General features: G+C 35.2%; 1 protein-coding gene and 1 pseudogene across 1 annotated transcript; one reads left to right on the top strand and one right to left on the bottom strand.

Annotated features, from left to right (window-relative positions):
* Nucleotides 1–15179: 15179 nt before the first annotated feature.
* On the bottom strand, nt 15180–15767 carry LOC139869047 (uncharacterized). The gene has a single exon (XM_071857378.1). It carries the CDS (start codon nt 15765–15767, stop codon nt 15180–15182), a length of 588 nt encoding a protein of 195 aa, XP_071713479.1.
* A 1683-nt stretch (nt 15768–17450) lies between these two features.
* Nucleotides 17451–38799, top strand: LOC139869048 (protein FAR1-RELATED SEQUENCE 5-like; annotated as a pseudogene).
* The last annotated feature ends 33290 nt before the right edge of the window (nt 38800–72089 follow it).

Consider the following 72089-nt stretch of genomic DNA (forward strand, 5'->3'; position numbering starts at 1 on the left):
CATATACGATGGGGTTTTATTTATTTCGTTGGGGGTTTTATTTATTGCGGGTATATTAAACATCTAAAAAAAAATGAACCATTAAAATTGAATTGCTAACCTCGGACAGCTAACTTCGGACTAAGGAAATATTCAAAGTATTAAAAGTATAACAAGTATATATTTATAACGTTTGTTTAAAAATGAAAACATATTGATATATTATATATGGATAGGTTCGTGATATCAACCGGAAGACCGAGTCAAAATATATATATCATCAAGACAAGAGTGAGTATATAGTCCCACTTTTAAACTCTAAATATTTCGGGATGAGAATACATGTATTTTATGTTTTACGTTATGGACACAAGTAACTGAAAAATATATTCTACGTTGAGTTGTACCACTGGAATACTTCCCTGTAGCTTGGTAACTGTTATTTACAGCGGTATTGTAAACGCGAATCCTGTTGATAGATCTATCGGGCCTGACAACCCCAACCGGACTGGACGACCAGTATTCAACGGTTGCACAGTACTTCGTTTTGTGACTACACTTGGTACGGTGTAGTAAGATTTCATATTAAAGGGAATATGCGACGTGAAAATGTTAAGTATGGTTACCAAGTGCTCAACCACTTAGAACATTTTTATTAAACTGTTTATATACGAAATCTTGTGGTCTATATATATATTGCTGCCGGCACTAAACCTATATCTCACCAACTTTATGTTGACCTTTTAAAACATGTCTATTCTCAGGTGATTTCTAAAGCTTCCGCTGCATTATGTTGAATCTAAGCAGGATCATGCGTACTCATATTTGTGTCAAAAATAAAACTGCATATCCGAGGACGTGTGTTGTAAAATATGCTAGAAATCGTGTTGTTATCATTATGTGTAAAGTTTGTAAGTCGAAGATTATCGCTAAACGATAATCATCTTTTTATTGTCTAAAGTTTGTAACAAAAATAATGGTTATGGTTTGTAATGTATAATATATGCAGTTTCTCTTTTAAAAATGTCGCATATAGAGGTCAATACCTCGCAATGAAATCATACGTTATCTAACACGTTCTTATGGTTAAGGACGGGTTATGACAAACACAAACTTTATTTGGGGTTGAAAAGATGCGTACACACCTTGTCACTTCAGACAACGTCCAGTTTCCTTCGACGTTCGAGCAAGCAACATGTACGTGCTTTGTACACTTCATACACGCATCGTACACCATAAATACATTATGTACAATAAATATTTGGGTCTTACAACTCTCCCCCACTTAAACTCGATCACGTCATCGTGATCTTCTCCACTTAACCAATCCGGACCTACTCAACGGTCCTCAATCATAAGTCCCAATCCGAACTTTTCTAGACAAATCTTCCCAATGAATCCTCTTTAACAACTAAAATCGTCACCCGCGATTTATCAACACCACAATCCGAGCACTAAAACCTACTCAATTCCCCATATCGGGAAAAACTCAACCAATCTCGTACCAAGATATCAATTCCTTAGCATACCTTTACCAAGGACAACGCTAAAAGCGACCAAGTCTCAACCTAAAGTCAACAATCCGAATGTTGAAGACCGAACGACATGAATCCTTACGGATTACACTTACCACTAAACATCCTTTGTAGTGCGCAATACAACCAATACGCCACTATCCTAACATCATAAGCAATGGCTAAAACCAAAAGTGCCCAAAACGACTATGGCAACGCTAATCCTAAGGTGTACAAAATCGACTATTGTCACACCCGAAACAACATGTGAGCAAAACACGGCTATCGCATCACTAATCACACAACATGGTCCTCACGACCCCACCATCGGTGTATAAAATAACTGATAGATCACACAACACGAAGGTTGGCCGAAAACTATACGTGACCCACTTCCCAATCTCAACACCGGATGAAGTCAGTGGACCCCGTCAACGGTCATGCTTCACCGATATAACACTACACCCTTGGTGAAGTCAGCGGACCCCGAAGGTCATGCTTCACCAATATAACACTACTCCCATGATGAAGTCAGCGGACCCCGAAGGTCATGCTTCACCAATCAACAATCCCATGATGAAGTCAGCGAACCCCGATGGTCATGCTTCATCAATCAACGCCTTTTTGGCCTCGAACAACGAGTAGCGTAACATCGTGCTCTGCTACGCCATAGTGAATCCTAACGGATACCACTAACCATTCTCACAAACGAGCAAGAACCACCTATATCGAACATAGGCACAAAACAACAATTCCCCAAGAGAAATCCCGACACCCACATCCCTTAACCGAGGGATTTCACCTTGCTCGCCAAACACGTCCATTATCTCTCAACGAGGTTCACCACCTTACCACCTCGGTGATAATTCAAATCCAAAATCATAAGTACAATTTAACTGAAATTGTACTCTACCACAAATTGACCAACACTAGGTCCCGACACGATTTCCGGATCTAACAAAACATCATCCGAAATCTCACACTAAAACCTCCTCGTGCGGGAGTGTAACTCCCCCACTTGGAACTACGTTCCGTAACCGCATCTCGTGCAACCGTACAATGCTACCAAAGGTAGACTTTACCAACAATTGGGTTCACACGACCCATCACCATCTCTTGCTCCAACCTTGAGCATACCAAGGATCTTAACCTATCCTTAAACACTTCGAACGAAAAGTGTACCACCAATTACACAAACCATACCCTCGCAATCATCCAATTGCTTTAGTTTGTCAACTTCCACCTAGTCACTCATGTACCTAAGGGTTTCACTTCGGTACCCTAAGTACAATGTAACCACAACATAATCGGAGTCGAACACCACGCTAGTAGGTATAAAAGAGGCACCTAATGTCGCGTCACGTAGACTCCTTTACCAACATACATCGAGATCCAAAACACTCGATTTCAAGGGTTTCATCTCACCCGCCGAACCTCATGGTTCATCAACTTCATCACACAAGCGAACACGCGCTTAACAATCGAACACCAAAACCCATTTCCATGGCTTGGTAAAAACATTTCCCAAATACTAAGGAATGCTTGGTTGCACCAAGTCTTACGCCCTTCGCCCGATAATCAAACGTCACCATAGGGTACTTCCATTAGGAACGTCTCCCATAACAACAATATGCACAACACAAGGCATTTAATCAACTCAAATTCAAATGGCACATAATAAATAATCAAAGGACATATTTATTAAAACGAAACGTACCTTAACGTCTCCTTGCCGCACCCGTCCCCGCTAACTCGGGACATTCCGACTTACGATGTCCTTCTTCTTGGCAATTGAAGCACATCATGCCGTCACCCTTTGGCACCGGACATTCCCAAGACTTGTGACCCCTCACGCCATAATTGTAACACCTAGACGCACTAGAATCTGATATACCCGTCCGTGTACCACCCGTGCTCACGCTCGGACCCTTAGTCCTCTTACTTAGAGCACCATAAGAAACAACCCTTCTGTCACTTGAAGGTTCACCAACCTTCGATCGCGAATACTGAAATGTCCCGTTCTTATTGATTAAAAATGTTCCATATTAATTGATTTCGTTGTGAGGTTTTGACCTCTGTATGAGACGTTTTTCAAAGACTGCATTCATTTTAAAACAAACCATAACCTTTATTTCATCAATAAAGGTTTAAAAGCTTTACGTAGATTATCAAATAATGATAATCTAAAATATCCTGTTTACACACGACTATTACATAATGGTATACAATACAAATATGTTACAACGAAATAAGTTTCTTGAATGCAGTTTTTACACAATATCATACAAGCATAGACTCCAAATCTTGTCCTTATTTAAGTATGCGATAACGGAAGCTCTTAATAATCACCTGAGAATAAACATGCTTAAAACGTCAACAAAAAAATGTTGGTGAGTTATAGGTTTAACCTATATATATCAAATCGTAACAATAGACCACAAGATTTCATATTTCAATATACATCCCATACATATAGATAAAAATCATTCATATGGTGAACACCTGGTAACCGACATTAACAAGCTGCATATATAAGAATATCCCCATCATTCCGGGACACCCTTCGGATATGATATAAATTTCGAAGTACTAAAGCATCCGGTACTTTGGATGGGGTTTGTTAGGCCCAATAGATCTATCTTTAGGATTCGCGTCAATTAGGGTGTCTGTTCCCTAATTCTTAGATTACCAGACTTAATAAAAAGGGGCATATTCGATTTCGATAATTCAACCATAGAATGTAGTTTCACGTACTTGTGTCTATTTTGTAAATCATTTATAAAACCTGCATGTATTCTCATCCCAAAAATATTAGATTTTAAAAGTGGGACTATAACTCACTTTCACAGATTTTTACTTCGTCGGGAAGTAAGACTTGGCCACTGGTCGATTCACGAACCTATAACAAATATGTACATATATATCAAAGTATATTCAAAATATATTTACAACACTTTTAATACATTTTGATGTTTTAAGTTTATTAAGTCAGCTGTCCTCGTTAGTAACCTACAACTAGTTTTTCAACGTTAGATGTACAGAAAAAAATTGATATATATTATCTTGAATCAATCCACGACTCAGTGTATACATGTCTCAGGCTAGATCACAACTCAAAGTATATATATTTTTGGAATCAACCTCAACCATGTATAGCTAACTCCCACATTACTGCATATAGAGTGTCTATGGTTGTTCCAAATAATATATACACATGGGTCGATATGATATGTCAAAACATTTGCACACGTGTCTATGGTATCCCAAGATTACATAATATATTAGAATACATGTATAATACAATATAAGTTAGCTAGGATATGATTAATATAGATTTGTTACCAATTTTCACGTTGCTACAACAAGAAAAATTATCCAATCTTGTTTTACCCATAACTTCTTCATTTTAAATCCGTTTTGAGTGAATCAAATTGCTATGGTTTCATATTGAACTCTATTTTATGAATCTAAACAGAAAAAGTATAGGTTTATAGTTGGAAATATAAGTTACAAGTCGTTTTTGTAAAGGTAGTCATTTCAGTCGAAAGAACGACGTCTAGATGACCATTTTAGAAAACATACTTCCACTTTGAGTTTAATCATGATTTTTGGATATAGTTTCATGTTCATAAGAAAAATCATTTTCCCAGAAGAACAACTTTTAAATCAAAGTTTATCATAGTTTTTAATTAACTAACCCAAAACAGCCCGCGGTGTTACTACGACGGCGTAAATCCGGTTTTACGGTGTTTTTCGTGTTTCCAGGTTTTAAATCATTAAGTTAGCATATCATATAGATATAGAACATGTGTTTAGTTGATTTTAAAAGTCAAGTTAGAAGGATTAACTTTTGTTTGTGAACAAGTTTAGAATTAACTAAACTATGTTATAGTGATTACAAGTTTAAACCTTCGAATAAGATAGCTTTATATGTATGAATCGAATGATGTTATGAACATCATTACTACCTCAAGTTTTCTGGATAAAGCTAATGGAAATGAGAAAAATGGATCTAGCTTCAAAGGATCCTTGAATGGCTTGAAAGTTCTTGAAGTAGAATCATGACACGAAAACAGTTCAAGTAAGATTTTCACTCGAAATAAGATTGTTATAGTTATAGAAATTGAATCAAAGTTTGAATATGAGTATTACCTTGTATTAGAAAGATATCTTACTGTAAATAAGAAAGATTTCTTGAGGTTGGATGATCAATCTACAAGATTGGAAGTAAGCTAGCAAACTTGGAAGTATTCTTGATTTTATGAAACTAGAACTTGTAGAATTTATGAAGAACACTTAGAACTTGAAGATAGAACTTGAGAGAGATCAATTAGATGAAGAAAATTGAAGAATGAAAGTGTTTGTAGGTGTTTTTGGTCGTTGGTGTATGGATTAGATATAAAGGATATGTAATTTTGTTTTCATGTAAATAAGTCATGAATGATTACTCATATTTTTGTAATTTTATGAGATATTTCATGCTAGTTGCCAAATTATGGTTCCCAAATGTGTTAGGTGACTCACATGGGCTGCTAAGAGCTGATCATTGGAGTGTATATACCAATAGTACATACATCTAAAAGCTGTGTATTGTACGAGTACGAATATGGGTGCATACGAGTAGAATTGTTGATGAAACTGAACGAGGATGTAATTGTAAGCATTTTTGTTAAGTAGAAGTATTTTGATAAGTGTCTTGAAGTCTTTCAAAAGTGTATGAATACATATTAAAACACTACATGTATATACATTTTAACTGAGTCGTTAAGTCATCGTTAGTCGTTACATGTAAGTGTTGTTTTGAAACCTTTAGGTTAACGATCTTGTTAAATGTTGTTAACCCAATGTTTATAATATCAAATGAGATTTTAAATTATTATATTATCATGATATTATGATGTACGAATATCTCTTAAAATGATATATATACATTAAATGTCGTTACAACGATAATCGTTACATATATGTCTCGTTTCAAAATCATTAAGTTAGTAGTCTTTTTTTTACATATGTAGTTCATTATTAATATACTTAATGATATATTTACTTATCATAATATCATGTTAACTATATATATAACCATATATATGTCATCATATAGTTTTTACAAGTTTTAACGTTCGTGAATCACCAGTCAACTTGGGTGGTCAATTGTCTATATGAAACCTATTTCAATTAATCAAGTCTTAACAAGTTTGATTGCTTAATATGTTGTAAACACTTAATCATGTAAATAACAATTTCATTTAATATATATATAAACATGGAAAAGTTCGGGTCACTACAAATACTACTCGAAACCTCTAGCCGCGGCGAATAACTCCGCAAACGATTTCAGCTGAACTCTGCTAATCTTACTCTTCAAGTCATCATTCAAGGTTCGATAGAAATCTTGCATCAACAAATGATCATTCCCCAAATACTCCAGGAAAAAACGAGCCTTCGCCATAAAGGTCGTCTTGAGAGTATTCAAGTCCATAGAACCTTGTTGCAAATTTTGCAACTCATTACGCAACTCCCACAAATCAGTTGAAGTCCGGAACTCCTCAAAGAATTCCTCCTTAAATTCGTCCCACGATAAAGCCATAAACGTTTCGCCACCGACAAGATCAATCTTACCATCCAACCAATCCCTCGCCCTACCCCGCAACAAACTAGTAGCGAGTCTCGTCTTTTTCTCGGGAGGGCATTCAATAGTACGAAAACACCCTTCGACATCCGAGATCCATGTGGTGCTTACCAAAGGATCCGGTTTCCCATCATACATTGGGGGTTTAGTCCTCATGAAGCTCTTAAGACAACGCTCCATTTCACTACTACCCCGAAATTCAGAATACTTCCTATCCATTTCTTCTCGTAACGCACCCACTTGCTCCGCAACGGCGGCCGCAACTCTAGCGTTAAACTCCAAATCGTTCGTCTCGATCCCGTTTCCCGTCGCCATTCTAAGGAATGCAAATCGAGTAGATCACGAACGTATAAAACACACACACAATACCGTCCCATCTTGCTAAACACTCGTCGTACATTACTTATTAGACACGATTTGCACCCGTAATAAGGTTTGCAAGTCCATATTACGCACACACGCCGTATCAACTCGTTAGTACAACGACCGCCTCGCTCGATGATATAACAAACACAAACAAAATTCTACGCGATACAAACACACGCGAGAATTATTATCACATCACAATAATATATTAATAATATCCACATTACTAATATAAACGTTAGTCCACCTACAAACAAGGCACTAACTATAACCCATTCCGACTCGTAATCCTACAAGTCCCGCAACAATTAAGCACACACAAAAGTCTAAGTCTAGGCACCTATCTCAAGTCACCTAAATCCCTTAGACCATGCTCTGATACCACTTGTAACAACCCAACCCGATATACAAACGATCACGCGGAAATATCAATTAAAAAAAAATTCTTGTACAGCATAGTGGCGCGGCGCGCCATTTTGGCCTGGAGCGATGCTCCATTTCGGCCTGTCCCAAAAATCCAACTTAGCGAAAATGTTCGATCACTTCCCGACGTATTTAGACAAAACGTTTTTCACAACATATTCATATATGAAAAACTAACACGTTCCATTCATAAAATAAGTTTTACGACACCGGGCCCACATATGCCCAATTTGCCCTTTTTGTACAAAATACAAACTTCGACCACATGACTTTTAATACAAAATGAACCCGAGCATGGCGATTAGGGATACGCTACCCAATCCTAATCAAAACCAAAAGCAAGTCTTCTAAGCAACTACGCAAGTCCACTAGTTCCCACGCTTACCCGAGCCACCGCATCCATGCAATTTATAAAAATGTAAACAACGAGAGGGTAAGCTAACGCTTAGTGAGTGAGAATATACTACATACATATATGCATAAAATGGACACACCACACAAATAATCAAATAACGCATACCGAAGCATCCAAACATAAAGGCAAGCTAATCTAAGCATACCGTACGATCACTAAGCAACAAGCTAACAACATCAACAATGAGTAAGTTCACCAACGACAATGTGAACAAAATGCCAATAAGCTACACCCGGAGGGTTAGCTACATCACAACAATACAACATTATACGTATACAATATTTAACATGCTAATCAATCACAAACACAATATGGTTAACCATAAATGCTATGGTGCTATCGGCTCGTGGTTCACACCATACGCATTTGAGTCATACTCTTTTATAGTGCTACCGGCTCGTGGTTCACACTTCGACGCTACCGGCTCGTGGTTCACGCCTCGTTTTATGGTGCTACCGGCTCGTGGTTCACACTCGATGCTACCGGCTCGTGGTTCACACTCGATGCTACCGGCTCGTGGTTCACACTCGATGCTACCGGCTCGTGGTTCACATCTATTTTTATAGTGCTACCGGCTCGTGGTTCACACTCGATGCTACCGGCTCGTGGTTCACATCTAGTTTTATAGTGCTACCGGCTCATGGTTCACACTCGATGCTACCGGCTCGTGGTTCACATCTTATACTCGTCACATACATGTCATGGTACCACCGGCACGTGGTTCATACCATAACATCCACAAACAAATACGCCATAAACATGAACGCATAATTATTCCACTCACAATATTAACCCTTCGCCATTGGGGTTATATAATCCACATCACACGCCCATGTGATAACGTACGCACAAAGTGTGTACCTCGTCAAAGGTGGTCAACCAAAACGCACAACTGTGCCAATTGGACCTATACACAAGTCCATCAATCCACCTATATGTGAAGTGAGCTCTATGACCGAGAACCACTTCACCCGACCCGCACCCATCCTACACATACATATGCATATAGGATATTAACACTCACCTTGAAGTCTTGATGGATGCCAAACCAAAATCTGCAATCGCCGATGGAATGTACCTATTCCATTTATCACAAATACAAATAACACAATTAGGGTGGATATACAAATCAACCTAAATTGACAACTAGTGCCATTTCGACCCAAATGCACTTCCAAGCACAAATCGTGCCCAAACTAACCAATAAACACTAACACAAGTGAAAATGGTCCTAATATGCCATTCAAACCCAATCATAGGTGTTAAACACCTATCTTGCCCAAAATGACACTTAAACCCTAATTTGACCCATAAGAAGTCAATATCACGCCATTAGCAAGTTTTGACACCAAAACATATTTAACTCGGTTCTATGCCTCAACTCAATCCATTTTAAGTTTATAAACCTTATTACCTCGACAATTGAGTCATAATCATCAACAAACCCTAATTTTGACTCTAGTCAAAATTAGTCAACCACAAGAACCCTAATGGTCTCCAAAACATCAATAATCACTAACACTAGTGATTATATACCATTTACAAGTCTTAAATATGGTTAAATCATTAACCAACCCAAAACCCGCCAAATATCAAAATAGCAAGTTTCCATAAACCCTCTTCATCAACTAAATGGGTTCTACAACAAATCAAACTCAAACCCTAACTTGAATATCAAAATCAAACAATGAAATTCGGAGTTACAACTTACCAATACCGCCAAAATGATGCCGTTGATGAGTAGAACAACTTTAATACTTGAGACTTGACCCGAATCAAACTTCTTCTTCTCCAAATGGAGCTTTCTCTCACTTAAAATGGGTTTCTCACTCTAGGGTTTGATGAGAGTGTTTGATGAGTGAAATGTGATCCACAATGATCAATGGATCAGTTTTGATGACCTCAAACCGACCCCAAGTGAAAAGACCAAAGTACCCCTCATTTAAAACCTTTAAAAATGCTGAAAATTGCATCAGACGCAATCAGAGCGCCGCTCCATAAGGTGGAGCACCGCTCCAACCTTCAAGTCAGTTTTCAGTAACTTGTTTTGGCCATAACTTTTTGACCGTAGCTCCGTTTTCGATGAATTAAATATCGTTGGAAACGTAATAATATTTTCTTTCCAATGGTAAGGCTTTGAAAAATCAACACAAACTTTATTTGGGGTTGAAAAGATACGTACACACCTTGTCACTTCAGACAACATTCAGTTTCCTTCGACGTTCGAGCAAGCAAAACGTACGTGCTTCGTACACTTCATACACGCATCGTACACCATAAATATATTATGTACAATAAATTTTTAGGTCTTACAGACCTGACATACAAGGTTGACTCTACAGCAGGGGTATATAATGTGTTTATGTTCTTCATTTTAGGTTAAGCCTCTCATTACACACATTCACTCAGATCTGGTAACCTGTCCGATTCTCTCTCCACCCATATCTTTGCAAGAGGTGAATAATAGCTATAGGTGTAAATATAATCACATAATCATTGTTGTGGTTTGACTAAATTAATCCCAAAAAGCATTTTCATATTCACTAATTCCGCCTTTATGTGAGTTAAATCTGTTGATTTCGAAGTTCCTAGTTATGTTTCATTAGATGATGATAATGATGATGATGATGATGATGATGATAATGATGACAGTGATGACAGTGATGTCCGTGATGATGATGATGATAGTAAGACGATGATGCCGGTGATGAAGATGACGATGATAACACTAATGACAGTGATAATGATGACGATAATATGTGCGGTCGTCTTATTTATGTATAGACAGCATTTGTTGTTGTGTCGAGTGTTATTGTATGCTGCCTGATAATTGCATTTCTTATAGCAATTTCAGGACAGAGATATTCATCAAGAATGCTCGTACATGTGATGAGACTGTATGGAACAGGAGTACGACATAGAAGGAACGTCATTTCATGGTGTGGAATATCCTGAGGAAGAGCTTGGAGTTCTTCACCAGGAAAATAGATATTTCTACCATCAAATGGCACGCCCAACAGTATACCGAATTCTTGAATTGTATACTCGTGTGTCCATTCAAAGATTCGAAAGTTTACTGTTTGTTCATTAGTGAATTCAAAGTTGGAATAGAATTTGCGCACGAGATGAGGAAAAACAAAATTGTTAACATAAAGGAAATGAAGCCAATCCATACTTCCAAATTCATGGTCGATTTCTGTAAAAACTTGCAGAGGTCAGAGACCTGCATGGTCGACCTACGATCAACCGTGAAGTTAGCTGCAGTTTGCCGGGTTTGATTTTCTCTTGCCTATAAAAGCCAAACCTTGGAGCACTTGAAGCCAAACCTAGAAACTTAAACTAGAAAAACTTAAACTAAAGAGGTACATTTCATCCTGCTTAAATAAAATACATCAAATTACTTCGAACTAAAGAGGTTGCATCGGTTACTTGAAAGGAAACACAACACAAATGCTACCAGACTGCAGATTAAGATCAGTTTCAACTTTTTTGCTTGATGTTCTACGATCTCGAGTGAACCTTCTAAAGCTCTCTTGGACATTAACAATGCTGATATCACTTCAAGCACCCTGTTGCTCCAGACCGGATCAATTCAATCCTTTCGGTTCCTACAACGAGGAGACTCCATCATGCGCCCTAAGAAACTGTTGCATCCATAATATCGTCGAACATAACGGCGTAAAGTAACGTCGTAAAGTAACGGCGTAAAGTAACGGCACAAGGTAACGGCGTAAGGTAACGACATAATGACGATGATGACGGTGATGAAGATGAAGAAGATGACAATGATGACGGTGATGATGGTGATGGCGGTGATGATGATGATGACGGTGATGACGGTGATGACGTTGAAGACGGTGACGACGATCATGAAGATGACGATGATAACGCTAATGACGGTGATGAAGATGACGATAATATGTGCGGTCGACTTATTTATAAAAGTAGATATAATATTTATATTATATATATATTTTAGAAATATATAACTATAAAAATTAATAACTAAAATATTTATCTAAATTAAGATATATATATATATATATATATATATATATATATATATATATATATATATATATATATATATATATATATATATATATATATATAATTATCCAAATTAATATATATAATAAATAATTTTTATATATTAATAAAATAATTAATTATCTCGAATAATATTTAAAACAGCGATTTTTTGCAGTGATCCTCGCCGCATTTGTAATCCCCCCAAAATTTTCACCAAAATTCAATTTTCCCTCTAATTGACCAGTTTTTTTTTTTGCGGCGACACTTAATGATTTAAAGCGGCGAGGCTCGCCGCAAAAAAAAAAAACAGAAAACAAATAACAAGTCAATTACAGAAAATATGTTTCACTTTAACACCAACACAAAGAAACTGCACTCTCGACGATTTTAAGTTCAGTCTGACTAAATCCATCAATTTCCACCTAAATTCTTCACCAATCTTTCATCAAGGTTAGTGATTTACTTATATTTTCTTGTTTTTTTCTAATTTAAGCTAATATCTTGGATTTGTTTCTTTTTCTTTGTTTAATATGCTAATTTTCTTCTTTAAACTTGCTTCTTTAACAATAATTCTGAATTATGTTGTAGGGTTCTTAGTTTTTGAAGGATAATTGTTAGTGTTGAATTTTAAATTAAGAATTTGTAAGTTGTAAGTTTAATAATTTTGATTTCATGTGTATGTTGTAAGTTAGTAATTTGTAAGTTAGATACTTGTAATTAGTAATATGTTGTAAGTTGTTAGTTTAGATACTTGTTAGTTAATTTTTAACTTGTAAGTTAATAATTTGTATGTTGTAAGTTATTTGTATGTTGTAATTTAATTGTTAACTTGTAAGTTAATTACTTGTTAAATTGTATGTTTTCTATGATATTAGTTTCGGTATGCTAATTCTTTCCCGTTTTAAACCGTATGGATTATATTAGTGATTGATTTTAGATTGTATACTTGCTAGATGTGACATGGAAGAGAATGAAGATGATGAATGTGGACCTATGGATTATATTAGTGATTGATTTTAGATTGTAATTTGTAAAAACACCATATCTTTAACCGTTATCAATATTTGCTCAAGTTAAATTTGTATGTAATTATATGTTCATTTATTTCACTTGTTATAATTGTATGTGATTTGTATAGTTATATATCCATCCGTAAGTTTTTATTTTCATATTGATAACATCATTAGTTGCACATGCATATATTGTGTTATACTTTTTACAAATATTTGATGATTGACAGGTTTGAGTGATATGTTTCTTGAATTGTCGTTAAATGCCTATCATCAACTCGTAAGGTATTCTTTTTAACATTTTCACACTTAGCAGTTAACTTGTAAGATAGTAATTTAATTTCATGTGTATGTTGTAAGTTGTTAGTTAGATACTTGTAAGTTAATTGTTAACTTGTAAGTTAGTAATTTGTATGTTGTAAGTTTAATAATTTTGATTTCATGTGTATGTTAGAACGTGAGAGCTTGAAAGCTGAGGTAAAAGAAAGTTTGACCCAAGAAGTCACACAAAGTGTACAAAAGTCCGTCAACAAACCATGAAAGAACCGATGCAAAAAGTGATGAAAAAGTTCTTAGGGAAGAAAAAGAAAGATAAGGGTAAAGAAAAGGGAAGTGAAAAACGACCCAAGTTGGTGGATGAATCGGATGATGATGATGATGATGATGATGGACTTGATGACTTCAATGGAAATAATGATGGTGATGATTTATGGATACACGAGCTTTGAAAAGGAGGCGGTAGTTTGTGATGTTTATGTAGTTTGTGTAAAAACGCCGAATTGAATTTGTTGAACATTAATATAGTAGTTTGTATCGTTGTTACAACTTTTCGTAAACACTTATTTATTCTAGTGTTGTTTGATGTTTATTATTGTTGGTGTTATATGTTGTTAGCTGCTATAAAATGGTATGAAACAGGTTTCAGAAAAACGCCCAGAATTTCGGGTAGGATGCAGAATATACAACAGAATCATGTTTCTGGTGCAGGTAGCTTTTTAGCGGCGATGATCGCCGCAAAAAAAACCTGACAGTTTTTTTGTCAGTCATAAGTCGCCGCAAAAAAGAATTTCCATTTTCTTTTTTCTTTTTCTTAATAAAAGTGGGGCCCACTTTCGTTCGCCGCAAAAACTCGTCGCAAAAGATTTAAGACGGCGAACTTACGGTGACGAGGTTTAAAGCGGCGATACCTCGCAGCAGAAGATCTTTTGCGGTGATAAAACCTATTTTTTGCGGCGAATTTTCGGGCCACAAAAAATGTATTTTCTAGTAGTGATATAAGCTTTTTTGACAAGCATTTTAAATAAAAACTATCAATGATGTAAAATTGTTGTGTTAAAGTTTTACTTAAATAAATAAAGTATATAATTATTTGATAAATGTTTTATATATAATTTAAAATGGGGTGTTAAAAGAAAATAGAAATAGAGGTATTGAATGATTAACAGAGTATTTAAACTTCTAATTACAAACATATTATGAAACGGTGTTGTTTACTTTTTTTTTTGAAAAGCAAAGAAAAACTTTTATATTAAAAACTCAAACATACAGTACATCAATGGGCCAAAATACAAAACTGCAGGCCCAAACAAACAAATGAGATCACGAAGCTAATGTAAGACAGAAAAGGAATTACACCAGTAGCTCGACTAAGGGATGTTGAGGAAACATCCAACAAACAGACAGAAACAGAAACAGAAACAGACAGAACTATGCAATACTTGAAAGGGGGTTTGATAACCACATTAGCCAATCAATCGACTTTTCTTTAATTCTCCTTGAGATCCACTCGTACGATTTAACTTGTATCTCGTTTAGAGCCATCGGACTATTCCACAATTTGTTTTTGAAGATATCTGATTCCGATTTCTCCAAATAAGATATCCACATGACCATTGGACCGCTTGCCACACTTTCGATTGTAAGGAGGACATATGTTGCCGCGTCGCCCTACCAAGAAAAGCTTCACCAATGCTAAGATTTGACACATGATTGAAGCCCCACCATTTGAACACCTTTTCCCATATCTCCATAGCTTGTTGACATAGAATTAGTGAATGTTCCACCGACTCCATATCATTGTTACAAATAGGACAAAGTATGGAGTCGAGGTCCACTCCTCGTTTATCTAATTCCATGCGAATGGCTAGTATTCTCAACCTTGCTCTCCATATGAAAAGCTCAATCTTTTTTGGAACTAAATGATTGTGTAATGTCTCGACATGAAGTGAGCTACCTGCACTTTGCTTTTCTTCGATCATTCCACATAGGACTTTGGTTGTGAAATTACCGCTTGAAGCCAAATTCCATTTCCAAGAGTCCACATCACTGTTTTTGAAAACAAAAGAATTAATTAAGTTAGATAATTCGCTAAGTTCTCCCATTGCACGTCCAGAAGGCATTCTGCTCCAGCTCTACGATCCTGTGCACCCATTCGTATCTTGAACCACTCGATCCTGAACTGTCGCCTCTTTGAATGTTTCTAACTGATACAATCTTTTAAACGGTGTTGTTTACTTATCTCAACTTTTAATTATAATAATAAGTATATAATTCAACTCTACTATATTTAGAAACTATCCATCAATACTACTATGGGCACGTTCAATGTAAGATTAGCTTGCAAGTTTTTTCATTAATCAAGGAAAATGTATATACTTATTCTAACATTTTTTGTTTGAAATTGTCTTGTTTGTTCATCTCATTACAACTCTTTCCTTAAATAAATACGTATCAAGAAAGAAAGCACACAATTTTATTAACATAGATATTGAAACGTTCGTGTGGGCCTCAACCTCAAAGCTGTGTCACTCTCATCAATTTTATATTTGGTCTTTAAGTCCTTGGATTTTGATCAAGGATTCGTAATGAATGGGCATGGTAGTTTGATTTTTTGGACATAAGCCCCTATTCCGTTTACATGCTCTCTGTTTACTTATTCATGTACATTCTTGATGTAACGTTTATTAATCTAATTTCCTTATTTTTTCGATAAAAAAGAGAAATACTGAAAACATATCGTCAATTCATTAATGGAAACTAAATTTGTGAAACCTTAAATTGTGGAAGAACATACTTTAGATGAACATGATTGTTATGGGTGAAGGATACATATTTTTCTTTTTTGTTGTATTCTATGTAAGAATTTAATCAATATCATGGAATGTTCTTTTATATATATATATATATATATATATATATATATATATATATATATATATATATATATATATATATATATATATATATGGAAAAGTGAATATGGATAACAGCACCATATAACCTTATATGCCAACCCTCCTAAAACTATGTCGTATTATACTCCAAATAAATAATACTCTGTAACAAATTAACCTCCTCCTATATTCGTGCAATTTCACAACTCACGTTCAATTAGCCTCCTCAATAAGCTTTCTTCAAGTTGTTGCACCTTCACCTTAATTTCCTTACGACTGAAATCGGCATAGCCGATTAAACGATTAAAATTGCGACAAATAATTACTGCTTCTTTCTAATTTCTTCATTCAATTTGACTGTCGTTGAGATCACTTGAAGCAACAACAGGTACAACTGTTTTGTGGTTGATTTTCCCTACCCCATCATACTGATGTTTCTACATGGTTATCGATCACTTCGTGATTGCAATGTTATAATATTATCATGTTGATTATTTCCTAATTGTCAAGTATTATATCTTTTAATTTACTATTAATCCTTTATGAAATTGATTTATCTACTTTCAATGTATATGATTACGTTTTTTTTGCTTTTGGTTTATCTTTGTGCTGGTTTCTAATTGCAGAACAGTTTAATTGACAGATTGGTTTCGATATTTATGTTTCTTGTATTTTTTTTAGCTCTTCATCATGAATAATAAATAACACATTATAGCTAATGTGCTCTGGCCCATAGTGGGGTTCCTCGTCAAAAAAAAAAAAAAAGAGTGGGCGCGTATATAAATTTAGTTACACACACTAATGATCAAAGTAGACTTGTGGTGTTAATTAACACCACGTCCAGCATGTATGTGTGTTATATAGATCCATCTACTCACTGATCTTTTTATTCTTGTGTTATTATAGAATATGCATAATACATTGGAATTTGATCAACAAGAATATGAGCACTATGACAATAATCAGGACATTAATACAAATGAGTTTTTTGACAACCATAGTAATAGTTCAGGATACAACAGTCACGATGAAGATGATGTAGTGGATGATGTTGGATTTGATAAAGAAACCCATCAAACTGAAGACCTCGACAATAATGATTCTGAATTTCAAAGTGAGAAGCAAAATGATGATAACAAGGATATTGAGTTTGAGAAGGATAATGGAGGTATTGATGCTAATGTAATGGGAATGATTTTCGATACCCCTGATGATGCATACACCTTTTATAATCGTTATGCTTTTTTACATGGATTTGGAATACGAAAACGGACCACCTTTAGAAATAAGACAACAAATGAGCCTTACCGAAAAACATATGTATGCAACAAGGAAGGGTTTAAGGATACTTCAAAAGAGATTGTTACAAAACGTCGTAGAGAATCTAGAACGGGTTGTACAGCAATGATTCAAATATCCAAAAATAAAGTTGGTAAATGGTTTGTAGATGGTTTTAACAATACACATAACCATGAATTAAGCACTCCGAGCAAAGTGATGAAACACCGTTCTCATGGAAAGACTCACCGCATGATGGCTACCAAATCTCTTATGTTGGATCTTAGCAAAAACGGTTTGAGACCTTGTCAAATAAAAAAAGTCGTAAACTCCATGAAAGATCCGGATGCACCTGATGTTACTTCAAAACAATGCTCTGATATATTGTCTGAAGAGCGAAGAAAATACCGTGGTAAAGAATTCTATGGAGTTATCAAATATTTTCAAGAAAAAGCCTATGTAGATAGTAAACATTATTGGGTTGTGGATTTATTTGATGACGGGTCTCCAAAAAATATTTTTTGGGCTGATGGGAGGTCACGAGACGCATACATAAATTTTGGAGATGTTGTCGTGTTTGATGTGACGTATATGACGAACAGGTTTAAGATGCCATTTTCTCCATTTGTTGGGGTGAATCATCATGGTCAATCTATACTATTCGGAGGTGCTTTACTAGAGAATGAAAAGGAAGAAACATTTGTTTGGCTATTTCAACAATTCTTAAAGTGCATGTTTGACATGCATCCAACTGCAATAATTACCGATCAAGATAAAGCAGTGAGAAATGCCATCAAAAAAGTTCTTCCAAATACCCGTCATCGGTATTGTGCATGGCACATCAAAATGTTAGGATATTAGGACCCAAACAACGCTAGTAATTCTACAAGACTACTAGCCGAGTAGTGATTCTATCAAGATCACTCAAACCCACTTAATGAATGAAAGATAATAAATGCGAAAATGTAAGAACGACACAAGATATAACGTGGTTATATGCAATCGGTGTGATTGCTTTAGTCCACGGACCAACTAGAGAGTGTTTATTACTGAGAATCTGTATGTGGTGTGTTACAATTGCATACAATGAGTTCTATATATAGGAGAAAACAAGAACACCATGACAACTAGCTAGGAATCTTCATCATGACAAGTAATCATCTTGTTTACCAACTAGCCATGCTTTCCACCTTGTAATGGCATGATCACATGTAGTGACCCGAACTTTTCCATGTTTATATATATTAATTGAGATTGATATTTACATGATTAAATGTTTCCAACATGTTAAGCAATTAAACTTGTTAAGACTTGATTAATTGAAATATGTTTCATATAGAAAATTGACCACCCAAGTTGACCGACGATTCACGAACGTTAAAACTTGTAAAAACGACATGACGATATATATATGGATATACATATGGTTAACATGAGATTATGATAAGTAAGTATCTCCATAAGTATATTAACAATGAGTTACATACATATAAACAAGACTACTAACTTAAGGATTTCGAAACGAGATATATATGTAACGATTATCGTTGTAACGACATTTAAATGAATATATATCATATTAAGATATATTAATATATCATAATATCATGATAATATAATAATTTAAAATCTCATTTGATATTATAAACATTGGGTTAACAACATTTAACAAGATCGTTAACCTAAAGGTTTCAAAACAACACTTACATGTAACGACTAACGATGACTTAACGACTCAGTTAAAATGTATATACATGTAGTGTTTTAATATGTATTTATACACTTTTGAAAGACTTCAATACACTTATCAAAATACTTCTACTTAACAAAAATGCTTACAATTACATCCTCGTTCAGTTTCATCAACAATTCTACTCGTATGCACCCGTATTCGTACTCGTACAATACACAGCTTTTAGATGTATGTACTATTGGTATATACACTCCAATGATCAGCTCTTAGCAGCCCATGTGAGTCACCTAAAACATGTAGGAACCATCATTTGGCAACTAGCATGAAATATCTCATAAAATTACAAAAATATGAGTAATCATTCATGACTTATTTACATGAAAACAAAATTACATATCCTTTATATCTAATCCATACACCAACGACTAAAAACACCTACAAACACTTTCATTCTTCAATTTTCTTCATCTAATTAATCTCTCTCAAGTTCTATCTTCAAGTTCTAAGTGTTCTTCATATATTCTACAAGTTCTAGTTTCATAAAATCAAGAATACTTTCAAGTTTGCTAGCTCACTTCCAATCTTGTAAGGTGATCATCCAACCTCAAGAAATCTTTATTTCTTACAGTAGGTTATCATTCTAATACAAGGTAATAATCATATTCAAACTTTGGTTCAATTTCTATAACTATAACAATCTTATTTCAAGTGATGATCTTACTTGAACTTGTTTTCGTGTCATGATTCTGCTTCAAGAACTTCGAGCCATCCAAGGATCCGTTGAAGCTAGATCCATTTTTCTCTTTTCCAGTAGGTTTATCCAAGGAACTTAAGGTAGTAATGATGTTCATAACATCATTCGATTCATATATATAAAGCTATCTTATTCGAAAGTTTAAACTTGTAATCACTAGAACATAGTTTAGTTAATTCTAAACTTGTTCGCAAACAAAAGTTAATCCTTCTAAATTGACTTTTAAAATCAACTAAACACATGTTCTATATCTATATGATATGCTAACTTAATGATTTAAAACCTGAAAACACGAAAAACACCGTAAAACCGGATTTACGCCGTCGTAGTAACACCGCGGGCTGTTTTGGGTTAGTTAATTAAAAACTATGATAAACTTTGATTTAAAAGTTGTTATTCTGAGAAAATGATTTTTATTATGAACATGAAACTATATCCAAAAATTATGGTTAAACTCAAAGTGGAAGTATGTTTTCTAAAATGGTCATCTAGACGTCGTTCTTTCGACTGAAATGACTACCTTTACAAAAACGACTTGTAACTTATTTTTCCGACTATAAACCTATACTTTTTCTGTTTAGATTCATAAAATAGAGTTCAATATGAAACCATAGCAATTTGATTCACTCAAAACGGATTTAAAATGAAGAAGTTATGGGTAAAACAAGATTGGATAATTTTTCTCATTTTAGCTACGTGAAAATTGGTAACAAATCTATTCCAACCATAACTTAATCAACTTGTATTGTATATTATGTAATCTTGAGATACCATAGACACGTATACAATGTTTCGACCTATCATGTCGACACATCTATATATATTTCGGAACAACCATAGACATTCTATATGTGAATGTTGGAGTTAGCTATACAGGGTTGAGGTTGATTCCAAAATATATATAGTTTGAGTTGTGATCAATACTGAGATACGTATACACTGGGTCGTGGATTGATTCAAGATAATATTTATCAATTTATTTCTGTACATCTAACTGTGGACAACTAGTTGTAGGTTACTAACGAGGACAGCTGACTTAATAAACTTAAAACATCAAAATATATTAAAAGTGTTGTAAATATATTTTGAACATACTTTGATATATATATGTATATATTGTTATAGGTTCGTGAATCAACCAGTGGCCAAGTCTTACTTCCCGACGAAGTAAAAATCTGTGAAAGTGAGTTATAGTCCCACTTTTAAAATCTAATATTTTTGGGATGAGAATACATGCAGGTTTTATAAATAATTTACAAAATAGACACAAGTACGTGAAACTACATTCTATGGTTGAATTATCGAAATCGAATATGCCCCTTTTTATTAAGTCTGGTAATCTAAGAATTAGGGAACAGACACCCTAATTGACACGAATCCTAAAGATAGATCTATTGGGCCTAAGAAACCCCATCCAAAGTACCGGATGCTTTAGTACTTCGAAATTTATATCATATCCGAAGGGTGTCCCGGAATGATGGGGATATTCTTATATATGCATCTTGTTAATGTCGGTTACCAGGTGTTCACCATATGAATGATTTTTATCTCTATGTATGGGATGTGTATTGAAATATGAAATCTTGTGGTCTATTGTTACGATTTGATATATATATAGGTTAAACCTATAACTCACCAACATTTTTGTTGACGTTTAAAGCATGTTTATTCTCAGGTGAATATTAAGAGCTTCCGCTGTTGCATACTAAAATAAGGACAAGATTTGGAGTCCATGTTTGTATGATATTGTGTAAAAACTGCATTCAAGAAACTGATTTCGATGTAACATATTTGTATTGTAAACCATTATGTAATGGTCGTGTGTAAACAGAATATTTTAGATTATCATTATTTGATAATCTACGTAAAGCCTTTTAAACCTTTATTTATGAAATAAAGGTTATGGTTTGTTTTAAAAATGAATGCAGTCTTTGAAAAACGTCTCATATAGAGGTCAAAACCTCGCAACGAAATCAATTAATATGGAACGTTTTTAATCAATAAGAACGGGACATTTCAGTTGGTATCAGAGCGTTGGTCTTAGAGAACCAGAATTTTGCATTAGTGTGTCTTATCGAGTTTGTTAGGATGCATTAGTGAGTCTGGACTTCGACCGTGTTTAGTTGAAAAATGATTGCTTAACAAATTTTGTTGGAAACTATATATTTTTAACATGTGAATATTATGTGATATATTAATCTCTTAACGCGTTTGATATTATGTGATAGATGTCTACCTCTAGAACAAGTCCCATTGACTCACCTAATAATAATGAAGAGTCAAATGTAAATTGGAATGATTCGTGGACTGATTCACAAGTTCCCGAAGAGGAACCGGAAGAAGAGTCGGAACCGGAAGAAGAATCGGAACCGGAAGAAGAATCGGAACCGGATGAAGAAATAGAACTGGTGGGGGAAATAATAAAACGGTTAAGTAAAAGAAAATCCTCAACCAACCGACCAAGGTTAATTATGGTCAATGGTGTTTCCGCCAAGGAAGCAAAATATTGGGAGGATTACCAATTCTCCGATGAATCGGATTCCGACGAGAATTCCGATGATGTTATTGAAATTACCCCAACTGAATTTAAAAAGGTAAAAGAAAATAATAAGGGAAAGGGCATAAAAATAGAGAAATCTAATTCCAACCCCGATGAACTTTATATGTATCGTCAACCCCCGAAGTCCTTAAGTTGTAACAATGACCCGGGAACCTCTAAACCACCAGGTTTTTCTAAACCAATGTGGAAAATTACGGCTCGTATTAGGGGAACATCATATATCCCTAGAAACTTGGAAAAACGAACCAAAACCGAAGAAGAAGAAACAAGCGAGTCGGAATAAGATAGTTGTATTCGTGTGGTGTAATATATGTAATATAGTGTGCTTATGCTTTATGATGTGTAAAAATTGCTTGTATTAATAAGTATTTTTTTTTATGAATCTAACTCTTGTCTATTTTACAGTATAAAAACACAAAATGGATAGACAACCCAATATTTTAAGAGACCTACCCGGAGACATGATTGATGAAATCTTGTCTAGAGTCGGTCAGAATTCTTCGGCACAACTATTTAAGGCGAGATCAGTTTGTAAGACATTCGAAGAACGTTCCAAGAATGCCTTGGTTTATAAAAGGCTTTCGTTCGAAAGATGGGGGATATCACATTGGGAAATCCATAAGTTACGATGTGTTTACTTTGACGCATATATTGCGGGGAACCCAAATGCTATTTTACGCAATGGGTTAAGAAATTATTTTGACTCAATATATCCGAATATTGGACTTCGTGATTTAGAACAAGCGGCTAACATGCAACATAAAGAAGCATGTTATGCTTACGGATTAGTAATGTTCGCTTCTCACCAAAGTGAGAACAAGAACATCGGGCTACAACTATTAAAAAAAACGTTCCCACAAGTGACGGAGTCGGTAATTGGGGTAAGAAATGAGGTTTTTAGATTGTTACGGGACTGTTGGACATTACGTAACCCTCGTCCCTTTGACGATGTTACAACACGCTGTCTTATCAACGGCCATAACGGTTATGTTCCACAAGACCAAGGATGGGAAGTAATCCTAGTAAAACCAGATGCATGACTTGTTTCTGGACGTATGAATTACGTGTCTTTATTGCCTTTGCTGAACGACTTGTGTACTAGCTAGAATTATCTTCACAACCATCTTGTATCAAATTTATTGTGTGCTATATTTCATGCTATATGTAAAATAAGCGGTATTGTAAGTTTGTAAAATATTATGAAAAAGTTTGAACGCGAAATATTATTATAATCAGTTTTTCATATAGAATTGTAGTAGTTGAATTGTATATTAGCTACTAAGTATGAACTTAACGGGTAGGTACTACCCGAATTTAAACTTATAAAACGCTAATATGAAGAAAAAGCTTTTATAAATGAGTTCATATTATGCTACGAAATACTATTAACTACTCTTAATATTCTGTATGATTAACTTGTTCCATTTGACTATTTTGAAGGAAATGGCACCGACTACTCGACACACCGTGAATATGAATGAAGAGGAATTCCGTACTTTTCTAGCTTCAAACATAGCCGCAGTACAGGCTGCGCTACATACCAACAATAACCTTGGATCTAGCAGTACATGAAATCGTGTAGGATGCACCTACAAAGAATTCACTGCCTGCAAACCTTTGGAATTTGATGGAACCGAAGGACCGATCGGATTGAAACGGTGGACCGAGAAGGTCGAATCGGTGTTTGCCATAAGTAAGTGTACTGAAGAGGACAAAGTGAAGTACGCTACGCATACCTTCACAGGTTCTGCGTTAACATGGTGGAATACCTATCTAGAGCAAGTGGGACAAGACGATGCGTACGCACTACCGTGGTCAGCATTCAAGCACTTGATGAACGAGAAGTACCGTCCCAGAACCGAGGTCAATAAGCTCAAGACAGAACTTAGAGGGTTACGAACCCAAGGATTTGATATTACCACGTACGAAAGACGATTCACAGAATTGTGCCTATTGTGTCCGGGAGCATTCGAAGATGAGGAAGAGAAGATCGACGCGTTTGTGAAAGGATTACCGGAAAGAATCCAAGAAGACATAAGTTCACACGAGCCCGCCTCCATACAACAGGCATGTAGAATGGCTCACAAACTAGTGAACCAGATTGAAGAAAGAATTAAAGAACAGACTGCTGAAGAGGCCAATGTGAAGCAAGTCAAAAGAAAGTGGGAGGAAAACGGTGATAAGAATCACCAATACAACAACAACAGCAATCGCAACAATTATCTCAACAATCGCAACATCAATCGCAACTACAACAAACGGCCCAACAACAACAACAACAACAACAACAACAACAACAGCAAGAGCAACTACAACAATCATCTCAACAACAATAATAACCGCAACAACAACAACAATCAGAAGCAGCTATGCCAAAGGTGTGAAAAGTATCACTTGGGGTTCTGCACCAAATTTTGCAACAAGTGTAAAAGAAATGGTCATAGCGCGGCGAAGTGTAAGGTCTACGGACCAGGGGTTAATAGAACGAAAGGAACAAATGGTGTCGGAATGAGTAATGGCGGAGCAAGTAGTGTCGGAGCAAGTTATGCCAATGTAGTTTGTTATAAATGTGGAAAACCGGGCCACATTATTAGAAATTGCCCGAACCAGGAGAACACGAATGGACAAGGCCGCGGAAGAGTTTTCAATATTAATGTGGCAGAGGCACAAGAAGACCCGGAGCTTGTTACGGGTACGTTTCTTATTGACAATAAATCTGCTTACGTTTTATTTGATTCGGGTGCGGATAGAAGCTATATGAGTAGAGATTTTTGTGCTAAATTAAGTTGTCCATTGACGCCTTTGGATAGTAAATTTTTACACGAATTAGCAAATGGTAAATTAATTTCAGCAGATAATATATGTCGGAATCGAGAAATTAAACTGGTTAGCGAAACATTTAAGATTGATTTGATACCAGTAGAGTTAGGGAGTTTTGATGTGATAATCGGTATGGACTGGTTGAAAGAAGTGAAAGCAGAAATCGTTTGTTACAAAAATGCAATTCGCATTATACGAGAAAAAGGAAAACCCTTAATGGTGTACGGAGAAAAGGGCAACACGAAGCTACATCTTATTAGTAATTTGAAGGCACAAAAACTAATAAGAAAAGGTTGCTATGCTGTTCTAGCACACGTCGAGAAAGTACAAACTGAAGAAAAGAGCATCAATGATGTTCCCATTGCAAAAGAATTTCCCGATGTATTTCCGAAAGAATTACCGGGATTACCCCCACATCGATCCGTTGAATTTCAAATAGATCTTGTACCAGGAGCTGCACCAATAGCTCGTGCTCCTTACAGACTCGCACCCAGCGAGATGAAAGAACTGCAAAGCCAATTACAAGAACTTTTAGAGCGTGGTTTCATTTGACCAAGCACATCACCGTGGGGAGCTCCTGTTTTGTTTGTCAAGAAGAAAGATGGTACATTCAGGTTGTGTATAGACTACCGAGAGTTGAACAAACTTACCATCAAGAACCGCTACCCACTACCGAGAATCGACGACTTATTTGATCAACTACAAGGCTCGTCTGTTTATTCAAAGATTGACTTACGTTCCGGGTATCATCAAATGCGGGTGAAAGAAGATGATATTCCAAAGACTGCTTTCAGAACACGTTACGGTCATTACGAGTTTATGGTCATGCCGTTTGGTTTAACTAATGCACCAGCTGTGTTCATGGACCTTATGAACCGAGTGTGTGGACCATACCTTGACAAGTTTGTCATTGTTTTCATTGATGACATACTTATTTACTCAAAGAATGACCAAGAACACGGTGAACATTTGAGAAAGGTGTTAGAAGTATTGAGGAAGGAAAAACTGTACGCTAAGTTTTCAAAGTGTGCATTTTGGTTAGAAGAAGTTCAATTCCTCGGTCACATAGTGAACAAAGAAGGTATTAAGGTGGATCCGGCAAAGATAGAAACTGTTGAAAAGTGGGAAACCCCGAAAACTCCGAAACACATACGCCAGTTTTTAGGACTAGCTGGTTACTACAGAAGGTTCATCCAAGATTTTCCAGAATAGCAAAACCCTTGACTGCATTAACGCATAAAGGGAAGAAATTTGAATGGAATGATGAACAAGAGAAAGCGTTTCAGTTATTGAAGAAAAAGCTAACTACGGCACCTATATTGTCATTGCCTGAAGGGAATGATGATTTTGTGATTTATTGTGACGCATCAAAGCAAGGTCTCGGTTGTGTATTAATGCAACGAACGAAGGTGATTGCTTATGCGTCTAGACAATTGAAGATTCACGAACAAAATTATACGACGCATGATTTGGAATTAGGCGCGGTTGTGTTTGCATTAAAGACTTGGAGGCACTACTTATATGGGGTCAAAAGTATTATATATACCGACCACAAAAGTCTTCAACACATATTTAATCAGAAACAACTGAATATGAGGCAGCGTAGGTGGATTGAATTATTGAATGATTACGACTTTGAGATTCGTTACCACCCGGGGAAGGCAAATGTGGTAGCTGATGCCTTGAGCAGGAAGGACAGAGAACCCATTCGGGTAAAATCTATGAATATAATGATTCATAATAACCTTACTACTCAAATAAAGGAGGCGCAACAAGGAGTTTTAAAAGAGGGAAATTTAAAGGATGAAATACCCAAAGGATCGGAGAAGCATCTTAATATTCGGGAAGACAGAACCCGGTATAGGGCTGAAAGGATTTGGGTACCAAAATTTGGAGATATGAGAGAAATGGTACTTAGAGAAGCTCATAAAACCAGATACTCAATACATCCTGGAACGGGGAAGATGTACAAGGATCTCAAGAAACATTTTTGGTGGCCGGGTATGAAAGCCGATGTTGCTAAATACGTAGGAGAATGTTTGACGTGTTCTAAGGTCAAAGCTGAGCATCAGAAACCATCAGGTCTACTTCAACAACCCGAAATCCCGGAATGGAAATGGAAAAACATTACCATGGATTTCATCACTAAATTGCCAAGGACTGCAAGTGGTTTTGATACTATTTGGGTAATAGTTGATCGTCTCACCAAGTCAGCACACTTCCTGCCAATAAGAGAAGATGACAAGATGGAGAAGTTAGCACGACTGTATTTGAAGGAAGTCGTCTCCAGACATGGAATACCAATCTCTATTATCTCTGATAGGGATGGCAGATTTATTTCAAGATTCTGGCAGACATTACAGCAAGCATTAGGAACTCGTCTTGACATGAGTACTGCCTATCATCCACAAACTGATGGGCAGAGCGAAAGGACGATACAAACGCTTGAAGACATGCTACGAGCATGTGTTATTGATTTCGGAAACAGTTGGGATCGACATCTACCGTTAGCAGAATTTTCCTACAACAACAGCTACCATTCAAGCATTGAGATGGCGCCATTTGAAGCACTTTATGGTAGAAAGTGCAGGTCTCCGATTTGTTGGAGTGAATTGGGGGATAGACAGATTACGGGTCCGGAGATTATACAAGAAACTACCGAGAAGATCATCCAAATTCAACAACGGTTGAAAACTGCCCAAAGTCGACAAAAGAGCTACGCTGACATTAAAAGAAAAGATATAGAATTTGAAATTGGAGAGATGGTCATGCTTAAAGTTGCACCTTGGAAAGGCGTTGTTCGATTTGGTAAACGAGGGAAATTAAATCCAAGGTATATTGGACCATTCAAGATTATTGATCGTGTCGGACCAGTAGCTTACCGACTTGAGTTACCTCAACAACTCGCGGCTGTACATAACACTTTCCACGTCTCGAATTTGAAGAAATGTTTTGCTAAAGAAGATCTCACTATTCCGTTAGATGAAATCCAAATCAATGAAAAACTCCAATTCATCGAAGAACCCATCGAAATAATGGATCGCGAGGTTAAAAGACTTAAGCAAAACAAGATACCAATTGTTAAGGTTCGATGGAATGCTCGTAGAGGACCCGAGTTCACCTGGGAGCGTGAAGATTAGATGAAGAAGAAATACCCGCATCTATTTCCAGAAGATTCATCAACACCTTCAACAGCTTAAAATTTCGGGACGAAATTTATTTAACGGGTAGGTACTGTAGTGACCCGAACTTTTCCATGTTTATATATATTAATTGAGATTGATATTTACATGATTAAATGTTTCCAACATGTTAAGCAATTAAACTTGTTAATACTTGATTAATTGAAATATGTTTCATATAGAAAATTGACCACCCAAGTTGACCGGCGATTCACGAACGTTAAAACTTGTAAAAACGACATGACGATATATATATGGATATACATATGGTTAACATGAGATTATGATAAGTAAGTATCTCCATAAGTATATTAACAATGAGTTACATACATATAAACAAGACTACTAACTTAAGGATTTCGAAACGAGATATATATGTAACGATTATCGTTGTAACGACATTTAAATGAATATATATCATATTAAGATATATTAATATATCATAATATCATGATAATATAATAATTTAAAATCTCATTTGATATTATAAACATTGGGTTAACAACATTTAACAAGATCGTTAACCTAAATGTTTCAAAACAACACTTACATGTAACGACTAACGATGACTTAACGACTCAGTTAAAATGTATATACATGTAGTGTTTTAATATGTATTTATACACTTTTGAAAGACTTCAATACACTTATCAAAATACTTCTACTTAACAAAAATGCTTACAATTACATCCTCGTTCAGTTTCATCAACAATTCTACTCGTATGCACCCGTATTCGTACTCGTACAATACACAGCTTTTAGATGTATGTACTATTGGTATATACACTCCAATTATCAGCTCTTAGTAGCCCATGTGAGTTACCTAACACATGTGGGAACCATCATTTGGCAACTAGCATGAAATATCTCATAAAATTACAAAAATATGAGTAATCATTCATGACTTATTTACATGAAAACAAAATTACATATCCTTTATATCTAATCCATACACCAACGACCAAAAACACCTACAAACACTTTCATTCTTCAATTTTCTTCATCTAATTAATCTCTCTCAATTTCTATCTTCAAGTTCTAAGTGTTCTTCATATATTCTACAAGTTCTAGTTACATAAAATCAAGAATACTTTCAAGTTTGCTAGCTCACTTCCAATCTTGTAAGGTGATCATCCAACCTCAAGAAATCTTTATTTCTTACAGTAGGTTATCATTCTAATACAAGGTAATAATCATATTCAAACTTTGGTTCAATTTCTATAACTATAACAATCTTATTTCAAGTGATGATCTTACTTGAACTTGTTTTCGTGTCATGATTCTGCTTCAAGAACTTCGAGCCATCCAAGGATCCGTTGAAGCTAGATCCATTTTTCTCTTTTCCAGTAGGTTTATCCAAGGAACTTAAGGTAGTAATGATGTTCATAACATCATTCGATTCATATATATAAAGCTATCTTATTCGAAGGTTTAAACTTGTAATCACTAGAACATAGTTTAGTTAATTCTAAACTTGTTCGCAAACAAAAGTTAATCCTTCTAACTTGACTTTTAAAATCAACTAAACATATGTTCTATATCTATATGATATGCTAACTTAATGATTTAAAACCTGAAAACACGAAAAACACCGTAAAACCGGATTTACGCCGTCGTAGTAACACCGCGGGCTGTTTTGGGTTAGTTAATTAAAAACTATGATAAACTTTGATTTAAAAGTTGTTATTCTGAGAAAATGATTTTTATTATGAACATGAAACTATATCCAAAAATTATGGTTAAACTCAAAGTGGAAGTATGTTTTCTAAAATGGTCATCTAGACGTCGTTCTTTCGACTGAAATGACTACCTTTACAAAAACGACTTGTAACTTATTTTTCCGACTATAAACCTATACTTTTTCTGTTTAGATTCATAAAATAGAGTTCAATATGAAACCATAGCAATTTGATTCACTCAAAACGGATTTAAAATGAAGAAGTTATGGGTAAAACAAGATTGGATAATTTTTCTCATTTTAGCTACGTGAAAATTGGTAACAAATCTATTCCAACCATAACTTAATCAACTTGTATTGTATATTATGTAATCTTGAGATACCATAGACACGTATACAATGTTTCGACCTATCATGTCGACACATCTATATATATTTCGGAACAACCATAGACACTCTATATGTGAATGTTGGAGTTAGCTATACAGGGTTGAGGTTGATTCCAAAATATATATAGTTTGAGTTGTGATCAATACTGAGATACGTATACACTGGGTCGTGGATTGATTCAAGATAATATTTATCAATTTATTTCTGTACATCTAACTGTAGACAACTAGTTGTAGGTTACTAACGAGGACAGCTGACTTAATAAACTTAAAACATCAAAATATATTAAAAGTGTTGTAAATATATTTTGAACATACTTTGATATATATATGTATATATTGTTATAGGTTCGTGAATCAACCAGTGGCCAAGTCTTACTTCCCGACGAAGTAAAAATCTGTGAAAGTGAGTTATAGTCCCACTTTTAAAATCTAATATTTTTGGGATGAGAATACATGCAGGTTTTATAAATGATTTACAAAATAGACACAAGTACGTGAAACTACATTCTATGGTTGAATTATCGAAATCGAATATGCCCCTTTTTATTAAGTCTGGTAATCTAAGAATTAGGGAACAGACACCCTAATTGACGCGAATCCTAAAGATAGATCTATTGGGCCTAACAAACCCCATCCAAAGTACCGGATGCTTTAGTACTTCGAAATTTATATCATATCCGAAGGGTGTCCCGGAATGATGGGGATATTCTTATATATGCATCTTGTTAATGTCGGTTACCAGGTGTTCACCATATGAATGATTTTTATCTCTATGTATGGGATGTGTATTGAAATTTGAAATCTTGTGGTCTATTGTTACGATTTGATATATATATAGGTTAAACCTATAACTCACCAACATTTTTGTTGACGTTTAAAGCATGTTTATTCTCAGGTGAATATTAAGAGCTTCCGCTGTTGCATACTAAAATAAGGACAAGATTTGGAGTCCATGTTTGTATGATATTGTGTAAAAACTGCATTCAAGAAACTGATTTCGATGTAACATATTTGTATTGTAAACCATTATGTAATGGTCGTGTGTAAACAGGATATTTTAGATTATCATTATTTGATAATCTACGTAAAGCCTTTTAAACCTTTATTTATGAAATAAAGGTTATGGTTTATTTTAAAAATGAATGCAGTCTTTGAAAAACGTCTCATATAGAGGTCAAAACCTCGCAACGAAATCAATTAATATGGAACATTTTTAATCAATAAGAACGGGACATTTCATCACAGCCCTAATTTTAGGTGTAAAGTGATTAACTTTGCACCTAAAGTGAAAGGAGGCCAAAGCATGCTCGGATGTAAAGGTTGCAACTTGCCAAATTGCTGACAGAGAGGATGTGCGCCGCCTCTGAGAGGTGATGCGCCGCATCCCTTCAATTCCACGTTCCAGATTCATGTACCAGCACTCGATGCGCAGCATCGAGATGGTGATGCGCCGCATCTGACCCCTGATGCGCCATATCAGCTCAATGCTCCGCATCAATAACTCTCGGACTATTTTTCTCTATGAATGCGCCGCATCCATGTCAAGATGCGCCGCATTTGACTGCTTCACGCTTCTCGAAATCTTCAAAATCCGTGCAAGTGTTGGAACAGTTTTTTTTTTCGTTTTGTATAAATGTCTCCATAATCTAACAAATCTCCCACTTGGAGACTTTGAACAAAACTCCAATCATATCAATGAATTAACCAAGAACATTAAACCACCTTCGATTACCGCCAAATACCATTTGGGACACGCACGCTCAACACATTCTTCAGATGAGTAGACTTTCGATAAAAGGTCGTCAATACTACTTGTTAAGCTTGTAACACCATTCACATCTCTAGCTGAGGTCTTCTCTCATCAATTCATGAGAAGACCAATTGAGGTAATGCAAAACCTCAATTTCTCCATCGTAACCACCTTAGTAAACATATCGGCAGGATTCTTCTTACCAAGGATTTTCTCCAAGAATAAAGTGCGATCATTTATATGTTGTCGAATAAAATGATACCTTATATTGATGTGTTTCGTTCGACTATGAAACACTGGATTCTTCCCAAGATGAACCACACTTTGATTATCACAATACAAGACGCAATAGTCTTGTCTTTTACCCAACCCACCTAAGAAGTTCTTCAACCACACTAGCTCTTTAGAAGCTTCCGCAATAGCCATGTATTCGGCTTCGGTGGTTGACAAAGCAACACTCTTTTGCAATCGAGATAACCAACTAATCGCCGTCTTCCCCATTGTGAAAACATAACCCGTAGTGCTTTTCCCCGAATCATCACATCCACCCAAATTAGCATCCGCATAACCTCTAAGTATGAGATTGTTTTTGGAGAAACACAATCCCATATTAGAAGTACCTTTCAAATAACGAAGCAACCATTTTACCGCTTCCCAATGCTCTTTCCCCGGATTAGACATATAACGACTTACAACTCCCACTGCTTGAGCAATATCGGGTCTTGTACAAACCATGGCATACATAATGCTACCCACGGCCGATGCATATGGAACCTTTTCCATATCCTTCTTGTCTCTTTCCGTCTTTGGTGATTGACTTTTCGATAACTTTAAGGTGCTTCCCAAAGGCATAGAACGGGCCTTTGAATCTTCCATGTTGAACCTCTCTACTACTTTCTCAATATATTTGGATTGAGACAAGTATAGAGTACCCTTCAAACGATCACGCACAATACTCATGCCAAGTATTTGCCTAGCACCGCCAAGATCTTTCATCTCGAATTCTCGGGAAAGTAATCCCTTCAACTTGTTAATTTCGGACATGTTTGAACCTGCAAGTAACATGTCATCAACATACAACAATAAGATTATGTAAGAAGACTTGAATTTCTTCAAGTAGCAACAGTGATCCGCTTCACATCTTAAGAAACCAATCTTCTTCATAAACTCGTCAAACTTCAAGTACCATTGCCGAGGTGCTTGCTTCAACCCATACAAACTTTTCTTTAGCTTACAAACCCACTTCTCTTTACCCTTTACCTCAAAGCCCTCGGGTTGCCTCATGTAGATCTCTTCAACAAGATCACCATGCAAGAATGCAGTCTTCACATCTAGTTGCTCTAGATGTAAGTCTTCGGATGCAACCATAGAAAGTACCAAACGGATAGTAGTCATTTTAACTACCGGTGAAAATATCTCTTTGTAGTCAACCCCTTCCTTTTGTTGAAAGCCTTTGACTACCAAACGAGCCTTGTATCTTTTCTTGCCATCCATCTCATTCTTGATTCTATATACCCATTTGCTTTGCAATGCCCTTTTATCATGAGGTAACTTCACTAGTGACCAAGTCTTGTTCTTCTCAAGTGATCCCATCTCTTCTTTCATGGCAAGTTCCCATTGTATGGATTCTTTTGTTTTTCTTGCCTCAAAGTAACTTTCGGGTTCACCATTCTCGGTATAGAGCAAGTAGTTTGCTGATGGAGAATACCTAGGATTAGGTTTGGGCACTCTAGTCGAGCGTCTTAGTGTAGGATTAACCGAAATGGTTGGACCGGTTTCATTTGTAACCTCCTCATCACTAGAACTCGCACTATGTTCGGAATCATCACCGCTTTCCGAATCATCCCCATCATTAGCATTTCCCGACGCCTCACCGTTATTTGGCAATTCGTTGTTCCCCGTACTCCCACTAGAACCTGCAAGATCATCAATAGAAACATCGTCAAAAGTAACTTGACTCGGTTTAGGACTCCCCGTTTCTGGTATGCCATAGACCGAATCTTCATCAAAAGTAACATCTCGCGAACGAATTACTTTTCTAGCTTCGTTGTCCCAACAACGATAGCCCATTTCATCCGACCCGTAGCCTATGAAAGTACACTTCTTTGACTTAGCTTCAAGCTTGTCTTTATCCGCATCTTTGGTCTTCACATATGCATTACACCCAAAGATCCTAAGGTGACCATAACTCACCTTCTTACCTTGCCATTCTTCCTCGGGAATTCGGAAACCCAACGGTGTTGAGGGTCCCCTATTTATCAAATAAGCCGCCGTGTTAACCGCATCCACCCAAAACATTTTAGGCAAACCGGCATGTAGTCTCATACTCTTAGCCCTTTCATTTAACGTACAATTCATACGTTCGGCGACCCCATTGTGTTGCGGTGTCTCCGGTACCGTTTTCAACATTCTAATACCGAGCTTTGCACAATGGTCTTTAAACTCAAGACTACCATATTCTCCTCCATTATCTGACTTTAAGCACTTATCCTTCAAGTTAGTCTCATTTTCTACCATAGCTTTCCACTTCACAAAAGTATTAAATACATCGGATTTAGCTTTAAGAAAATAAACCCATACCTTTCGAGTGGAGTCGTCAATGAAGGTGACATAATAACGAGAACCTCCATGTGATTCTACATTAGTTGGACCAAACACATCCGTATGAACGAGCTCCAATTTCTCCAACTTAGGTGCATTCCCTGATTTCCCAAAAGTCACCTTCTTTTGCTTCCCATAAACACATGGTTCGCAAAACCCAAGTTCTACCTTCTTCAAATCCGGAATTCTCCCACTCGAAACAAGCATCTTCATACCCTTCTCACTCATATGCCCGAGTCTTCGGTGCCATAGAGTTGATTCGGACTCAACATTAACCGTAGCAACCACCGTGTCTTCATTAAACACTTCAACCATATAAAGTGTTCCCCTTTTATGTCCACGAGCCACAATACTACTACCCTTAACCACCTTCCATTGGCGGTTTTCAAAAGTAACCGCGTTACCTTCATCATCTAATTGACCAACCGAAATAAGTTTCCTTTTCAATTTAGGAATGTACCTTACGTTCTTCAAAGTCCAATTAGAACCAAGAGTAGTCTTCAAAACAACATCTCCAATGCCCTCTATGTTGAGTTGCTTGTTGTCCGCCAATCTCACCTTGCCTTGATATGAACGAAAATTCTTCATCATGCTTTTGATATGAGTAGCATGAAACGAAGCTCCTGAATCCAAAATCCAAGACTCCATAGAGTTTTCAACACTACACAAAAGTGCATCATCACTTTCCCCTTCGGCTAAGTTTACACTTTTCGCGGAACCATTTTTGCAATTCCTTTGAAAGTGCCCCTTTTGATTGCAACCCCAACAAGTAACTTCACTTCTATCCTTCGATGAATTCCTCTTCTTAGACTTCTTCCTACCCTTCTTCTCACCGCGTTCAAATTTTCTACCACGGTTGTCGGTACTTAACAAAGAACCGGATGTCGATTCTCCCGAGTTTCTTCTACGAGTATCTTCACCAAGAATCAAATCCCTTATAGCTTCAAACGCTAGCTTAGTAGTTCCCGTAGAGCTACTAACCGCGGTAACCGTACCCGACCAACTTTCCGGTAATGATGAAAGCAAGATAAGTGCTTTTAGTTCATCATCAAACTTAATCTCTACCGATTCAAGTCTTGAAACGATATTATTAAATTCATTGATATGATCCGTTGCACTCGTACCTTCCTTCATCTTAGTATTAAACAATTGACGCATGAGAAATACCTTATTTGCAGCTGTAGGTTTCTCATACATGTTAGAGAGTGCTTTCAAGCAAGCAAACGTTATCTTCTCATTCACAACGTTGTATGCAACGTTCTTAGCAAGTGAAAGACGAATAGCACCCAAAGCTTGACGATCCAAAAGCGTCCAATCGGCATCGTCCATGCTTTCGGGCTTGGTCTCTAACAAGGGTTGGTGTAGCTTCTTTTGATACAAGTAATCTTCAATTTGCATCTTCCAAAAGCCAAAGTCTCTCCCATCGAATCGGTCGATTCTAAACTTCCCATCTTCCGCCATCGTTCCCTTAACGAAACCTTGTGCTCTAGATACCAGTTGTTAGGATATTAGGACCCAAATAACGCTAGTAATTCTACAAGACTACTAGTCGAGTAGTGATTCTATCAAGATCACTCAAACCCACTTAATGAACGAAAGATAATAAATGCGAAAATGTAAGAACGACACAAGATATAACGTGGTTATATGCAATCGGTGTGATTGCTTTAGTCCACGGACCAACTAGAGAGTGTTTATTACTGAGAATCTGTATGTGGTGTGTTACAATTGCATACAATGAGTTCTATATATAGGAGAAAACAAGAACACCATGACAACTAGCTAGGAATCTTCATCATGACAAGTAATCATCTTGTTTACCAACTAGCCATGCTTTCCACCTTGTAATGGCATGATCACAGCCCTAATTTTAGGTGTAAAGTGATTAACTTTGCACCTAAAGTGAAAGGAGGCCAAAGCATGCTCGAATGTAAAGGTTGCAACTTGCCAAATTGCTGACAGAGAGGCGATGCGCCGCCTCTGAGAGGTGATGCACCGCATCCCTTCAATTCCACGTTCCAGATTCATGTACCAGCACTCGATGCGCCGCATCGAGATGGTGATGCGCCGCATCTGACCCCTGATGCGCCATATCAGCTCAATGCTCCGCATCAATAACTCTCGGACTATTTTGCTCTATGAATGCGCCGCATCCATGTCAAGATGCGCCACATTTGACTGCTTCACGCTTCCCAAAATCTGCAAAATCCGTGCAAGTGTTGGAACAGTTTTTTTTTTCGTTTTGTATAAATGTCTCCATAATCTAACACAAAAAGCATGAACGAGAACAACTTCGGCCTCTTAAAGCACGTTATAGTGATTTTAAAGATATGTACAATAAGTATGTTAAAAGCCATACAGTTGAAGAATTTGAAAACCGGTGGAAAGTTATACGTGATAAGTATGATCTTGGAAGTCACTTTTGGTTAAACGATATGTATAATCAACGTACCCTTTGGGGTAAAGTTTTTTTAAAAGATTGTTTTTTTTGCTGGGATGACCACAAGTGGTAGAAGTGAGAGCATTCACTCATTCTTTGATGGATATGTTACTTCCAATACCATGTTGAATGAATTTGTAGCCCAATATGATAAAGCTGTTGAGTCTCGACGAGCTGCTGAAGAAGATGAGGACTTCAAAACTATGAACACAAAGGCAGTTTATTCTTCTGTTAATCCAATAGAAGTGAAAGCAGGTACACGTTATACAAGCAGGATGTTTGATGTTTTTCAAAAAGAATGGATACAAGCGACTAATAATTTAACTCATGAGACTTTATGTAAGAGCGCGGGAGAGATCAATATAAGGTTGGTCAAGTTAATGTTGAGAACGTATATTGGAGAACTGTGACCATTTGTTTGTTAGATAAGTTAAATGTCACATGTTCCTGTTCAAAGTTTGAAACATATGGAATCTTATGCAAACATATCTTGTATGTTATGAAGAAGAAGCACATTGAAACTCTTCCGGATCATTATATTTTACCAAGGTGGACACTTGATGCTAGGTATAAGGTGGAAAATTATAACAACAAACTTGGAGATATACATAACGACAACAAAGTTAATGCGTTAAGTTTGTGGAGTGTTCAAACAAAATATATGAAAGCGGTTGAACAAGCGAAAGAATCTCCCTCAAACCTGAAGAAACTAGATAGTCTTTTAGATAAGTTTTTAGAAGAACATACGAATCACCAAAAGTCTACACAAATTGACAATCCATTACAGGAATCCAATGCAGGTAGCTCGCAAATAAGCATGATGCCTCAAATATCAGTTCGGGATCCTCCGGCTCCTGTTGCTACTAAAGGTCGTCCAAAGAGCGCATGTCGAATCAAATCTTCTCTAGAAGCACCGAAAAAAAGAAAATGTTCACATTGCGGGGGATTAGGTCACTATATCACAGGGTGTCCAGTTAAAAAGGTACTAGTGATTGTTTATTTATGTATTCAGTTATCTTATTTGTTCATTGACTTTCTGATGATAGTTGCATTCATTATTCTAATACTCTTTTGCATCAGGCTGAAGATGCTGCTGCTGGTACTAAATGATGTTTTGTTTATAATTGATGATTTTTCAGTTGCTGGTGCAATAGTCCATGAAGTCATAAGGTTGCTAATATTTAGCTTATGCAGAGTTTGATTCTTTTTCTATCTACTGATGTGTTCAGTCTTTAGTGTATTCAAAATTGGATTTCCCTTTATCAGTTTATCAGTTAGTGTTTAGTGTATGCATGTTTTGATTCTTTTTTATCGGTTGTTGGTAGTATTGTTTAGCTTATGTTTATTGATCAATTATAAATTCTTTAGTTGTTCTACCCATTAATATGTGCCAAATATATAGCTGCACTATCCATGTTTATGCTTGCATACAACTAAAGCGATGTGCACATACTTATTTTGAGATATATATGTCACAAACTGCATTGTATAAGATGACTAAAAAAAATAGTATAGCAACTAGCTACCAAACAAGCTGATCATAACCTGAACAACAAAAGTTGCAATTTTTAGATGAGCAATTTCATTTAACTAAACAAAATATTACATCAGTTTTCAAATGCAAAAGGCTCACAAATAACTTGACCCACTTCTCAAAACATACCATTTAAAAACAAACTCACTAAATAAAACTATCACCCCACAACATTGGCCTTTAATCATACTATCTTTTGAACAAATCTTCGCATGACTCAAATATGAGTTGATGTGATTTCACACATATACTTGTTGAAGCTTTTGATCTAACAACTCGTTTTGAATTCCATCAACACACTAGATTTTCACTTCATGCTTTAGCTTTCAACCGAACCTGTAAAATAGTAGTACATCAATCGCCACATTTTATGCTAAAAAGTAAAAGAATAACACATTGATTTTACTAATTAGAGAGTGGTACAAAAAGCTAACATTTTATGCTAAAAAGTAAAAGAATAACACATTGATTTTACTAACTAGAACAAGACACAGAACTATAAATTCAACTTGATAAAAGTAAAACAATAACACATATATTTACTCTCAAAAACAAATAATTACAACAAGTACAGACATCTCCTAGTTGTTGTAATTTGAAACAAACACAAATAAAAACTAAAAGCAAACAACAATATACAAGTAGTTAGTATACTCATTATTGAAATAAACTGCAATTACATTATTGAGGATTAATATTAAACTAACAAAATAAATATTGATCCTTGCCCTAATCTATCAAATTACTTAAAAATCGACACAACAGATGGAATCGTCGACTTGGTCTATTGGGGTTGGGTACCGAAAAAAAATCGATTGTACCTTCAGTTGCTTTGGATGATTAGTACCAATTTTAAGTTGGATGACGAACAGTCGGGAAATCAATTTATCGCCATTCATGATATGGGAATTATATCGATGACTTGGTCAATTGGGGATGGGAACCGAAATAAAAAATTAACGATTGTACCTTATTGTTGTATTGGATGATTGGAATCAAATTTAAGTTGGATGAAGTACGGTCACGAAATCGATATATCTCCATTGTTGAGATGGAAATTAGGGGAGGTGCAAATATATGAACCTGATTGTACGAGGATTTTTTTTTTTTTTTATTTATTTATTTATGATTTTGGATCAAAACGACATAGTTTTGGGAGGGTTGGCATATAAGGTTATATGGTGCTGTTATCCATATTCACTTTTCCCATATATATATATATATATATATATATATATATATATATATATATATATATATATATATATATATATATATATATATATATATATATATATATATATATATATATATATATATATATATATATTCATAGTGGTATTTAAACAACAGACACAACAATTCACATATGAAGGTATTATTTATCCTAAGATCTAAAAGTGCAAAATTCACCTTTAAAAATAGTAAAATGTCATTTTCGGAATCTAAAATGCTTCAAACGTGGGAAAGCCTAAAGGAAATCATGCTCGTAGCGCCGTTTTCTAGTTATCTTGCGAAAATGGACCTATTCTGGAATTGAAAATTTTTCGGAAAATTCTCCACAAAATTTTGCCCCATTTTGTGGGGAATGTAGTGACTTCAAATATGTGTTTTGCTGCCATTAAATATCATCAAAACGAAACTACACTCTCATATATTCGCATTCAATATGAGATTTAGAAATAAAAACAAAAATAAGGTTAGGAATCTCGAGAAATAAAAAAGCGGCTAAAAATACTCGAATACTAAAACCAAGACGTTATAAAAACATAAACGTTTTGTAGCTAGTGGTGAGATAGTAGCCCCAACATGATTCTCGATGTACCCAAATACAATATTAAATAAAAACAAGTATCATAGTGGTACTTAAACAAGCATAATAATTCACATGTGAAGGTATTACTTATCGTAAGATTTAAAAGTAAAAAAGTCACCTTTAAAAATACTAAAATGTCATTTTCGACATCTAAACTGCTTCGAACGGGGAAAAGCCTTAAGAAAATCTTGCTCGTAGCCTCGTTTTCTAGTTATCTTGCGAAAACGGGCCAAATCTGCAATTGAAAATTTTTCGAAAAATTTTCGACAAAAATTTTACCCGATTTTGTGTAGAATGTAGTGACTTCAAATATGTGTTTTGCGACCATTAATTACCCCTCTTTGGAAAGTAAATATGGCAATCTGATTGGTCCGAGTGACACCTCCCCTCACATAAGATTACTGTTCACGCGCTGTTGGAGTATTTTTTTTTTTTCCTTTTTGTGTTTCACGTTATCATGCCAGACATCTCCATACCTCCCATCTTCTTCAACCCATTTCTACCATCTTCTTCAACCCATACCCTTCTATTCTTCATTTTTTAGGTCATAATCAGTAAATCAAATCACAAGAACAAAAAGCCCTAAAAGCTTCGTCTCCTGCGTCGACTTGCACCAACATCCCTCCCCAAAAAACCCTAAAGGCTATATATTAAAGGTACTGTAATTGTGAGCTTTTTTGCAGGTCAGCCATTCGGTACATAGTAGAATTCATCAAAAAGTAAGTGGTTGTATGAAAGCTTTGATTTTTTGTCTTTCGAAAATTGGTTTGTTTTTCATCGATCTCCTCCACCGCTGTCGTCACTGCCGACAGTTAGGGTTACTTCCCGATTCCACACCTTCATCATCTCAGGTAACTAATTACTATATCAATTTATCAGTTCTACAACCTTTCTTTTCTTTTCCTTACACCAATTATTTTAATTTTGATTTTGATTTTGATGTTTTAAATTTGATTAAATTAAATTAAATGATTATTGTTGTATACAAGCTACTTCAAATACGAACCTACCAAGGTAATTCTGCGCTTTGATTTATAGCTCTATATATGTGTGTGTATATTCGTTGCTCTGTATTTCTACTGGTCAAGATGAATTAGTATCTTGAGGAACGATGTTACAAAGAGTTGCGGCTAGGTCATGTTCAACTAGTCAATGTTATTACAGAAGTGTATAGTAAGTTGATTTTGATCTGTAAAGAGCAAATGTAAGTTTTTTCTTTTAATAATTTTTCATTTAAATAAGTTGTATTAGACGTGTTTTTAGGCTAGATGCATCTCATTTGTGGTTGAAATAATGTTGTCTTCTATTTAATTTAATTTCCAGGGCATATTTTGTTGTCAACCTACTGAACATTTCTACTGAACTTTTGGATGATTCTAAAAGAGATACAGTTCAAATTATTGGATGTCAAACTCTAACTGAATTCATCTATAGTCAGGTGATTTTTTTCATCTATGTTTTTCTTTTTTAAAAAAAAAAAGAAAAGAAGCCAAGGTAAACAGGAAACAAGTTAAAAAGTTAGATTATTGTGGATATAATATATCTATTGTAGTCATTTCTGACACCCGAATTAGTTTAGTAAATGTATTTGAATATGGACAAAAAGTATTCCAGGCCACTCAACGTGACCCATTTTGACCTGCAATGAAAGATTACCTATTTTGAGTAAAACCCAATTTGACCTGTTTTCCAACTGTTTCTTTGCGGGTGGATGGAACTTACACATACAATCTTGAAAATTTACTTCCAAGCTTTGTATGCTCGCCCGTAAACCCGAAGGAGAGGACGAGAAAACACGATTACGGGCAGCAAGTTTGCAATGCCTTTCAGCCATGGTACATTATTAACATTGGTTCATATGTAATACAGTTTTACTACCCATTTTATTTCTTAATTTAGGAAAGTATTGCTTCTTTATTTGTCATTAGATAATACATTAAAAATGCAGATTTGGTTTATGACAGAGTTCTCACTTCTCACATATGTTTTTGAATGCTACTTCGGTTGTTTTCGTTTGTGACTTGAACAACATTTGTGTGTGTTTTTGTAAGTTACTATGTAATCGTCAAATGCTTTGGTATGTACTATAATTTTGTGATGACCATGTGTTTGATGAAATGATCGATAAAAATTCCGCTATAAGCATGTGTAAGGTTCTTATGATTTGTTATACCTGATTTAATACTATTTATTATATTATGGAGTTTTGTAGATGACTTTTTATTTTGTGCATAGTTTTAAAATTTACAGCCGACTTTGTAAGTGTCAATAAGCAAGGATATTAAAGAATGTTATATTTGATTAGTTTTCTAAATTTGTTTTGGATATTTGTGGATACAGATTTTCTTCACTGCTCTAACATTGTCATGGTGCTGTCCACGAGGTAATATTATTATTTTATTTCTATTTAAAGAATATGTAAATTGATTTGTTTCATTACGAATTCAGATTCATTTTGTTTCATATTAGTTATTTGATCTACATAAGTGATGCTTTGACTATTGTTGTTTGTGATATAGTGATTAGTATGTATGATATTGCATTTTATCTGTGCTTCAAATGAGTGACTATGAGAAACAATGGAAATCATGGAGTGCACAACCAAAGAAGAGTAATTCACCACTTTAAGAAGGTCCGGAGAATCTAATAGAAACATTCCTACTGTTGAATATTGTTTGTCTCTTCATTTCTAAACATCTGTGAGAAGTCAAAGATTTTAGATCAGAGCCCACATGAATGCATCATATCTGTTATTAGCATATGCGTTAATACAATACATGGCTAAGGAGAAACAATGGTTTTTCAAGTATATCAAAATACATAGGGATTGCAAGGAAACTTTGTAGTTATTAGCATTAATTTTATTTTATTTTTTGGTTTATATCTGTATGTCGTTTTGAACTTTTTAGTTAGAAATTTGATCATAAATTGTTTAAAAGGGGTTATGTATGTTAACTTTTGCCGGGGTTATGTATGTTAACTTTTGCCGTGATCGAGTTCATTAATGAGATATAATGGGGATAAAACAGTTAGAGTTAGATTTTATCTGCATATAATTTTGAGGCCATTATAGTTATTTAGATTTGTATATAATTTGCAATTTAGCAATCTGGACCATTTACTTGTGCACTGCTTTTAATTAATGCCTATAACCTATAAAGGTTAATTTTGAACCATTTTATACTTTGCAAAGCATTTTATTTTTAAACTTTCGATCAGTAATCTTTAGCTGCGTAATTTGCAGTGAATATTGGTGCAGCCACCGGGCGCGTTATTTGGCAAACCCACCAACTGTCCAGTTACAGAAGCAGGAGCAAACAAAGAAAGGAGAACCAGAAGAAGGGAGTCCAAAGAAGACAGCTAAGCGAAGTTTATTCCCCGAAGACTCCAAGAAAGGTAACGCTGGAGCAAAGAGAAAGTGTAGGAGGCTTCTGGCCTGATCGCAAGCGGGGTAGCGGGCACAATCAACAATTCTTTTTGGTTTGGCGACTGGAAGTTTGTAAACCAGGTTACTTGGTGCTGTTTTGCAAAACTTTTTATCCCGAACGTTAATCATGTGTATGCTTGCTGGAAAATTGGTTTGTGTACTTCTATTTGTAATCCTTAACTACTTTAGGGTGTAGATTATCGTTGTCTGTTAACTTCCTGATCCTTGGTTAAACAATTTGATATGTAAATTATGGTTTTTATGTATTGGTGTATTTCTGCAAATTTCCATTAGGAAATGGAGTCTTTTAAGTGAATATGCCGAGTCAGGTAATTTCAGCATGTCTGTGTAATTAGTTGCATTCTGTTTGTTGCCTTTATAGTCAGTATTTTCACATATATTAACTGCTTCTAACGAATACCTATAACGTGCGAGGGTAAATTTTGAAGCGCTTTAAACTTTTCAAATCGTTAGATTTATCAAATTTCTATCATACATGTCTAGCCGCGTAGCGCGTACCTTCAATCTTGTTATCATCAAAATGAAACTACACTCTCATATATTCGCATTTAATATGAAATTTAGAAACAAAAACAAAAATAGTTATGAATCTAGAGAAATAAAAAATGGCTAAAAATACTTGAATAATAAATACAACGTTTTGTAGCTAGTGGTGAGATAATGGACCCAAAATGATTCTCGATGTATCTAAAGACAAAATTAAATAAAAACAAGTATCATAGTGGTATTTTAACAGACACTACAATTCACATGTGAAGGTATTACTTTCCGTAAGATCTAAAAGTGAAAAAGTCACCTTTAAAAATAGTAAAATGTCATTTTCGGCATCTAAAATGCTTCGAACCGGGATAAGCCTTAAGGAAGTCTTGCTCGTAGCGCCGTTTTGTAGTTATCTTGGGAAATGGGCCTAATCTGCAATTGAAAATTTTTTGGAAAATTTTTCACAAGATTTTGTCCGATTTTGTGGGGAATGTAGTGACTTCAAATATGTGTTTTGCGGCCATTAATTGTCATCAAAACGAAACTACACTCTCATATATTCGCATTCAATATCAAATTTAGAAACAAAAAACAAAAATAGGGTTATTAATCTAGAGAAATAAATAAGCGGCTAAAAATACTCGAATAATAAAACAAAGATGTTATAAAAGCAGCAAAGTTTTGCAGCTAGTGGTGCGATAGTGGCCCCAACATTATTTTTGATTTACCTAAATACAATATTAAATAAAAACAACTATCATAGTGGTATTTAAACGAGCACAATAATTCACATCTGAAGGTATTACTTATCCTAAGATCTAAAAGTGCAGAATTCACCTTTAAAAATAGTAAAATGTCATTTTCGGAATCTAAACTGCTTCGAACGGAGAAAAGTCTTAAGGAAGTCTTACTCGTAGCGACGTTTTCTAGTTATGTTGCGAAAATGAAACTAATCTTCAATTGAAATTTTTTTCAGAAAATTCTCCAAAAAATTTTGCTCGATTTTGTGAAGAACGTAGTGACTTCAAATATATGTTTTGCGGCCAATAATTATCATCAAAATGAAACTATACTCTCATGTATTTGCATTCAATATGAAATTTAGAAACAAAAATAAAGATAAGGTTATGAATATAGAGAAATAAAAAAAGCGGCTAAAAATACTTGAACAAAAAAATAAAGACGTTATAAAAGCAGCAAGGTTCTGTAGCTAGTGGTGAGATAGCGGCCCCAACATGATTCTCGATGTACCTAAATATAATATTAAATAAAAACAAGTATCATAGTGGTATTTAAACGAGCGCAACAATTTACATGTGAAGGTATTACTTATCCTAAGATCTAAAAGTGCAAAATTCACCTTTAAAAATAGTAAAATGTCATTTTCAGAATCTAAACTACTTCGAACAGGGGAAAGCCTTAAGGAAGTCTTGCTCATAGAGCCGTTTTCTAGTTATGTTGCGAAAATGGGCCGAATCTGCAGTTGGAAATTTTTTGGAAAATTCTCCACAAAAGTTTGCTCAAATTTTTGAGGAATGTAGTGACTTTAAATATGTGTTTTGCGGCCATTAATTATCATTAAAACGAAACTACACTCTCATATATTCGTATTCAATATGAAATTTATAAACAAAAACAAAATAACGGTATGAATCTAGAGAAATAAAAAGTGGCTAAAAATACTCGAACAATATAACAAAGACGTTATAAAAGCAGCAAGGTTTTGTATATAGTGGTGAGATAGTGGCCCCAACATTATTATCGATGTACCTAAATACAATATTAAATAAAAACAAGTATCATAGTGGTATTTAAACGGACACAACAATTCACATGTGAAGGTATTACTAATCCTAAGATCTAAAAGTGCAAAATTCACCTTTAAAAATAGTAAAATATCATTTTTGGAATCTAAACTGCTTCAAACGGGAGAAAACCTTAAGGAAGTCTTGCTCGTAGCGCCGTTTTCTAGGTATGTTGTGAAAATGGGCCGAATCTGCAATTAAAATTTTTCGGAAAATTCTCAACAAATTTTGCCCGATTTTGTGGGGAATGTAGTGACTTCAAATATGTGTTTTGCGGCCATTATATATCATCAAAACTAAACTACACTATAATATATTCGCATTCTATAAGAAATTTATAAAAAAAATAAAAAAAAGGTTATGAATCTAGAGAATTAAAAAAGCGGCTAAAAATACTCGAACAATAAAACAAAGACGTTATAAAAGCTGCAAGGTATAGTAGCTAGTGGCGAGATAGTGTCCCCAACATGATTTTCGATATACCTAAATAAAATAGTAAATAAAAACAAGTATCATAGTGTTATTTAAATGGGCACAACAATTCACATGTGAAGGTATTACTTATCCTAAGATCTAAAAGTGCAAAATTCACCTTTAAAAATAGTAAAATGTCAATTTTGGAATCTAAACTGCTTCGAAGGGGGAAAGCCTTAAGGAATTCTTGCTCGTAGCGTCATTTTCTAGTTAGGTTATGGGCCTAATATGCAGTTGAAAATGTTTCGAAAATTTTTTCAGAAAATTTTCCCCGATTTTGTGGAGAATGTAGTGACTTGAAATATGTGTTTTGCGGCTATTAATTATCATCAAAACAAAATTACAGTCTCATTTATTCGCATTCAATATGAAATTTAGAAACAAAAATAAAAATAAGGTTATGAATCTAGAAAAATAAAAAAACGGCTAAAAATATACTCGAACAATAAAGCTAAGACGTTATAAGAGCATCAAAGTTTTGTACCTAGTGGTGAGATAGTGGCCCCAACATGATTCTCGATGTAACCTAAATACAATATTAAATAAAAACAAGTATCATAAAGGTATTTAAACGGGTACAACAATTCACATATGAAGGTATTACTTATCCTAAGATCTAAAAGTGTAAAATTTACCTTTAAAAATAGTAAAATCCCATTTTCGAAAACTAAACTGCTTCGAACGGGGGAAAGCCTTAAGGAAGTCTTGCTCGTTGCACCGTTTTCTAGTTATGTTGTGAAAATGAGCCGAATCTGCAATTGGAAATTTTTCAGAAAATTCACCACAAAATTTTGCCGATTTTGTGGGGAATGTAGTGACTCCAAATACGTGTTTTGCGGCCATTAATTACAATCAAAACGAATCTACATTCTCATATATTCGCATTCAATATGAAATTTATAAACAAAAACAAAAATAAGGTTATGAATTTAGAGAAATAAAAAAGCGGCTAAAAATACTCGAACAATAAAACAAAGACGTTATAAAAGCAGCAAGATTTTGTAGCTAGTGATGAGATAGTGGCCCCAACATGATTCTTGATGTACCTAAATATAATATTAAATAAAAACAAGTATCATAGTGGTATTTAAACGAGCACAACAATTCACATGTGAAGGTATTACTTATCCTAAGATCTAAAAGGGCAAAATTCACCTTTAAAAATAGTAAAATGTCATTTTTGGAATCTAAACTACTTCGAACGGAGGAAAGCCTTAAGGAAGTCTTGCTCGTAGTACCGTTTTCTAGTTATGTTGTGAAAATGGCCCTAATCTGTAGTTGAAAATTTTTCGAAAAATTCTCCACAAAATTTTGCCCGATTTTGTGGGAAATGTAGTGACTTCAAATATGTGTTTTGCGGCCGTTAATTATCATCAAAATGAAACTACACTATCATATATTCGCATTCAATATGAAATTTATAAATAAAACCAAAAATAAGATTATGAATCTAGAGATATAAAAGAACGGCTAAAATACTCGAACAATAAAACAAAGACGTTATAAAAGCAACAAGATTTCGTAGCAATTGGTGAGATAGTGGCCCTAACATGATTCTCGATGTACCTAAATACAATATTAAATAAAAACAAGTATCATAGTGGTATTTAAACGAGCAAAACAATTCACATGTGAAGGTATTACTTTTCTTAAGATCTAAAACTGCAAAATTAACCTTTAAAAATAGTAAAATGTGATTTTCGGAATCTAAACTGCTTCGAACGTGGGAATGCCTTACGGAAGTCTTGCTCGTAGCGCCGTTTTCTAGTTATGTTGTGAAAATTGGCCGGATCTGAAATTGAAAATTTTCGAAATATTCTCTACAAAATTTGACCCGATTTTATGGGGAATGTATTGACTTCAAATATGTGTTTTGCGGTCATTAATTATCATCAAAACGAATCTACATTCTCATACATTCACATTCAATATGAAATTTAGAAACAAAAATAAAAATAAGGTTATGAATCTAGAGAAATAAAAAAGCGGCTAAAAATACTCAAACAATAAAACAAAGACGTTATAAAAGCAACAAAGTTTTGTAGCTAGTGGTGAGATAGTGGCTCCAACATGATTCTCGATGTAACCTAAATACAATATTAAATAAAAATAAGTATCATAGTAGTATTTAAACGGGCACAACAATTCACATGTGAAGGTATTACTTATTCTAAAATATAAAAGTGCAAAATTCACCTTTAAAAATACTAAAATGTCATTTTCAGAATCTAAACTGCTTCAAACGGGTGAAAGCCTTAAGTAAGTCTTGCTCGTAGCGTCGTTTTCTAGTTATGTTGCGAAAATGGGCCGAATCTGCAATTCGAAATATTTCGAAAAATTCTCCACAAAATTTTGCCCGATTTTGTGGGGAATGTAGTGACTTCAAATATGTGTTTTGCGGCCATTATATATCATCAAAACGAAACTATACTATAATATATTCGCATTCTATAAAAAATTTATAAAAAAAAACAAAAATAAGGTTATGAATCTAGAGAATTAAAAAAGCGGCTAAAAATACTCGAACAATAAAACAAAGACGTTATAAAAGCAGCAAGGTTTTGTAGCTAGTGGTAAGATAGTGTCCCCAACATTATTCTCGATGTACCTAAATACAATGGTAAATAAAAACAAGTATCATAGTGTTATTTAAACGGGCACAACAATTCACATGTGAAGGTATTACTTATCATAAGATCTAAAAGTGCAAAATTCACCTTTAAAAATAGTAAAATATCATTTTCGAAATCTAAACTGCTTCGAACGGCCGTTTTCTAATTATGTTGCGAAAATGGGCCGAATCTACTATTGAAAATTTTTCGAAAATTTCTCCACAAAATTTTTCCGATTATGTGAGGAATGTAGTGACTTCAAATATGTGTTTTGCAGCCATTAATTATCATTAAAACGAAACTACACTCTAATATATTCGCATCCTATATGAAATTTATAAACAAAAATAAAAATAAGATTATGAATCTTGAGAAATAAAAAAGCGGCTAAAAATACTCGAACAATAAAACAAAGACGTTATAAAAGAAGCAAAGTTTTGTAGTTAGTGGTGAGATAGTGGCCCCAAAATGATTCTTGATGTAACATAAATAAAATATTAAATAAAAACAAGTATCATAGTGGTATTTAAACGAGCACAACAATTTACATGTGAAGGTATTACTTATCCTAAGATCTAAAAGTGAAAAATTCACCTTTAAAAATAGTAAAATGTCATTTTCAGAATCTAAATTGCTTTGAACGGGGAAAAGCCTTAAGAAAGTCTTGCTCGTAGCGCCGTTTTCAAGTTTTGTTTCGAAAATGGGCCGAATCTGCAATTGGAAATTTTTCGAAAAATTCTCCACAAAAAATTTTGCCCGATTTTGTGGGTAATGTAGTGACTTCAAATATGTGTTTTGCAGCCATTAATTAACATCAAATCGAAACTACACTCTAATATATTCACATTCTATATGAAATTTGTAAACAAAAACAAAAATAAGGTTATGAATCTAGAGAAATAAAAAAGCGGCTAAAAATACTAGAACAATAAAACAAATATGTTATAAAAGTAGCAAGGTTTTGTAGCTAGTGGTGAGATAGTGTCCCAAACATGATTCTCGATGTACCTAAATACAATATTAAATAAAAACAAGTATCATAGTGGTATTTAAACGGACACAATAATTCACATGTGAAGGTATTACTTATCCTAAGATCTAAAAGTGCAAAATTCACCTTTAAAATTAGTAAAATGTCATTTTCGGAATCTAAGTTGCTTCGAACGGGGGAAAGCCTTAAGGAAGTGTTGCTCGTAGCGTCGTTTTCTAGTTATGTTGCGAAAATGAGCCGAATCTGCCTTTGGAAATTATTCGGAAAATTCTCCACAAAATTTTGTCCGATTTTGTGGGGAATGTAGTGACTTCAAATATGTGTTTTGCGGCCATTAATTATCATCAAAACGAAACAACACTCTAATATATTCGCATTCTATATGAAATTTGTAAACAAAAACAAAAATAAGGTTATGAATCTAGAGAAATAAAAAATGGCTAAAAATACTCGAACAATAAAAAAAAGACGTTATAAAAGCAGCAAAGTTTTGTATCTAGTGGTGAGATAGTGTCCCAAACATGATTCTCGATGTACCTAAATACAATATTAAATAAAAAGAAATATCATAGTGACGGGCACAACAATTCACACGTGAAGGTATTACTTATCCTAAGATCTAAAAGTGCAAAATTCACCTTTAAAAATATAAAATGTCATTTTCGGAATTTAAACTGCTTCGAACGGGGGAAAACCTTAAGGAAGTTTTGCTCGTAGCGCCGTTTTTTAGTTATGTTGCAAAATGGGCCGAATCTGCAATTGGAAATTTTTCGAACATTTCTCCACAAAAGTTTGTCCGATTTTGTGGGGAATGTAGTGACTTCAAATATGTGTTTTGCGGCCATTAATTATCATCAAAACGAAACTACACTCTAATAAATTTGCATTCTATATGAAATTTATAAACAAAAAACAAAAATAAGGTTATGAATCTAGAGAAATAAAAAAGCGGTTAAAAATACTCGAACAATAAAACAAAGATGTTATAAAAGCCGTAAAGTTGTGTAGCTACTGGTGAGATAGTTGCCCTAACATGATTCTCAATGTAACATAAATACAATATTAAATAAAAACAAGTATCATAGTGATATTTAAACGGGCACAATAATTCACATGTGAACGTATTACTTATTCTAAGATCTAAAAGTGCAAAATTCACCTTTAAAAATAATAAAATGTCATTTTCGGAATCTAAACTACTTCGAAAGGGGGAAAGCCTTAAGCAAGTCTTGCTCATAGCGCTGTTATATAGTTATGTTGTGAAAATGGGCCAAATCTGCAATTCGAAATTTTTTGAAAAATTCTCCACAAAATTTTACCCGATTTTGTGGGGAATGTAGTGACTTCAAAAATATGTTTTGCGGCCATTAATTATCATCAAAACGAAACTACACTCTCATATATTCGCATTCAATATGAAATTTAGAAACAAAAACAAAAATAAGGTTATGAATCTAGAGAAATAAAAAAGCGGTTAAAAATACTCGAACAATAAAACAAAGACGTTATAAAAATAGCAAAATTTTTTAGCTAGTGTGAGATAGTGGCCCCAACATGATTCTCGATGTAACCTAAATACAATAATAAATAAAAACAAGTATCATAGTGGTATTTAAACGGGCACAACAATTCACATGTGAAGGTATTACTTATCCTAAGATTTAAAAGTGCAAAATTCACCTTTAAAAATTGTAAAATGTTATTTTCAGAATTAAACTGCTTCGAACAGGGGAAAGCCTTAAGGAAGTGTTCCTCGTAGTGCCGTTTTCTAGTTATGTTGCGAAAATGGGACAAATATGCAATTGGAAATTTTTTTGGAAAAATCTCCACCAAATTTTGCCCGATTTTGTGGGGAATGTAGTGACTTCAAATATGTGTTTTGTGTAGTGACCCGAATTTTTCCATGTTTATTTATATTAATTGAATTTGATAATTACATGATTAAGTGTTTCCAACATGTTAAGCAATCAAACTTGTTAAGACGTGATTAATTGAAATAGGTTTCATATAGACAATTGACCACCCAAGTTGACCGGTGATTCACGAACGTTAAAACTTGCAAAAACTATATGATGACATATATATGGTTATATATATAGTTAACATGATATTATGATAAGTAAGTATCTCATTAGGTATTTTAACAATGAGTTATATACATAAAAATGAGACTATTGAATTAAGAAACTTGAAAATGATATATATAACGATTATCTTTATAACAACGTTTTACTAATTACATATGAATCATTTTAAGATATTGTTACACTATATATAAACATGATAAATGATAAGTAAACATGTCATTAAGTGTATTAACAATGAACTACATATGTAAAAACAAGACTACCAACTTAATGATTTCGAAACGAGACATATATGTAACGATTATCGTTGTAACAATATTTAACTGTATATATATATATATATATCATATTAAGATATATTAATACATCATGTTATCATGATAATATAATAACTTAACATCTCATTTGATATAATAAACAACGGGTTAACAACATTTAACAAGATCGTTAACCTAAAGGTTTCAAAACAACACTTACATGTAACGACTAATGATGACTTAACGACTCAGTTAAAATGCATATACACGTATTGTTTTAATATGTATTCATACACTTTTGAAAGAATTCAAGACACTTATCAAAGTACTTCTACTTAACAAAAATGCTTACAATTACATCCTCATTCATTTTCATCAACAATTCTACTCGTATGCACTCGTATTCTTACTCGTACAATACCCAGCTTCTAAATGTATTTACTATTGGTATACACACTCCAATGATCAGCTCTTAGCAGCCCTTGTGAGTCACCTAACACATGTGAAAACCATCATTTGGCAACTAGCATGAAATATCTCATAAAATTACAAAAATATTAGTAATCATTCATGACTTATTTACAAGTAAACAAAATTACACATCCTTTATATCTAATCCATATACTAACGGCCAAAAACACCTACAAACACTTTTATTCTTCAATTTTCTTCATCTAATTGATCTCTCTCAAGTTCTATCTTCAAGTTCTAAGTGTTCTTCATAAATTCTATAAGTTCTAGTTTCATAAAATCAAGAATACTTCCAAGTTTGCTAGCTTACTTCCAATTTTGTAAAGTGATCATCCAACCTCAAGAAATCTTTCTTATTTATAGTAAGATATCTTTCTAATACAAGGTAATACTCATATTCAAACTTTGATTCAATTTCTATAACTATAACAATCTTATTTCGAGTGGAAATCTTACTTGAACTTGTTTTCGTGTCATGATTCTGCTTCAAGAACTTTCAAGCCATCCAAGGATCCTTTGAAGCTAGATCTATTTTTCTAATTTCCAGTAGGTTTACCTACTAAAATTAAGGTAGTAATGATGTTCATAACATCATTCGATTCATACATATAAAACTATCTTATTCGAAGATTTAAACTTGTAATCACTAGAACATAGTTTAGTTAATTCTAAACTTGTTCGCAAATAAAGTTAATCCTTCTAACTTGACTTTTAAAATCAAATAAACACATGTTCTATATCTATATGATATGCTAACTTAATGATTTAAAACCTGAAAACACGAAAAACACCGTAAAACCGGACATACGCCGTCGTAGTAACATCGCGGGCTGTTTTGGGTTAGTTAATTAAAAACTATGATAAACTTTGATTTAAAAGTTGTTCTTCTGGGAAAATAATTTTTCTTATGAACATGAAACTATATCCAAAAATCATGGTTAAACTCAAAGTGGAAATATGTTTTCCAAAATGGTCATCTAGACGTCGTTCTTTCGACTGAAATGACTACCTTTACAAAAACGACTTGTAATCTGTATTTCCTATTATAAACTTATACCTTTTCTGTTTAAATTCATAAACTTGAGTTCAATATGAAACCATAGCAACTTGAATACTCAAAACGGATTTAAAACGAAGAAGTTATGGGTAAAACAAGATTGGATATTTTTACTTGTTGTAGCTACGTGAAAATTGGTAATAAATCTATATTAATCATATCCTAGCTAATTTATATTGTATAATACATATATTCTAATATATTATGTAATCTTGGGATACCATAGACACGTATGCAAATGTTTTGACATATCATATCGACCCATCTATATATATTATTTGGAACAACCATAGACACTCTATATGCAGTAATGTTGGAGTTAGATATACAGGGTTGAGGTTGATTCTAAAAATATATATACTTTGAGTTGTGATCTAGCCTGAGATGTGTATACACTGGGTCGTGGATTGGGTCAAGATAATATATATCAATTTATTTTCTATACATCTAACTATGGACAACTAGTTGTAAGTTACTAACGAGGACAGCTGACTTAATAAACTTAAAACATTAAAACGTATTAAAAATGTTGTAAATATATTTTGAACATACTTTGATATATATGTACATATTTGTTATAGGTTCGTGAATCGACCAGTGGCCAAGTCTTACTTCCCGACGAAGTAAAAATCTGTCAAAGAGAGTTATAGTCCCACTTTTAAAATCTAATATTTTGGGATGAGAATACATGCAGTTTTTTAAATGTTTTACAAAATAGACACAAGTAAATGAAACTACATTCTATGGCTGGATTATTAAACCGAATATGCCCCTTTTTAGTCTGGTAATCTAAGAATTAGGGAACAGACACCCTAATTGACGCAAATCCTAAAGATAGATCTATTGGGCCCAACGAGCCCCATCCAAAGTACCGGATGATTTAGTACTTCGAATTCATCATGTCCGAAGGGAGTCCCGGAATGATAGGGGATATTCTATATGCATCTTGTTAAGGTCGGTTACCAGGTGTTCACCATATGAATGATTGTTATCTCTATGTATGGGATGTATATTGAAATATAAAATCTTGTGGTCTATTATTACGATTTGTTAAATATATAGGTTAAACCTATAACTCACCAACAATTTTGTTGACGTTTAAAGCATGTTTATTCTCAGGTGATTATTAAGAGCTTCCGCTGTTGCATGCTATTATATGGACAAGTTTTGGTGTCAGCATGCTTGTATTATATTGTTTAAAACTGCATTCGAGATTTATTTTGTTGTAACATATTAATATTTGTAAACCAATATGTATTGGTAGTGTGTAAATGTGATATTTGTTAGATTATCATTTCTGGATAGTCTAAGTGGTGTCTTTTTAACCTTGTCGATAAAATAAAGGTTATGGTTTGTTTTAAAAAAAAGAATGCAGTCTTTGAAAAACATCTCATATAGAGGTCAAAACCTCGCAACGAAATCAATTATTATGGAACTTTTATAATCAATATGAACGGGACATTTCAGTTGGTATTCGAGCGTTGGTCTTAGAGAACCAGAATTTTGGCATTAGTGTGTCTTACCAAGTTTGTTAGGATACATTAGTGAGTCTGGACTTCGACCGTGTTTTTCTTCAAAAATGATTGCTTAACATATTTTGTTGGAAACTATATATTATTAACATGTAAATATTATGTGATATATTAATCTCTTAACGTGTTTGATATTGTGTGATAGATGTCTACCTCTAGTACAAATCCCATCGACTCACCTAATAATAATGAAGAGTCGAATATACTTTGGGAAGATTCACAAATTCCCGAAGAGGAACCGGAAGAAGAGGAACCGGAAGAGGAGGAACCGGAAGAAGAGGAACCGGAAGAGGAGGAACCGGAAGAGGAAGAACTAAAAGAAGAAGAGGTTTCGAAGGAAGAAATATTGATACCTACAGTAAATCGGTTTAATAAAAGAAAATCCTCAACCAACGGACCAAACTCAATAATGGTCAATGGTGTTTCCGCCGAGGAAGCAAAATATTGGGAAGATTACCAATTTTCTGATGAATCGGATCCTGATGAGGATTCCGATGATGTTATAGAAATTACCTCGACCTAAAGCAAAAGAAAATAATAAGGGAAAAGGTATAAAAATATAGAAACCTGATTCCAACCCCGATGAACTTTATATGTATCGGCGACGTCCGTATTTCCGAAAATGTAACAATAACCCGGGAACCTCTAAACCACCAGGTTTTTCTAAACCATTGTGGAAAATGACGGCTCGTATTAGAGGAACACCATATATCCCTAGAAAATTAAGAAAACGAACCAAGTCCGAAGAAGAAGAAACCAGTGATTCAGATTAGAGGGTTGTAATCATGTTGTGTATTATATGTATTGTAGTGTACTTGTACTTTTATGTTCTATGTAAAAATTGCTTGTATTGTTTGTTAATTAACTTTTACGAATCTAATCCTTGTCTATTTTACAGTATAAAAACAAAATGGACGTTAAGGGTAGATAACCGAATATTTTAGAAGACCTACCAGAGGATATGATTGAGGAAATCTTTTCTAGAGTCGGTCAGAATTCATTAGCACATTTAGTTATGGCAAAATTAACTTGTCAAATATTTGAAAGACTTTCCAGAAATGCCTTAGTTTATAAAAGGCTTTCCTTTGATAGGTGGGGTATATCACATTGGGGAGACTGTAAGTTACGCCGTGTTTTCTTTAAAGCATTAAATGCGGGGAACCCAAATGCAATTTTCCGCTACGGGTTAAGAACCTATTTTGACTCAACATATCCCAACATAGGATTTCGTGAATTAAAAAGAGCTTCTAACATGCAACATAAAGAAGCATGTTATGCTTACGGGTTAGTAATGTTCGCTTCTCACCAAAGTGAGAAAAAGAACATCAGATTACAACTATTAAATGAAACATTCCCACAAGTGACGGACTCAGTAGTTGGGGTAAGAAACAAGGTTTTTAGATTGCTACGAGGCTGTTGGGCATTACGAAACCCTCGTCCTTTTGACGACATTACAACATGCTGCCTAGCCAATGGTCATAACGGTTACTTTCCACAAGACCAAGGATGGGAAGTCGTTTTAGTAAAACCAGAATGCATGACCTGTTTCTGGACTTATGAATTACGTGTCTTTATTGCTTTTGCTGAACAACTTGCGTATTAATTAGAATTACCTTTATAGCTGCCGTGTAGCAAGTTATTATGTGCTATATTTCATCCTATATGTATAATAGTGGTATTGTAAATTTGTAAAATTTGGTATAAAATTTGAACGCGAAATTTTATTGTAATAAGTTTTTCATATAGAGTCGTAGTAGTTGAATTGTATAATAGCTACTAAGTATAAACTTAACGGGTAGGTACTACCCGAATTAAAACTATAAAATGCTAATATGAAGAAAAAGCTTTTATAAATAAGTTCAAATTATGCTACGAAATACTATTGACTACTCGTCAGGTACTGCGTTAACATGGTGGAACACCTATCTCGAACAGGTAGGACAAAATGCTGCTTACGCACTACCGTGGTCGGCATTCAAGCAATTGATGAACGAGCAATACTGTCCTAGAAATGAAGTCAATAAGCTCAAGGTAGAGCTTAGAGAATTACGAATACAAGGGTTCGACATTACCACGTATGAACGACGATTCACAAGGTTGTACCTATTGTGTCCGGGAGCGTTCGAAGATGAAGAAGAAAAGATCGACGCGTTTGTAAAAGGGTTACCAGTAAGGATTCAAGAAGATGTAAGTTCACACGATCCTGCTTCCATACAGAAGGCAAGTTGAATGGCTCATAAACTCATAAATCAGATTGAGAGGAGAATTAAAGAACAGGCGGCCGAAGAAGCCAACACGAAACAACTCAAGAGGAAGTGGGGGGAAAACGGTGACAAGAGTCACCAGTACAACAACAATAACAATTACAACCACAACCGCAACAACAATCGCAACAATAACCGCAATCCTAACAATAACTACAACAAACGTCCCAACAACAACAACAACTACAACAACCATTTCAACAACAATAACAATCCCAACAAAAACCTCAATAACAACAAACAACAGAAACAACCATGCTTCAAGTGTGCAGAGTACCATCCGAATGCGTTTTGCACAACAGTTTGCACCAAGTGTAAGAGAAGTGGTCATGGAGCGGAAAAATGTGAGGTTTACGGACCAAAGAACAACAAAAATAAAGAAACAAATAAGGTCGGAACAAATAATGCCGACGTAGTTTGTTATAAATGTGGAAAATCGGGCCACATTATTAGAAATTTCCCAAACCAAGGGAATAATAATGGGCAAGGCCGCGGAAGAGTTTTCAATATTAATGCGGCAGAAGCGCAGGAAGACCCGGAGCTTGTTACGGGTACGTTTCTTATTGAAAATACATCTGCTTATGTTTTATTTGATTCGGGTGCGGATAGAAGCTATATGAGTAGAGATTTTTGTGCTAAATTAAGTTGTCCACTGACGCCTTTGGATAATAAATTTTTACTCGAATTAGCAAACGGTAAATTAATTACAGCAGATAATATATGTCGGAATCGAGAAATTAAGCTGGTTAGTGAAACATTTAAGATTGATTTGATACCAGTAGAGTTAGGAAGTTTTGATGTGATAACTGGCATGGATTGGTTGAAAAAGGTGAGAGCAGAGATTGTATGTTACAAAAATACAATTCGCATTGTACGGGAAAAAGGAAAACCCTTAATGGTGTACGGAGAAAAGAATAACGCGAAATTAAATCTTATTAGTAGTATGAAGGCGCAAAAACTAATAAGAAAAGGTTGTTACGTCATTCTAGCACACATCGAGAAAGTTAAACCTGAAGAAAAGAACATCAGTGATGTTTCCGTCGCAAAAGAATTTCTCGATGTTTTTCTGAAAGAATTACCGGGATTACCCCCACATCGATCCGATGAATTTCAAATAGACCTTGTACCAAGAGCTGCACCAATAGCTCGTGCTCCATACAGACTCGCACCCAGCGAAATGAAAGAATTACAAAGTCAGTTACAAGAACTTTTAGAGCGTGGTTTCATTTGACCAAGCACATCACCATGGGGAGCTCCTGTTTTGTTTGTCAAGAAGAAGGATGGTACATTTAGGTTGTGTATCGACTACCGAGAGTTGAACAAACTTACCATCAAGAACCGCTACGCACTACCGAGAATCGACGACTTATTTGATCAACTACAAGGCTCATCGATTTATTCGAAGATTGATTTACGTTCTGGGTATCATCAAATGTAGGTGAAGGAGGATGATATTCCAAAGACTGCTTTACGGTCATTACGAGTTTATGGTTATGCCGTTTGGGTTGACTAATGCACCAGCTGTGTTCATGGACCTCATGAACCGAGTGTGTGGACCATACCTTGACAAGTTTGTCATTGTTTTCATCGATGACATACTTATTTACTCAAAGAATGACCAGGAGCACGAAGAATTAAGGAGAGAAAAACTGTACGCTAAGTTTTCAAAGTGTGCATTTTGGTTGGAAGAAGTTCAATTTCTCGGTCATATAGTGAACAAAGAAGGTATTCAGGTGGATCCAGCAAAGATTGAAACCGTTGAAAAGTGGAAAACCCCAAAAACTCCGAAGCATATACGTCAATTTTTAGGATTAGCGGGTTACTACAGAAGGTTCATCCAAGATTTTTCAGAATAGCAAAACCCTTGACTGCATTAACGCATAAAGGGAGGAAATTTGAATGGAAGGATGAACAAGAGAAAGCGTTTCAATTGTTAAAAAAAAAGTTAACTACGGCACTTATATTGTCATTACCTGAAGGGAATGATGATTTTGTGATATATTGTGACGCCTCAAAGCAAGGTCTCGGTTGTGTATTAATGCAATGAACGAAGGTAATTGCTTATCCGTCTAGAAAATTGAAGATTCACGAGCAGAATTATACGACGCATGATTTGGAATTAGGCGCGGTTGTTTTTGCATTAAATACTTGGAGGCACTACTTATATGGGGTCAAAAGTATTATATATACCGACCACAAAAGTCTTCAACACATATTTAATCAGAAACAACTAAACATGAGGCAGCGCAGGTGGATTGAATTGTTAAATGATTACGACTTTGAGATTCGTTACCACCCGGGGAAGGCAAATGTGGTAGCCGATGCCTTGAGTAGAAAGGACAGAGAACCCATTCGAGTAAAAGCTATGAATATAATGATTCACAATAACCTTACTACTCAAATAAAGGAGGTGCAACAAGGAGTTTTAAAAGAAGGAAATTTAAAGGATGAAATACCCAAAGGATCGGAGAAGCATCTTAATATTCGGGAAGACGGAACCCGGTATAGGGCTGAAAGAATTTGGGTACCAAAATTTGGAGATATGAGAGAAATGATAATTTGAGAAGTTCATAAAACCAGATACTCAATACATCCTAGAACGGGGAAGATGTACAAGGATCTCAAGAAACATTTTTGGTGGCCGGGTATGAAAGCCGATGTTGCTAAATATGTAGGAGAATGTTTGACTTGTTCTAAGGTCAAAGCTGAGCATCAGAAACTATCAGGTCTACTTCAACAACCCGAAATCCCGGAATGGAAAAGGGAAAATATTACCATGGATTTCATCACTAAATTGCCAAGGACTGCAAGTGGTTGATACTATTTGGGTAATAGTTGATCGTCTCACCAAATCAGCACACTTCCTGCCAATAAGAGAAGATGACAAGATGGAGAAGTTAGCACAACTGTATTTGAAGGAAGTCGTCTCTAGACATGGAATACCAATCTCTATTATCTCTGGTAGGGATGGCAGATTTATTTCAAGATTCTGGCAGACATTACAACAAGCATTAGGAACTCGTCTAGACATGAGTACTGCCTATCATCCACAAACTGATGGGCAGAGCGAAAGGACGATACAAACGCTTGAAGACATGCTACGAGCATGTGTTATTGATTTCGGAAACAGTTGGGATCGACATCTACTGTTAGCAGAATTTTCCTACAACAACAGCTACCATTCAAGCATTGAGATGGCACCGTTTGAAGCACTTTATGGTAGAAAGTGCAGGTCTCTGATTTGTTGGAGTGAAATGGGGATAGACAGATTACGGGTCCTGTGACGCCCCGTACAAAACCATCATGTACGATTCGTCAACAACAGGATCTTTACACGGTCAAGTACTACATGTTGTTTGAAAACCAGTTTGCATTCATAAAAACATAGCGTTTTACAAAAGATAACGTGACACAGAGGTCATTACAAAGCCATTATTCAAATAACATAAGTTGCGAATGCAAATTAAAAGTTTCATGATTGAGACAACTCTAAGTTATGCAGCGGTTATCTAACACAGCAGGTCCTTAACAGCAAGTCTAAACAGCATGACAGCAAGTCTAACAGCAGAAGCAACAAACCTCTAAGCACCTGAGAAAACATGCTTAAAAACGTCAACAATAATGTTGGTGAGCTATAGTTTAAGTTGTAATAGTAATATAAGATTGACCACGAGATTTCAATGTTTCAAAACAGTATGAAAAGCATATGTATAACCGTGGGCACATGGTAACTAGACTTAACGTAAATATAAATATCACCCCCTAAAAGTACACCTGGCGAGTGCGTATGTCCTCGAAGTATTAAACACCCGTTAAATGCTAGCGCGACTAGCCCGAGTGGGGATGTCAAACCCTATGGATCCATATCTAAGATTCGCGTCTACCAGTTCAAAAACCAATAGTTAAACGTTACCGTGCTAAGGGGAAAGTTTATGCCGTTATACAACCCACACATATGTAAAGTTTAAGTACTCGTGTCAAATAAGTAAAACATAAAAAGCACATGTATTCTCATTCCCAAAAATAGTATAAGTAAAAAGGGATGCTATAACTCACAGTGATAAAAGCGGTAAAGTCGGTAATGAAAGTATGCAAGTAGTAAGTTGGTCCGAAAGGTCGTCAACCTAAATCAAAGGTTACTAGGTCAGTAGGTTGTCTTTATAAGTTCTAATAGTGCATAAAATAAGTTTAAGTGTCATCATCATCATCATTCATCATCATAAAAGCTAAGTAAGTTTGACAAGAATAGAGATCGAAACAATAGGCTGACTTCGGTCAGCTGTTACGATCTCTACGTAAATCGAAAAGATGCGTAATCAGTGGCTATGGCTCCGTATGTGAGTCCCCTAGTTGCTGACCAATTTCCAGAACCAAACTCGTCTTAGTTTGACCGTCGGTTTAAGTGCGAGTAGGTCAGAAATTTTAGCACAACGTTAATAAGGTGTAATGACTTTCGGAAGGCCATAAATCTTAAACCGTAACTCGGATTAAGACGAGGTATAAACGGAAAATCATCTAATCGAACCGAACTAACTGAAAATCAACTTTACAGTAGCCCAGGTTACTAATCAGATCCCAAAAATAGTAAACAAGTGCTCCGGTGGGGTTCTTAGTGCTTGATGCTTATCACGGTTCTCATCCTTGATGCTTGTAGCTTCAAGTATACAACTCGTTGATGGTTTAGCATCACTTTTGACCAAGATTCTACCATCAATACACAATATGTTAAGACCAAATAATAGCACAACTCATTTAAGAGTCTTAGATGGATGATGAACCAAGGTTACATCATATCCTTAGTCTTAACACAAATACAAGTCCTATTTACAAACAAAGTTACAAACTTTATGTGATGACCCGAAAATTTTTGACTTATTTAAATCAATTCTCTATACGATTTATTATTTTAACACGTTAAACAAAGTCTGTTAGATTGAGTCTCAAAATTTTAGAACTGTTTCATATATACAATTACCTTTGACTACTCTCGACGATTCATGAACAATTATATGTATGTATATATATATGTACAAGTAAAAACGACTTTTCTACAGTAAAACCCTATTTGCTACAGTAAATATTACTTTGCTACAGTAAAACACTATTGCTACAGTGAAACCGTATTTTGCTACAGTGCTACAGTGAAAACGACTTTGCTACAGTGATTTGCTACAGTAAACACTATTTGCTACAGTAAAACACTATTGCTACAGTAACACTATTTGCTACAGTATCACTATTTGATGTCGACGAACTAGCAAACAAAAACGGAAAAGGCGGCCATGCGATCGCATGGCAAAAATACTGAAAACTCATGCGATCGCATGAGCTACAGTAAATCGAAAAGTATTATAAATACGCCAGATTCCTGCACGAACTCTTCACACTTTAATTTTCTTTAATCAATTTTTATATTTATAATTATAATTATAATTTTAATTTAAGTTTAATAATAATAAAGTATATTCGAGGGTGTTTTAATTCGGGTTTCAAACCGCTTTAAGCTAAGGAAATATTGGGTATTGTTCGGGGTATTGTTCTTGAATCCAAGGCCAACCATACAGTCGTCTACCATCATTACGTCTACGCAATTTGCCTACAATATTGAATCGCAATATTGAACTGTGAGTTATAGTCTCCCTTTTTAAATACTTTAAATATTTTTGGGCTGAGAATACATGCAATTTATTTTAAACGCGATAAGACACAAGTACATACTAAATTCTACACTGAGTTAAACCGAAAATCCCTTAGCTTTGGTAACTAGTAGCTGCCAGTACATAGGATATGGACTGGTGGGCGCGAATAATTGTATATGGATCCATAGGGCTTGACATCCCCGTCCGAGCTAGAGCGCTAGCCTTTTAACGGACGTATGTTATTTGAGTTTAAGACACGTTGGTTTGCGTGTATTAAAACGAATGGGGTAATTATCACTATAGCGTTAAGTTTAGTTACCAGGGTGCTCTGTTACGTAGAATCTATTGATAAACTTTTGATGAAATCTTGTGGTCTATCTTTATATATGTTTATGACTCGAGCAATTAAACCTATAACTCACCAACATTCGTGTTGACTTTTTAGCATGTTTTATTCTCAGGTCTTTAGAATGCTTCCGCTGTGATGTGCTTGTTGCCTGCATGGAGTCTCTCATGCTTTGTACAAAGTTTATTGCATTCAAAATAAAACTGCGTTGTGTAATAAATAATTGGACTGTGAAGTCAACCTGTAAATTAAAGACTTATGTATTTTGAGGTTTTGCTTATACCTAAGTACTCGCCCACATGTTTATAACTTTCTATGTTTAGAAAGTCACTTATTTTAATGAATGCAATATTTTATCAAAACGTATCATATAGAGGTCAAAACCTCACTGTGGAATCAATGATTAACGTGCTGCGTCAATAGAGATTTTGACGGGTCGTTACAGTTGGTATCCGAGCTTGAGGTCATAGGGAACCAGAAATTACATTAGTGTGTTTAACTGATAATTGTTAGGATGCATTAGTGAGTCTGGACTATGACCATATATGTTTTTACTGATTTTTGCTTATTATTTGGTCAAAAACATTATATGTGATATATTTATATGCTAACGTAATTGTTGTTTCAATTATGTGATAGATGACTTCCTCTAATCCTATCATTTTGTACAACTCGGAATCGGACACTGAATCTATTCTATCCACAACTGAAAAGGGCGTTCCAATACCTATTAAAGAAGAAATTGTGTTAGCCGGGGAATCTCAACTCCCGGTAAACCCAGAGGAGGTTCCAGCTCCACCCAGCTTTAGTTTTCTGGAGCCACAGTATCGTTGGCATGGACCCATGATCCCTGGAGTAAACGAGGATCGTCCATTTCTAAACAAATATGGACATTGGTCCAGATATACCGCCGACGGGCGGGTTGTGCCGATTACGCCTGGCAGATTTCGGTTCATGACCACCGGTACATATTCTCGCAGTTCGTCATCATATTCTCCTACACATGACTCAGACAGTTCGTCATCAGACGAGATCAGTAAGGAGGAGGATTTCGCTAGTGAAATAAAAGAGATCACTAAGGAGAAATTCCAACTTGCTATAGATAATAAAAACAACCACAATAATAAAAAGTCCTTAATTATTAAAAAGGAACATGACCATTCGATCCGTAACCACCCTTATTGTATTAAACCCACTGAGGCAACGGGTACCTCAAAACCCCAACCAAAAATAAAATACACTGCCAGAATGTCTGTCGGACCATGTGCACACAAACAATTGGCAGAGAGAACCAAATGGGAAGAAGTTTCTGATAGTTCTGAATAAACGACCTCGCAACCATAAATCTTCCATGCGCTATTTTATTGCTTATGTGTGCTACTCTATCTTGTTATGTAAAATAAGCATATGTAAAATATCAGTATTGTATGGTATTGTATTATTTTGGTTTATTAATAATAAATGCATGGAATGATTATTTGTATTATTACTACTTCTTATTATTATTATTACATAATAATGTAGTAACTCGCTATAATTTTTCATAGTGGAATATTATTAGGATTTTAGTAGTTAATTCCTTGTACTAGCTATTATGTATGAACTTAACGGGTAGGTAATACCCTAGAAATAATTATAAAATGCTAATAAGAAGAAAAGTCTTTTATAATAATTGGTTCATATTATTAATATGCTACGATTAACTATTGACAACTCATTTTACCTATAATATTCTATATGATTAAATTATATCTGTTGTGTTTATTGAAGAAACATGTCTCAAATGTCGGATGCTGAGTTTGAGCAACTAGTCGAGAAACGTGTGAATGAAAGAATTGCTGCAACCGAGGCAACAAAAGCAACAACCGAAGCAGCAGCCAAAGCAGCAGCCGTAAACACAAATTCACGAAACGGATGCTCATACAAAACTTTTCAAGGATGCAAACCACAGACGTTTAGTGGAACTGAGGGACCAGTCGGTCTAACCCGATGGTTTGAAAAGATGGAGTCCGTTTTCAAAATCAGTAATTGTGCAAACGGAGACAAGTCAAAGTATGCTTCGTGTACGTTGCAAGATGGTGCACTTACTTGGTGGAACAATTATGCTAAAGCAGAAGGAATAGATACGGCATATGATATCTCTTGGGAAGAACTGAAAAAGATGCTAATCGAGGAGTACTGTCCTCGAAACGAGATCAGAAAAATGGAATCTGAGTTACGTAATCTGAAGGTTATCGGCGCGAATCTCAATAACTATGAAAAGCGTTTCATGGAACTAGCCTTGTTGTGTCCCGAATTGGTTCCAAATGAGAAACGAAAGATAGAAATGTATATTGACGGTTTATCGATCAATATCAAAGGAAATCTTACATCGTCCAAACCGAATACGATGCAGGAAGCCATGACAATGGCACACCAACTCATGGACCAGATCACAGAGAGTTCGATTAAGGCACCAATTACCGAAGTCAAGACAACTAAAGGAAAGAGGAAATGGGAAGACTATAAGGGCAAAAGTACTCACCTGAAGAAACAAGAAACTTTTAAAGGTAAACAAGATGGGGTAACTGCAAGTCCAAACTATAAGGGACCCCATCCGTTCTGCAAAAGATGTTACACACATCATGCAGGTTATTGCCAAGTGGTCTGTGATAAGTGCAACAAGAAAGGACATGTGGCGAAAGATTGTTATGCCACCGTTTCTGAAGTAAAGACAAAACTGACCGATGTCAAGAAATGTTTTGGATGCGGGAAGTCTGGTCACTTCATAAATCAATGCCCTGATAAGGAGAAGAACAAAGAACCCGCACGTGGGAGGGCATTTAATGTTAGTACTAGTGAAGCACGTGAGGATCCTAATCTTGTCACGGGTACGTTTACCGTTAATAATCAACTAGCTTCTATTATGTTTGATACGGGTGCTGATAGAAGTTATACGTGTAAAGACTTTAGTTCTAAACTAAAATGTGCATCATTACCTCTAGACGATAAATATACTATAGAATTAGCTAATGGTAAACTGATAAAAGCCGATAAAATTTGCCATGGTTGCGAAATGAATCTCGCTGGTGAAACCTTCAAAGTCGATTTGATACCCGTAGAATTAGGAAGTTTTGACGTAATCGTTGGCATGGACTGGATGTCCAAAACAAGAGCGGAAGTTGTTTGCGCTGAGAAAGCAATCCGCATCCCTCGTAAGGATGAAACGTCATTAATGATTTATTGGGAGAAGAGCAACTCAAAGCTGAACTTTATCAGCTGTATGAAGGCCCAGAAACTTATAAGAAAAGGTTGTTATGCTATTCTGGCACACGTAAAGAAGATCGATACTGAAGAAAGAAGCATTAATGACATGCCGGTTGTAAGAGAATATCCCGGAGTATTTCCAGAAGAATTACCGGGGCTACCTCCACACAGATGTGTAGAATTCCAGATTGATCTCATACCAGGAGCTGCACCTGTAGCCCGATCTCCATATAGACTTGCACCTTCAGAAATGCAAGAATTACAAGACCAGTTGCAAGAATTATCGGACCGTGGATTTATTCGTCCTAGTTTTTCACCTTGGGGTGCTCCTATTCTGTTCGTCAAGAAGAAGGATGGATCTATGAGAATGTGCATAGATTACCGAGAATTAAACAAATTAACGATCAAGAATCGGTACCCATTACCGAGGATTGATGATTTATTTGATCAATTGTAAGGATCAAGTGTTTATTCTAAGATTGATCTACGCTCCGGATATCATCAGCTGAGAGTGAAGGAAGAAGATGTTCCTAAAACCGCGTTCAGAACCCGTTACGGTCACTATGAGTTTCTAGTCATGCCTTTTGGATTAACTAATGCTCCAGCAGTATTCATGGATCTAATGAATCGCATCTGTAGACCGTATTTAGACAAATTTGTCATTGTTTTTATCGACGACATATTGATTTACTCGAAGAACAAGGAAGAACATGAGCAACACTTAAGACTGGTACTGGAGATACTCAAGAAAGAAGAATTGTACGCAAAATTTTCGAAGTGTGATTTCTGGTTACAAGAAGTACAATTTTTGGGTCATGTTGTTAGTAAACATGGAATTAAAGTTGACCCCACCAAGATCGAAGCCATTAGTAAATGGGAAACCCCGAAGACTCCAACACAAATTCGCCAATTCTTAGGTCTTGCTGGTTACTACTGAAGATTCATTCAAGATTTCTCTAGAATTGCCAAACCCTTAACTGCATTGACTCAAAAGGGAAAGAAGTATGATTGGTCCACGGAACAGGAATCCTCATTCCAGTTATTAAAGAAGAAGTTAACGTCTGCACCCATTTTGTCATTACCAGAAGGAAATGATGATTTCGTGATCTATTGTGACGCTTCGCGCCAAGGTTTAGGATGTGTATTAATGCAACGCACAAAAGTTATCGCATATGCCTCACGACAACTAAAAATTCATGAAAAGAACTATACGACGCACGATTTAGAACTTGGAGCAGTAGTTTTTGCACTCAAAATATGGAGACACTATTTATATGGCACCAAGTGTACAGTGTACACCGACCATAAGAGTCTTCAGCATATTTTTGATCAAAAACAACTCAATATGAGGCAACGTCGCTGGGTAGAGTTGTTAAACGATTACGATTGTGAAATCCGTTACCACCCCGGAAAGGCTAATGTTGTAGCTGATGCCCTAAGTCGAAAAGAAAGAGTAAAACCTCTTAGGGTCCGATCATTGAATATTACAATTCGTACTGATCTCACAAAGCAAATTCAAGCAGCACAGTTAGAAGCTTTAAAAGAAGAAAACGAAAAAGGCGAAATAAGCAAAGGGTTAGAAAAACAACTTGAAGAAAAAGCCGATGGAACCCTGCATTTTGCTGGTAGGATATGGGTACCAAAACATGGTAACCTAAGGCAACTAGTACTGGATGAAGCACACAAAATGAGGTACTCAATTCACCCAGGAAACAGAAAAATGTACCACGATCTCAAGAAGTTTTATTGGTGGCCTAATATGAAAACAGAAATTGCTACTTATGTAAGCAAATGTTTAACGTGTGCAAAGGTCAAAGCTGAGCACCAAAAGCCGTCAGGATTACTGCAACAACCAGAAATTCCGCATTGGAAATGGGAAAGAATAACTATGGATTTCATTACGAAATTGCCAAGGACTGCAAGTAGTCATGATACTATTTGGGTGATAGTTGATCGTCTAACTAAATCAGCTCACTTTCTACCAATAAAGGAGACAGACAGTATGGAGAAATTAGCACGCCTATATTTGAAGGAAGTAGTTTCCAGGCATGGTGTACCCATCTCTATCATATCTGATCGCGACACCCGATTCACATCACGTTTCTGGCAGTCATTACAAAAAGCATTGGGAACTCGATTAGATATGAGCACCGCTTATCACCCACAGACAGATGGTCAAAGTGAAAGAACAATACAAACATTGGAAGACATGTTACGGGCATGCGTGATTGACTTTGGAACAAGTTGGGATCGCCACTTACCGTTGGCAGAATTTTCATACAATAACAGCTATCATACGGGCATCAACGCAGTGCCATTTGAAGCACTTTACGGTAGAAAGTGCAGATCTCCTATCTGTTGGAGTGAAGTAGGAGAAAGACAACTTACTGGACCATAAATTATTCATGAAACCACCGAAAAGATCATTCAAATACAACAGCGATTGAAAACGGCCATGAGTCGCCAAAAGAGTTATGCTGATGTAAGAAGAAAACCGCTAGAATTTCAAGTGGGCGACAAAGTCATGTTGAAAGTGTCACCCTGGAAAGGCGTAGTACGATTCGATAAATGAGGAAAGTTAAGTCCTAGGTACGTAGGACCCTTTGAAATCACCGAAAGAATTGGAGCAGTTGCTTATCGATTAAAGCTACCGCAAGAACTTAGTAGTGTTCACGACACATTTCACGTGTCAAATTTGAAGAAATGTTTAGCTGAAGAGGATGTCGTAATTCCTCTTGACGAAATACGAATCAATGATAAACTCCATTTTGTCGAAGAACCTGTTGAAATCATGGACCGTGAGGTCAAACAATTAAAACAAAGCAAAATACCTATAGTTAGAGTTCGTTGGAACGCTAGACGAGGACCCGAGTTTACTTGGGAACGTGAAGATCAAATGAAGCAAAAGTATCCACATTTTTTCACTAATATCGCTCATAAAACAGGTACTACTCAAAATTTCGGGACGAAATTTTCTTTAACGGGGAGGTACTGTGATGACCCGAAAATTTTTGACTTATTTAAACCAATTCTCTATACGATTTATTATTTTAACACGTTAAACAAAGTCTGTTAGATTGAGTCTCAAAATTTTAGAACTGTTTCATATATACAATTACCTTTGACTACTCTCGACGATTCATGAACAATTATATGTATGTATATATATATGTACAAGTAAAAATGACTTTTCTACAGTAAAACCCTATTTGCTACAGTAAAAATTACTTTGCTACAGTAAAACACTATTGCTACAGTGCTACAGTGAAACGACTTTGCTACAGTGATTTGCTACAGTAAACACTATTTGCTACAGTAAACACTATTGCTACAGTAACACTATTTGCTACAGTAATCACTATTTGATGTCGACGAACTGGCAAACAAAAACGGAAAAGGCGGCCATGCGATCGCATGGCAAAAACACTGAAAACTCATGCGATCGCATGAGCTACAGTAAATCGAAAAGTATTATAAATACGCCAGATTCCTGCACGAACTCTTCACACTTTAATTTTCTTTAATCAATTTTTATATTTATAATTATAATTATAATTTTAATTTAAGTTTAATAATAATAAAGTATATTCGAGGGTGTTTTAATTCGGGTTTCAAACCGCTTTAAGCTAAGGAAATATTGGGTATTGTTCGGGGTATTGTTCTTGAATCCAAGGCCAACCATACAGTCGTCTACCATCATTACGTCTACGCAATTTGCCTACAAAATTGAATCGCAATATTGAACTGTGAGTTATAGTCTCCCTTTTTAAATACTTTAAATATTTTTGGGCTGAGAATACATGCAATTTATTTTAAACGCGATAAGACACAAGTACATACTAAATTCTACACTGAGTTAAACCGAAAATCCCTTAGCTTTGGTAACTAGTAGCTGCCAGTACATAGGATATGGACTGTGTAGCGACCCGACCAAATCGTCATTGACGGCGCCGTCTACTTAGGTCCCGTTACGTGGTCATAAGTCTTTAAAACAACGTTTGACCAAAAGATATGTCGCATTCATTTCAAATGTAAAGGTTATTCAAGTTTACAAGAATAGTTCCACCACAAGTTACGATACGAAGTTTTAAGTACAAATGAAACTTATGCGACACAATTTAAAAGTATCCAAAAGACGCTCCATGTATGCATATATACTCGACATCCAATGCAAGTATCAAAATAATGAGCGGAAGCATGTATCATGTATCGTTCAAGGACCTGAGAAAAACATAGAAATCTGTCAACGAAAACGTTGGTGAAATCATAGGTTTAAGTAAGTAAGTACAAGTGAACCACAAGATTTGCATCAACGAAATAATAGTAATACATTCCAAAAGT

This window comes from Rutidosis leptorrhynchoides, chromosome 9 (genome assembly GCF_046630445.1).
Source record: "Rutidosis leptorrhynchoides isolate AG116_Rl617_1_P2 chromosome 9, CSIRO_AGI_Rlap_v1, whole genome shotgun sequence".
NCBI classification, from domain to species: Eukaryota; Viridiplantae; Streptophyta; class Magnoliopsida; order Asterales; family Asteraceae; genus Rutidosis; species Rutidosis leptorrhynchoides.

Bases quoted from the DNA above. Each gene is read 5' to 3' on its own strand.
- LOC139869047 (XM_071857378.1), bottom strand. From the start codon at position 15,767: ATGCCTTCTGGACGTGCAATGGGAGAACTTAGCGAATTATCTAACTTA.